The sequence below is a fragment of the Gopherus flavomarginatus genome, chromosome 1 (assembly GCF_025201925.1).
Source record: "Gopherus flavomarginatus isolate rGopFla2 chromosome 1, rGopFla2.mat.asm, whole genome shotgun sequence".
Taxonomy (NCBI): domain Eukaryota; kingdom Metazoa; phylum Chordata; order Testudines; family Testudinidae; genus Gopherus; species Gopherus flavomarginatus.
In genome coordinates, this window is record NC_066617.1 from 165,385,182 (window position 1) to 165,457,270 (window position 72,089).

The 72,089-nt window shown below is 43.9% G+C and overlaps 1 protein-coding gene across 1 annotated transcript; it reads left to right on the forward strand.

Annotated features, from left to right (window-relative positions):
- The first annotated feature begins 6,943 nt into the window (after nt 1-6,943).
- On the forward strand, nt 6,944-33,374 carry DPT (dermatopontin). Its single transcript, XM_050962027.1, has 4 exons — nt 6,944-7,267; nt 14,004-14,129; nt 26,037-26,144; nt 31,904-33,374. Exons 1-4 carry the CDS (start codon nt 6,969-6,971, stop codon nt 31,968-31,970), a joined length of 600 nt encoding a protein of 199 aa, XP_050817984.1. The 5' UTR covers nt 6,944-6,968; the 3' UTR covers nt 31,971-33,374.
- The last annotated feature ends 38,715 nt before the right edge of the window (nt 33,375-72,089 follow it).

The following is a 72,089-nucleotide window of genomic DNA, read 5'->3' on the forward strand; positions in this document are numbered from 1 at the left end:
AGAGATCTGGATACTGCAGAACATGGAGACTATTTCATAGAATCATAGACTATTAGGGTTGGAAGGGACCTCAGGAGGTCATCTAGTCCAATCCCCTGCTCCAAGCAGGACCAATCCCCAATTGGGGGGAAATGCAGGATTGGAAGTATGTTGGGGTCACCCTGCTGGAAGCAAGAGTGTGGCTTGTCTGTTGCTGACAGGCTCTGGGGTCAGAGTTGCTGGACCAGGGCTGCAGCTATTCACAGACACTCAGAGTGTGACCTGCATTCTGTTTGGCTGTTTGTGAGAGGCCCAGTTTGGGAGCTACAGCAGCAAAGGATTGAGAGGCACTCAAGGTTGTAGGGCAGGTGGTGACACAACCCCTCAGTGGTCTGGATTTCACCCCAGAATGTGATAACAACTAAGGGGAGATATGATAGAGGTCTATAAAATCATGACAGGTGTGGAGAAAATGAATAAGGCAGTGTTATTTACTCCTTCTCATAGCACAAGGGCTAAGGGGTCACCCAATGAAATTAATATGCAACAGGTTTGAAACAAGCATGAGGGAGTACTTCTTCACACAATGCACAGTCAATCTGTGGTCCTTGTTGCCAGGGGATGCTGCGACAGTCAAAAGTTTAACTGGGCTCAAAAAAGAGTTACATAAGTTCATGCAGGATATTAGCCAAGATGGTCAGGGACACAACTCCATGCTCTGGGTGTCCCTAAAACTCTGACTGCCAAAAGCTGGGACTGGACAACAGGAGTGGGGTCTCGGGGTGGTGGTTGGGGGGGTCTCGGCGGGCGCTCAGGGGGCAAGGAGCTGGATGGGTCAGGGATTCTGAGGGAGGCAGTCGGAGGGCAGGAAGTGAGTGGGGGTGAGATAGGGGGCAGGGCCAGGCTGTTTGGGGAGGCACAGCCTTCCCTACCCTAAAGCTCATTCAGCAGTTTGAGGCTTGCAGACAGCTATTTAACACAGAGAGCCAAGCTGTTAACTTTTCCCTTAGGGCTACCATCCCTTTCACTTCTCAAATGCCAAATTATAGTCTACATTTAATTTCAGTTCCATAGGGAAATTCATGTCAGGGGAGGGTAGCTTCATTAAAACTAGCCGCTTTAGATTAACAGTGATAGAACCAAGAGAGCCTTGGGGGAGGGATCGCATGAGAAGAGCAATATCCTACACCACCTACCTCCTTCCCAACCCTACCAAGGGAGACCCCCCCTTCCCTGCATTCCCCGAGGCTCCAGAGGGGTTAATTCAGTGGTTCTCAAACTTTTGTACTGGTGACCCCTTTCACATAGAAAACCTCTGAGTGCGACCCCACCCCTTATAAATTAAAAACATTTTTTAATATATTTAATACTATTATTAATGCTGGAGGCATAGCAGGGTTTGAGGTGGAGGCTGACAGCTCGTGACCCCCAGTAATATCCTCCTGACCCCCTGAGGGGTCCCAACCCCCAGTTTGAGACCCCCTGGGTTAATTTAATTTTAGCACCCTGTGGCCATTCACATGCATGTGCTATTTTGAGCATTTCAGTTTTCACAACATAGGCTCATCCCAGATTCTGGAACAAGCTCAAATGCTCAGTTTGTGGAGTATGTACACATAAGCTATACTAAAGACAAACCCACAGTAACCATCTCCAGTTTGTGAGGTATCCCATGGAGCCAGTCTCTAGGAAACAGATAAATTCATGGAGGTTAAGTCCATTAATGGCTATTAGCCAGGATAGTTAAGGAATGGTGTCCCTAGCCTCTGTCAGAGGATGGAGATGGATGGCAGGGGAGACATCACTTGAACATTACCTGCTAAGTTCACTTCCTCTGGGGCACTTGGCATTGGCCACTGTCGGTAGACAGGATACTGGGCTGGATGGACCTTTGTCTGACCCAGTATGGCCGTTCTTATGTTCTAAGCTAAATGAACCCAAAGTTATGGAGACAGATATGAGTCAAGGAAGCCACCAGAGTATCAGAAACCTGGAAAAAATCTCTGATTGGATGGGCTGAGGCGTTTGGTCACAAGCTGAGGTGGTTTAACAGTTTTGGATTTTTTTTAAGCAGAATTTTTTTATTGTTTCTTTAAACAATCAAACACAGCAAGCAGCAAATATTTGGCCACGCACTTCCGAAACCCCAAACCATGTTCAGGCTTTGGCAGACTAATTTCAGCTTTTCAATCAAAAAAACTGCAACAAATTTTGACGGAAAGCAGACATGGTCCGTGATTTTTTCTGCTTTTTAAAAACCCCTTGTTTTCAATCCAAAAAAAGTTTTGATGGAAAATATTTGTCCAACCCTTTTAATGAGCTTTAGTGCCTCTTAGGACTAGCTGATGCTGAGAACTAGTAATACCTTGTAAAGGTGACTTGAAAAAAAGTTTTCTCAAAACTCGGTTTGTGCCGAGATGTGGAAGGTTTTAAAATGTTTATTTTTCCCAGGGCTGCCTGGGGGGTGGGGCAAGTTGGGGCCCCCACGAGAATATAGCATTCTATAGTATTGCAACTTTTTTTTATGGAAGGGACCCCTGAAATTGCTTTGCCCCAGGCCCCTTGAATCTTCTGGGAGGCCCTGAATACACGTTCAGCTGGCTCTCTGTACAGGGGTAAATTTCACCTACAAACAGCCTCATCAAAGTCAATGGAGCTACTCCAATGAGTAATCATTTGCAGAATCAGGCCCTAATCGTGCATGTAATTGAACAAGTGTGCATTCCCCATAGTCCTGTTACTGCTCTAGGATCCTTTTTACATTCACTAAGTAGTAAATAAAGCTTTCATATCCATCCAACTCTAGCATTGGAGCTCTATGCTGAAAAAAAACCCAAGGAAGTCATAATGTTCCTTTGAAAAATTAGTACTGGATCCCCAGCAGTGGTTCTACACACTAAAAATATACTATATTTTAAAGCAGTGATCCAAAGCAATGTTCTTACAGGAGTGTTATTGTAAGTTCTATCAGGCAACTACGGCAGAAGACAATATGTGGTTTTGATGGATTACAAGATAGCATTTTTAAGTACTGTTAGAAAGTATTACTAGTTATTGCATATTTATGGTAAGGCATTGACAACAGGGAGGCTTTAGAGTCTCCTGTCTCCTACCATATTGTTGTTTTCTGCTTTGCGAGTAAGATTGTGAGAACATCAAACCACAAGGCAGGCAACCGACTTTTTCAAAGTCAAATTACAGGGCAAGGCATTTCAGAAAGGGCCAGGTTTTGAGATTTTTCTCCCAGGCAAACACCAGCTGAACTCAACCCAAGAACTCAGATTTGGCTTATAATGCTGTCCTCATCATACCCTGCAGCCAGTCAGGCTGCCTGAACTTCGGTTCTGCTACACCATGTCTGTTTCAAGACATCTAATCACTGGCCTTTTAACCACTGTGTCATCTCTCCAGACTGCTTTGAGCGGGGTTAGATGACAGGGTGGTTAAAACACCAGTGACCAACTGGAGACCTCTTTAGGCTAGTACCTCCCTGCACTCCTACCACTAATGGAACTGCCTTGGTTATAGCGGTGATGGAAAGCATTAAGGAAAAAAGCCTACTGTAGACACAGCCTAAGTTTCACCCTATGAACCAGGCAGCTGTAAACTTCAGAGTTCAGTGAACATTAGTGTTACTCAGAAGGAAAGTTCACACATTTAGGCTTTCCTTTTTAACCCTTCACAAGGGTTCTTGTCCTAGAGCTGACTAAGAAACGGAATTTCCCTCCCATGAGAACTTTTGATACTTCGATATTTCTTTTCATCCCAAATCAGTGTGAAAACTCGAAATACCAAAACTTTCCATTGAACTAAGAGTTCAGAAAAAAAATGATTTGGAAATACTGAAACACATTGTTTTGAGTTGACATTAATCTGCATCTACTTGAACTTCCATGGTGCCTCATGGGAGTTGTATTTCCAGATCTCTCAAGGCCCCATTCTCCCCTCTTTGACCCTCCCCTGCCAGACCACATCTCCCACAATGCAACACAATCATTTCTGTGGTGCAGCGTGGGACTCCCACTTTCTTTCTTTCTTTCTTGCCCCTACCAGTTTCTACCATTTATTTCAGTCTTGTGCTGGCTTGTTCAGGCTACTGATGGTCATGTTGATGTATTTGGCTTCTTTTTCACATTTCAAAATCTGGTTTTCATTACTGATCTGGCCTTGAGCAAGGGACTTTTTGACATGTGGGCTTCGTTATGGGTTTGATCAATGTCTGTTATGTTCTTCACATGAAGCTGATCTCTTGTTTGAGCCCGCAGCACACCGAGATGGTTTCTGGTGTTTGTTTTTGTAGCAAGTCTGGTCTGATATGATAGGCTTACCAGCTCCATGCACAACTTTAGCTCCACAGCTACTTATTCATTATTCAGAGTTGTCCACATGTGGACACTCCCCTGTCTGGCACCTGGGGGATGCTGTTGGTAGCTTCAGATGCCCCTAGAGTCCCACTCTGCATTGCTCATATTGCTAATTGGGATCAGGGATCCCAACCAGAACTAGTTAGAGGGTGAAGAGGTGGGAGGGATGGATCCTGGAGGGGTCCTGCTGTGGAAAATGTTAAGAACCACTGGCTTAGAACACTGTATAGTTTCCAAGTGATAGACACTTGGGAATCGCATGTGGGGATCAGATGGGAAGCTGGTGAGGCTGGGACTTTGCACTGATTGCATTAGGAAACCTACTGTTAGGTTAGGAATGCAGTTGGATCACAGGTTTAGTTCAGGGAAAACATCTAATGAACACTCTATGATTACTTCCTGATTGGACAGTGTATTCAGAGTAAGATTCATTCATAAAGCCCTACTAATAAATTCACTGAAAAAAAATAATTTTGAAAGTGAATTCCAACCCTCCAGAGATGTACTTTTTTTTGCTACTATTCCTTGATGTTGTACTTCATGGGCCATATCCTCAAGTGGTGTAATTCCATGTTGCTCTGCTGAAATCAGTAACATTCTACTCATTTTCACCAGCTGAGAGTCGAGCTCCATATGTTGTGTATGTGCGGTTTACTATGTACTTCTATAGATTATTTTCATAGCCTCTGCCAGGCAGACAGAGAGTAGTGCACAATACTACAATATGTTGAACACACGTGTCTATGGGGTCAATCATATGCTATTGCATTGTGAGAAATAGTGTGAGTTCATGTAATTAAAGATGACTCTAATGCATATGTACATGGGGACACATTGTTTTCTTTATCCCCAGGACTCTTCATGTCTCTTCCAAGATCCTGGCCACCCAGGTCCCCTACTGCTGCAGAAGGCCTAAGATCCAAAGGATGGAAGCTCCACTTTAAGATGGGTGCAGGAGGGGAGTTCTATTCCTGTGGAGCTTCTGAGCACTGGGGCTAGCTGGTGGAAGTGTAACCCATACACCTTCTGGGTGTGGTGTTCTGTCCCATCTAGTGGCACCGAGACTACTAAGAGAGTGAGTTAAATGAGTCTGCTCTACAGCCTTAGAGCTTATAGCTTTTAGCTCATGCAGTAGAGGCTCATCCTTTAAGCTCCAGAGGCCCTAGGTATAATCTTGCCTGCCAGTGACCTTAGTTTGTTGGCATTAAAGGCACGTGCCCTGTGGAGCTTCTAGTGTCATCAGAGCAGTCACCCTGGTGTAATGGAGCTTGGATCTTTACCAGGTAGTTGGTTTTTCCAGCAAGCCCAGTCCACTCACTGCAGCAGGTCTGCTTAATCGTGAATTCTGGGAATAGCAGCAGATGGGGAGCGGGGCGCATGGATGTTTTAAGATCTGCATGATATGCAGTGAATGGGCATGGAGGGACACGTGGGGATCTTTGTCATTTGGATCCTCTCACTTGCAGACTAAGGCGGCTCTGCAGTCAGTGATTCTGGAGCCAGTTCACTATAAAGTCAGCTTCAGCACTCATGCCCCAAGTACATAATTCCTTAATGCTCTGATTCAGGAAAGCCTTTAGGCACATGATTAACCTTAAACTCATGCTTAAGCCTCGTTGACTTCTATGAGACTTAAGCACATACTTAAAGTAAAACCGGTGCTTAAGTGGTTTTTTGAATAGGGATGGTTTCCCGAATCAGGCCCCAGGAGTACACTTAATGACCTGCTGAACGTGCGGCATATGTCATTTTCAAATGCTCTTAATTCAGTCATAGTAAAATCACTTTCCTCTTGAAACAGTTTGTGCTCTGTTCCTCAGTGAGGGCCATTCCCATGCTAGATCAGGACAATCAACTGTCAGTCATTTGGGCTCCAAATATCTAAAGGATATTTTTATAATGGGAAAAGTATATTTTTCCCCATTCTCTTCTCACTCAAAAATACACATCTACCTCCATATAACGCAGTTTTCGGGAGCCAAAAAAACTTACCGCATTATAGGTGAAATTGCGTTATATTGAACTTGCTTTGATCCACCGGAATGCGCAGCCCTGCCCCCCCCTCCCCCGGAGCACTGCTTTACCACGTTATATCCAAATTTGTGTTATATCGGGTGGAATTATATCGAGGTAGTGGTGTAATAGAACCATTTTTGTTGAAGATGAAAAAGATGGACAAATGCCAAGAATGGAAAATTGCAACCTAAAGATCAACATTTCACCAAGTTCCGCCCATGTGTAATAGAGCTTGAATTTCAAATGAAACTGTTTTTCAACCTTAACTATTGCACAATGGATTGCTGAAGCTTATGTATTATCCATGTGTGATGTGTATATACAGCCCTTATAGATAGTAGTTTTACAGTAAGGGATTGGAGAAGGTTCACACTCCTGGGAAACCCCAGTTCCTATGCTCCTAAGCACCACTATTCTTGCAGAGTTCCACCTTAAGAGTAATTGAAAGTTTCTGTAGCCAATATTTTAGGTCAGAGAACTTTTGCTAAACTATGACACATTGCACTTGGATCTAGATATGAAACATCTGGAAGCCACATGTTAGAGGCAATATAAAAGGGCCAGCACAACAAACCAGTGGGGCATTTCTAAGCCAGAAACATATTCAACATGGACCTTATTCTTCTCTGTGTGTTCCTGCCACTGGTGACGGTGGCTTGGGGCCAGTATGGGGATTATAACTATCAACACTATGACTACGGGGGTAATGATGGGTGGGTCAATGTGTATCGTCAGGGCTTCAATTTCCAGTGCCCCCATGGCCAGGTGATAGTGGCAGTAAGGAGCACTTTCAGCAAGAAGGAAGGCTCTGACAGACTGTGGAACTATGCATGCATGCCTACGCCCCAGAGTCTTGGGGAACCAACAGAATGCTGGTGGGAAGAGATCAACAGAGCTGGAATGCAATGGTAGGATACTGTTAAACTATCTTTTGAAAGAGAAATTGCAATGCTCAAAGTTGAAGGGTGCATATTAGCACAGTGATGATAGTACAAGTGCACATTAATTAGCTGCTTAGCCATTACAAATGACTATCTTAGTCATATTAGTAATGATGCATACTGATGTGATAATGATCCTACATTACACTTCTATAGCACTTTCCCACTGGAGGAGTCCAATGCACCTCTGAGGCAGCTCGGTATTGTTGCCGCTGATTTTACAGATGGGGAAACCGAGGCACGGAGGGGGCTGTGACTTGCCCAGGGCTAAACAAGGAAACAGTGACCGAGCTGGGAACAGAACCCAAAATTCCTGACTACCTGTCTCCAACCCTAATCATTAGAAAAAGCTCCTTCCCAGCATAGCATTTTTTTTCTCTGTATCTTTCTGCTGCTGAAGACTTTGGCTTGTGCCCAGTATGGGACTGTTTACTACTCACATCGGTATTACAGGGGCCCAAAATACATGCTAATCTATGATGATGACAATGAATATTAATTATATGGGAAAGCCTAATATGATCAGCAGTAGTTCATATTTAACATGCATATATGCTACTCTGCTTCTAAAAAGGACTTGACAGAAATTATCAGATTTTAGGTGGGAGGTGTGGCAAAGTTTCATGGGACGATCTATGGCAGTTCATTCTGGGACATTACGTGTTCCCCAAATTTCATTTTCTCATGATGTTTTCATGAAATGGAAAACAGACACATGTTGAAAATGTTCGTGTATTCGTTAAAAAAATTCACACATTTTAGATTGGCTCCAAAAAATTCTGTAAAGAACACAAACTTTTTCAGATTTTGCATGAAACAGGAAATTTTTCAAAAATTCAAAATGAAATGGGAAAGACTTGATTTTCAAGGGGTTTGAGTCGTGTTGTGAATGATTCATGCTCCTCAGTTCACCCTCTGATAAGTTCCTATGGCTGATGCAATTGCTAAGAAAAAAATTGACTCTTTATGTTCACTTTGGAATAAGACTGAGAAGAAAAAGGGAGAGCTAGGAAGGAGATAGAGATGTCAAAATAAGCAAGAGATTAGATCATTCTGGTAATGTGTTACGCAGTCCTTTTCATACTTTGATGCAATTTGCATTTACTGCATAATAATTTTGAATGAGTTCTTTCTATTGTTTAAAAATAAAGAAAACTTTTTTTCTTCTCAAACAACCCTTGACAGTAATTGCTAAAGTAATTTCTCACAAACAGGATATTGTGTAATTCTATGCAAAGTGTTTTCTTATGCCATTGGAACCCTCTAGAAACATTCATCATCAGAACTATATGTACCTAGGAAGTCTATATCCTCTGCATGACATCTATGCCCTATTTCTTTCTCATCTCTTAGATCTTTCTACTTTGTCTCTCGCACGTTCTTTCTCTTCTCTTTCTTTTCTCTCTCTCCTCTCTGTTTTCTATCAGTTACTTATCTTAGATATTTCTCTCTCTCTTTTTCTGTGTTTACCTATCTTATCTCTCCAGCATATATTTATCTTGGATATTTTATTTAACTGTCTTTTCTATCTGTTGGCCTTATCTGTTTTGGATGTTACTCTCTTAACTAACCTGTCCTGTCTAACTCTTTTATCTGTCTGTTCTGTTTATCTTATCTCTATATTGAGCATTTTCTCTTTTCCTATATGGATCTATTTCAGGTGGGATTTTCAAAAGCACCTAAGTGACCACTGAAAGTCCTTGGGTCTTGTGCTCCTATGTCACTTTCTTAGGGCTTTTGAAAATCCAATCCTTCTGTCTTCTCTTAATTTATTGCCTCTCTTTTCCAGCTCTCTATCAAGCTCATCACTGTAGTATTTGCGTGCCTGACAGTATTCTGAAAATACTTCCATTCAGGAACTGTGTAGGAACACAAATATGAATAATAATCTGTAGTTAATCTGTAGTACAGTGAATCTTTTTCTGGCCATCTCTGTGTCCCTTTTGGACTCCTGATTGATCAGTTCTGCTTGTGAGGGACAAATTAGATTAACTTCAGTTGGCAAAGATCTCTGCTGGATTATCTAATCCATTTCTCATTGTGGCGAGATGGATTTTATTAACCTTATATCATCCCTGACTGATGGGTATCTGGCCTCACTTGGCATATCGCTAACAACAGAGATTCCACAGCCTCCATTGGCAGCCTGCTCCATTCACAAACATAAAGCTGCAAAATTCTTCCTAATATTTAATCTACATTTTCCCTGATGCAGTCGACGTCTGTTACTTCTTGTCCTGCCTTCAGTGACTAATGAGAATAAATGTATTGTTGTCTGCATGACGTCTCTTTAGCATATTAGCAGGTAGTTGTTGTCACAGTTTCAGGGTAACTATACATGTATTCCCCTCTGTGGTCTTTTGAGGCCACCACTTCAGGTTTCTGGTTCCCAGCCATCACCTCTCTTGGGCAGAGTCCCACGTCTCTTTCCCTTCGGAGCAGGGGTTTTAAGGCTGCAGAGCTCCCTGCCTTGTATTGAGATACCTCAGGCAAGCCAGTCTGCCTAAAGGCCAGCATCTGTGCATTGCTTTCTTGCCAAAGGCTATGAACAGTGTTTTTCAAACTGTTACATGTTACCACACGGCTCTTTCTAAGCAAGCATATTTATTCTTAGGGTAAAAGCATCACAGAGAAATCAGATCAAAACAGTAAAAATTCCTATGCAAATGCTAAAAGCTTACCAGAGGTCACCCATCAGTCTTCCCAAAGTCTTTCCAATTCTTCTGCAAGGTTCGGGGCCCTTAGAAAGAAGATCCTGCCTGTTTGCTAGATCAGAAGGAAAGCCCAGAGTCAGTTTAAATGCAGCCTTTTTATGCCAAAAACCCTCTCTTTGTCCGTTGGTCTCTGGAAAACCCAGTTTGAACCAGTATATGCAGGCCTACCCATGGTTGGTACTTCTCTGGAGGTGTTTACTAATCACCCCTCACTGTTTTTGGTTCTGGAGGAGCTGTGATAACCCCCACACACACACCTTGCCCCCCCAGAGTGGCACACAATCCCTGCCTCACGGTGATACATAAACGTAATACAACATGGTCCCCACAGATATTAATGTGCTGTTGCAATATCTGTCACAGTTACCATGTCCCCTCTCTGACACTTTGCTTTCAGCCTGAACATGTTCTCCATTTGCTTAACTTTTCCTTAGAGGTCTAATTTTCCCAGCTCTTTAATCAACCTTTGATCAGTTTTGTTGCTCTCCTTTGAATTCTCTCCAGTTGCTGGCTATCTTGTCTAAAACATGCATCAGAAACCCCATTCTGGTTGAAACACCAAAAAGAGACCGTTGACCAATAACCTGATACTGTCTAGTTGTGTTTTTTTAACTAATTACCGTCTCTGTACATTGTGCAGATTTCAAAGCAGAAATGAACCCAAGAGACAGTCTTTTGAAAAAACACGAGAGAGAAAATGGAGTGGGGATGTAAAGCTCAGAGAGGAAGAAATATTATGACTTTTCACTATTATGACCCTGATTCAGCATGGGTTCACTTAAGTACAGGCTTAACTTTAAGTGCTTTGCTGATTAGGGGATGTCCATAAGCATGTGCTTAAAGTTAGGTATATATTTACGTGCTCTGATGAATAGAGATGGGCTTAAACACATTGCTGAATGGGGCCAGACATAAGCATGTGAGTAACTGGATGAAGTTCTGCGGCCTGTGATATATAAGAGATCAGACTGGATGATCTAATGGTCCCTTCTGACCTTTGAATCTATTAATGTGTTTAAAGTTAAGCACATGTTTAATGACTTTGTTGAATGGGGGCCTATTTTTGAAGGGAGAGATTCTGACACCTTTAATCATGCTGATTAGCACTCTTACTTCACAAGTGTCTCCACTGGCTTCTCGGAGACTGTGTGGGGAACAAGATACTACTCAATGTTAGGGCAGCAGAATCTGGCCCTTAATGACTGGTGGGTAAGCAGTGGCGGGGGATTGGAGCAGTGAGAGGTCAGGGGGACAGTGTCAGTTTCTAATAATTTATAAGATAAGCCCTGTTAATTATGGCTTTGTTGTGGCAGCTACACAGTGACACATTTTGAACAGGGATGTGCAATCCAAGGAAGGGTAATGTATGTCTATCCCATTCCCTTTACAATGGAGGGGGCCCTGGGAGTTCAGTTTAAAACTTTTCCACCTGAATGAAGGGAGAGTTTGGGTGATTTCTCTGCCTCTGGTGAAGTTCATTTCTTCTGTGGCCGCTGCTCAATTATCTATGCCAGAGATGATTTAAAAATATATATTTAGGAAGAGCAATTGTGGATGGAATGAACCAAATTGCACCAAATGGCAGGGATTAAATAACCAAACAAACAACTCTTGTCCAAAAAAGGATGTTTCTTTATGACAGGGGTGGCCAACCTGAGCCAGAGAAGGAGCCAGAATTTATCAATGTACATTACCAAAGAGCCACAGTAATATGTCAGCAGCCCTCCATCAGCTCCCCCGCCCCTTGCGCCTCCTGCCCATCAGCTGCCACCGCTGATCAGCACCTCCTCACCCCTTCCCGCACCTCCTGATCAGCTGTTTTGTGGTGTGCAGGGGGTTGGGGGGAGGGGGCCGATAGAGGGCATGGCAGGCTCAGGGGAGGGGGCCGGAAGGGGTGGAGTGGGGGCAGGGCCTATGGCAGAGCCAGAGGTTGAGCAGTGAGCCCCCCATCCTCCCCCGGCCAACATTGGAAAGTTGGCGCCTGTAGCTCCAGCCCTGGTGTCGGTGTCTATGCAAGAGCCGCATATTAACTTCTGAAGAGCTGCATGTGGCTTCAGAACCACAGATTGGCCACCCCTGCTTTATGAGGTCTTCATCCCCCAGGCCTTATTCAGATTAGATAGATTAATGCTGTGCCCTACCCTCAACAAACTGTTTATTTTTCAGGGACAATGTATAAACTTTTCTAACAAAGTGCGGTTTAATATAAATTTATTGTCTCTTTTCCTTGGCTAGGATTCTGAGAAAGTGCTTTGTTGGAAGTGAGGAAAACAGGTTCTGCAGTCTCTGAATCATTCTTTCTCTCTCTCTCTCTCTCTCTCACACACACACACACACACACACACACACACACACACGCACGCACAACCCTGGGACACAGATTACATCATGGGCTAAGGAAGCAAATGTGTGTGGGAGTTACCTGTTCACATGTTGGCAACACGGCCCAGTACATTTGTGGAGGACTGTTCTTGTGCAGACTCTATGACCAACACTGGGAAAGCGTTACACAAACCCAGGAATCAGGCTGACTGCTTTTTAGACTGCCCTTTCCACATGTTCCCATTTGCGCTAGCTGCCATAAACAAGCTGGTTTTCTTTGCAGTTGTAAGTTTATTTTAAAGGGACAGCAGGGTGCATTTTTACACAGATCCACTGTATTGAATCTAGTGCATAGATGGAAATGGAAGCAGGGCTGCTTAGGTTTGTGTATAGTCCTCACCAGTCAACCTCAACAAGGAATGAGACCATGGGGAAGAGGAGCTAGCCTCCCCCAAGAACAGAGAGGTTGTGTGACAGAGGAATGGGTCACTGCCAGTGACTCACGTGAGGGAAACAGGGTTGCTAGTGGCACGAGCCAGATTGGACAGCAGGGTTGCCTATGGCCACAGAGAAGTGGATGACAGGATTCCTAAGGCCCTGGAGTAAATGGATGGTGGAGTTTCCTGCAGCCCTGGCAGAAGCAGATGACAGGAAGTTGCATGACCTCGGTGGAGCTGGACATTATGAGAGCCTCCCTTGGCCTGAGCTGAAGTACTTTAACTGCTTTCAGCTTTGCCTCAAGCACTTACCCTTCCCTTCTTGTCCTTAATGGGCTGATAAAGATTGATGCTGGGCTGTATCGCTCAGGTAATGGCATTCTGTAAAATAAGGACGCCATCAGCAAAACCAGCAGGCATGCACTTCTGTCTTGCTGCTGCACTTGGAGGAAATTTTGCATGGAATATTAAAAATAATAGATCTTTGTGCAGCACCACTGCAGGAAAGAGTTTTACAGGAAAACAAAATTACCTAGGACAGTCCTTTTTTTTCCTGGGAAAATATTGTGCTTTATGTTTCATTAGCAAAGCTCTGAAGAGAGAGCTTTGTGATGGTATCATACCATAGGCTTTTCAGGCATCATCTGCCCTACAAGGAAAACTGAGTTTTTTGTAACCCCGGGTTGTTGGTGGAGGACCTCCCTCATTACTTTTAGCCTAGTGGTTCAGTAAATTTAGCAAGCATTTCATTTTGCAAATCCAAATTCAAAACCTTGGGCAAGTCTTTTAATCTCCCTCCAGAGAATGTCTCAGTTTTCCCAAGTACAAAATAATATTGTTATGCTGTTACCAACTCTTGGGACTTTATCCCACAGTTTTTGATGTTTCCATTAAAGCCCCATCTCCTGGATTCAGGTGATTACATAAGAAACTCAACTTTCATTTTCATCAAATCAGTTTCTAGCCCACAGGATTGCAGAGAAGAGCTTGAAAATGTGACCCCAGTGAACCCTAAATGCTCAAATACCAGAGGGCAAAGAAAAAGAAGTATTAATATAACATTTTAAAGCCAATCTTTGCCCAATTCATGATTTTTGAATATTTGGGGTTGGCAACACTGTATCATTTCCTTGCCCAGTGCTTTGAAGATGTAAATTGCCATATAAGTGCTGCTTTCTTCTTTAAAATAATACTTAATAATGTATTTTATTTTTCCCTGTCTTTTCTCAGGTATCAAACCTGTTCAAATAATGGACTAGTGGCAGGGTTCCAGAGCCAGTATTTTCCATCTGTGCTTGATCGGGAGTGGCAATTTTACTGCTGCCGCTACAGCCGGAGATGCCCATACTCCTGTAGGTGAGTTCCACAAGATTTATTATAGCCCAAATCTGCTCAGTTCTTGCTGCAAAGTGTTCAGAATTGTTATCCTCCCAATGTAGCATAACTGACCACTGGGCCAGGGATGTTCAGTGCCCTGTTGTCGTATGCATTGAGAAGAAGTTAGTCCTGTGTACTGAGGTGAAGCATGTATATTTCTGTTCTGGCCAAGCAGTATCACCTGGGGGTTGCATGGCTTAGGGGATTTGGGAACAGAGTAGGGAACTTTTCACCTCTAGTCATCTCACACAAATCATTCTTCAATTTTTTTGTAGTACGTAGGCTGTTTGAGGGCCTCTGTGGAAATGAATTAGTGATCATAGTCCAAGGCCTGGTGAAGAGATGTCTGCATCTCAGAAAAGATCATCACAGTTGGCACTTGTTGGTCTCCTTGTTGGCGGTCTCATCAAGGAGGCTAAGGACTAACTGGGCCATGGGTACTGAGCTCCTCTGCTGCCCTAGATGTGGTCCTTCTAAATCAAGGAGAAAATTTATTAGCAGGATATTAGAAGGCAAGCTTGCATTGATCCTGCCTGCTCTGAGGTGAAACAGGGGACTTCAGTCTCCATGGTTGTTAATCCAGCGTTTTTTTCACTGGTACACTAAGTAATTCTCTTACACATTTTTAAGGAAACAATGTGCTTCTAGCTTTGTGATCAGAACTAGTTTTTGAAGTGCATTCTTCATTGAGATGCATGTGAGATGTTCACATGCCTGCAGGCCTTATTGTTTGGCTGGCTGGCTACCAACCAAATGCAACAGCAGTGCATTAGTTTTCAGAATCCAATCTCCTTACAGCCAGGAGGGAAAGAAACTGTATTTTTTAAAGCATAAGTAAAAGGAGTTATAGCAAAATCTGTAAATGCCCCTCTGTGACTTTCCTACTTTATGTGGTCTACAGATGCTCCGCATTTGCAAATTGTACTGACAGACCGGCCAAGTCTCCAGCATGTGAGGGAGACTTTGTTTGGATCTCATTTTAAGGCAGATTTTAAAGTCTCCACCTCTTGTGAGGCAGGAATTTGTTGTGTGTGTTTCAATGAAACAGTTAAAATCATTCGTATATCTATCTATCTATCTATAGTCAAATCACTCTCGTTCAGTCTTGGTATTACCACTTGGCTATGCCCTGAAAATCTGAAGGCAGATTAGCACAAGATCTAAAATAATAGTCTTGGGTTCATCATGTCGTGTGGTTCTCCCCTACACTATATGCAAGCCTAAAGACTGCCCATCTGTTTCAAAAAGACATGGCATTCTCCATTTCTTGTCGTCAGCTGTTGTGTAGTGTTTGTTGCACTGTTAAAGAGCAGCCATATTCCAACACAGAAGTAGAAGCATTTTAAGGAGGGTGAAGTGCTTCCTCCATAAACAGGGTGAAATCCTGCTTGCAGATCCATGCAACAAATCTTGAGTCCTCTGTTCTACTCTCTGTGCTCAGATTCCCCAGTGACTGGGTTAGAGATCCATTCATCTAAACAGAGCAGGACACAACAGTGGAGATCCATTGGGCAGATCTGACAAGATTTTGCCCACAGTTTGTTAAAGGTCTTTGGGATCCTCCAGGGGGTTAGGGACATTATAAAATCAGCTCTGCACTGTCTAACTTCTGCCTAACTCTGTGCTCTCATCTCTGGTCACTCACTCCAGGGTCCAGTTTGCTCTGTTCAAGCTACATGTCTAACCTCCTGCTTTCATGTCCTTCTTCCAGTCTTGTGCCATTTCCCATGTGGCTCCCTCAGCCTGGAACCCCTCCCTGGTCCAGGGTGTGATGCCCACTGACACTCTCCTGCTTAAAGTCCCTCCTTAAAACATGTTTCTTCCAAGTGGCCTACAACCCCTAGTCCTCCCCTCAAAGTAGTGTTATCCAGACAGATACAAGATATAGTAGTAGAAGAACCCTACTGAACCACTGCAAGGGCCTAGGACATTGATGTTCTTCGATACCTCCTATTCTTTGCCTGTAGCACACAATAGTTTAGTCTCCCAAGGGCTGTAATACTTAGGTCTAATTCTGGTTGTTGACTTGGTGTAGGGGTGGCTAGGTGGGGTTTAGTGGCCTGTGCTATACAGGAGGTCATGATCTGGTGGCCTGTTGCTAGGCAGGTATACCCCGTCACCCCTTTGGGAGGAGTTATGGCCCCGCAGTCAAGTTAATTGGGGTGCCTTTCCATGCAGGGCAATGTGACCTAGTGGCCAGAGTTGAGAGGGCTGTCCTCCTGCGCAGGGTGGTAGGGTCTAATGGTAAGAGTCAGTGGGCCCATGCTTTGGTGCAGGGTAGCACAGCCTAGTGGCCAAAAAGTGGGGTAGGCCACCACCCATGGTTGGGTTGGCAGCTTGGGCAGGTGGACCCTGGCGCTCCCTACTCCACCACGGCCCTCTCAGCAGCGAGGGTATCCGCCACTGGGTCAGCAGGGATCTGTCCAAAACACACTGACTGTGTTCCCGGTTTCACAACCGGATCAATGTCTGCTCCAGAGTCCGCAGCCCCTCTGGTTCTCTGGGGTACTTGGCTGGCGCAGCTCCTGATGACTCCTTCTCATGGGCTCCCATGGCTAGCCAGGTATTCTTCTGGGTCTTGGCATGCCTGGCCTCTGCAGTCTGGGGTTCTGACAGCTCCTGGACAGGAACCCCCAACACATATTGTCTTCTCAGTGGTCAGAGTAGACTGAGCTGGGCTGCTCCCTTTTATAATGTGGTTCCAGTTAGAGCATGCCCGGCAGGAGAGAGGGGGCCTGGCTTCCTCAGCCCATAGTGTAGGGTTAACCTCTTCTTGCCCAATGCAGGGCAAGTATACCCCCTCACATGACTCATTCTGGTCTTGCAGACTGTGATTCCAACAGAAAATATGAAACTTACAAGACTCTGCTAGACTTCACTGCTCAGCACTTGTTTTTCCTTTACTTCTCCTCCATCAGCTATTAGATATACATGGTCTATTTAGATGCAGGGACCATGTCCTCTGAACTATCCAAGAAGCATCACACCCACTGTTGGAGCTACTTAAATGATAATAATGATAATGCAAGATTAATTATTTATTTCAATACCTGTCCAATTTTGATAACATCTCTATCTTTCTTCCCCACACATCTCTCTCCCTCTCTCTGTCAGAGGCTCCCAGACTGTGGCCTAGTCTGTGGAACAATTTCTGGTTGTTTGTAGAGAAATAGCTGTTCACATGGTGCTGGCTCCTCCTTCTTGCTTCCAGGTGCTCAATGACATTAAAAGGCATGGATCAATACAGGCATATTTTCCTAATATTACTTTTCCATGTATGCAGTTACTGTAGTTGCCCCATGGACAATGTGTGAGCCACAAGAAAATGTGGTTCACGCTACCAAAATGTTTGCGAATCCCTGATCTACTCTCGTCTAAATCAAAACAAGCCCATCACTGTGATATCTAAGTGTAGGGAGATTGCTAAGGAAAACTAATAGGAGCCAGAGATTCACAGAGTAGTTTGAGAATTAAGATTTTCTTGTCACATTTGTCTGACCCGCTTTCCCACTCAAAATGTTTTCATGCCCGTTTCTGCATCTTCTCTTGCAAATCTATAAGCAATATATCTATCACTTATATTTTGGATTTCACTTTAGACTGCATATGTATTTCACCTGAAGGAGAAAAAGATCAATTATCTTACTCCAATGCTCCAAAGTTCCTTCCTAAGAGACAGAGTCTTCCCAATATACAGCGGGCCAGCATACAACTTGTTAGAATCTTTCCAACTTCTCAGCCTAAACACAAAGTCATTTACCTTTCACTTCTTTGGATTATGTATACTACTTATTAGAATACTTTTTAAAGGCACCATTATATAACTAAGACCCATGCTTAAATGCTTTGCTGAATGGGGTGGACTTAAGCACATGCTTAACATTGAACATATGTTCTCAGCACTAACTCCCAGGGAAACTCCTCTGTACGCAACCCTTTGCAAACTACAACTGTAGCCTGTTCCAGTCTCAGATTTTTGAACTTGATATTTTTTGGGAGTTCTTGTTTTTTTCCTACCATGATAAGGCTTGTTCTTGAATTCCGTGGATTTCTACCATACCAAAGATTGTAAATTAATTACAGGAGAGGGAAAAAACGCAATACTTTATCTGCCCGGGGAAATGCTACACAAGTAAAATACTTCTGGTGGTGGGAGACCAGGTGTCCGCCATCTCTCTGGAAGGAACCAAATCTAATTTAATTGGAAAGGCAACAAATTCCTTGCAGATGTGGACACATCATTACTAAATAATCCCATTAGACCTCATATTTTTCTTTTCATAGGGGAATTGAAAAGCTTGACTTGATGCTCTCAAAAGCAAACACATGTCACTGAAGCAGCCGAAAGTCTGCACAGACTGTTTATGATTGTTTCCCTTCTCCAAACAACCAGCATTGTTGAGTGCCAGAAGGTCTGGCTTGCGCTGTGGCTGCTTTCTCTCTCAGTTAGATTGTCCAGGCAACTACACCATTTTCCAAGTGTTTACAGTTTATTGGACCTAAAGGAAGTGTCTGTTTCCTTTACCCAAGATGCCATCAAAACCATATTATAATCCATGGCATGGGAGCTTTAACTGGCACCTCTGAGATTATGAGCAGTGCAGTTACAGAGGCAGAAAAGTAACTGCAGAATTGGAAACTCACATTTGCACTCTCAATACCTTATGGTTGAATGTGGTCATTTTAAGGCAAAAGTGAAGTGTTCTTGCTGACATATACCCTAGGGAACACAACCCGATGAATTCAGTCTCCATGGCTATCAGTTAGCCACCTTGCAAGAGATCCTAATTCATTTAATGTTGAAAAACTAAATAACACTATTTCAGTCCTTCCCCTTTGCAGAATGGACAGCAGTTCCCAGATCACACAGATTAGCATCATGCCAGCATCTACAGGCCTTCAGCTGAGATTGTGGTGCCTTGTGTTAGACACTGTGCATACAAATGATAAGACATGGTTCCTGCACCAAAGAGTTTATAGTCTAACTAGGAAGGAGAGGTGAAGCGATTTGTCTACGGCCACCCAGCAGAACTGGGGATACAGCCCAGGACTCCTGATGCCCAGTCCAGTGTCCCAACATGCTGCCCCTGTAAAAGGCTCACTGCCTTTGCAGCAGCTCCAGGCACCTTGTAGCTCTTGAATCCTTAGCAGCATTCCTCTCTTGGAGCTCTACTAAAACCATGGGCTAGGCTAGAGCCTCTTCCAAAGCATTACTAAAAGGAGACCTCTCTTCGCTTTTCAACACAGCCTGCTTGCTAGGAGGGGATACCCATCATTCCCAAAAGTATGATTAAACAAACAATTAACTCCTATGTGCTGCAAACGTGCCACATGAAGCCATCACCACTGGTAATACAAAATTCCCCTTAGCGAAACCACATTCTTTATGCAACTACAAACGGCACCTGAAGCAACATGGCTACCTCTGGGCCACTGCTTATCCTGAGGGATCACAGGTATAAGGTCAAAGTTCATGTGCCCTCATAGAATAGAAGGCCCCAACTTTTGGTCACAGCTCCATTGGAGGAAGTGCAGCATGATGATGGGGAAAGACCATGTTAAAGAGCAGCTTCTCATCTTACTGGTCATATGGTTGTATAATAAATCTGCAATTTACAAGCAACATACGGCATTATTAGCAATGCAGCCACTATTGGGGACGGGGACTTGTTCTACTGTGTCTCAGAAAGTCTCATCTATGTACCTCTCTGTCTTCATTAGCTCCTCTAGCTCAGCCACCCAGCTCTCCAAAGCCTGTACATGGTCTCTGAGGGTCCTGCGCTCCTTGTACCGAGTGCACACATATGCCACCTGCCCATAGTGCAGGTAATCATACATGCTGCACTGTGTGCAATAAACTGGATAGTCCCTGCTCCGTAGCTGCACTTCTGCCTGCATTCTCTTTTTACTCCTGAAGTTAGATCTTTTGCTGAAGTTTTGTTTTTATCAGGGGGTGTTTTTTGGCTTAAGTTTAAAGAAGTTTAAGGAATGGTAAGTGTATCTAGCCCCCCTTCACACTCCCCTTCTGTAAACTCCCTCACAAAACTCCCCTGTTAGCCGCTTCTGTTTGCTAGCTCCTCTGGTCCCTTAGGAGTGGGCTTTTCAAAGGATTTTAAAGGACCTTTGTTTATATTCCCTGCTTATATTAACTGACTCTGCCATGAAATCTCTGTGTGAGTTGAGGTGAGTCATTTAAATTCTCTTGGCCTAATTTTCAAACGATGCTGAGCACCTGCAGCTCCCATTGACTTTGCTGGGTTTGTAGGTGCTCAGTACTTCTGAAAATCAGGCCTCCACTGCTACTGTTTCCTCATCTGTAAAATAGACATAATGCTACTAACCCACCATGGTAAATTGCTCTGAGATCGTGGATGAGACATGCTAGAAATTACCGTTTATTATTACAGACTTCTCCCTGGGTTGAATAAAATAACGTTACCTATATTATTAACCTCTTATGCATTTATTCTTCCTCAGGAAGAACAAATCCTCCTTCCAAACTAAAATAAAAATCCTGTTAAAGATGCTGAGCCTTTAAACACATCTTTTATGCAACACATATCCTGGCCCACCCTAAGACTTGTAGAATTTAAGTCACGATACACCAAAAACAAACAAACAAAACTCTAGGAAAAATCTATGTGTCAACATGAAGGACAAAGAGAAAATTCACTACAAAATATATATTCATGTACTCCTGCCATGCTCCGCACGCACACAAACTGATGCCTGCTTTTCTTTTGTGCATTTCTACATTCAAACCCAGTCCTGGAGACAGATTCCACCCCCTATCAGCTGAACAAGCACAACCAGGACAGCGGAACTTTCAAGTTTCACCCCCAGGGGTGTGCTCTGCTCTGCTAATGTGCCTCAACACTGACTGAAAAGGAGACAGTAGTTCACATTTATATCCTTGGCCTTGTTTCTGAGACTGCTGCCAAGAAGCAGTGATGCAGACACCTGTTCACTAGGACCTGGACTGAGACCACCGAGTTATTCCACATAGGCCACTGTACAACATTTAGATTGTAATAACTTAGATTCACTACCAACCTGATCTGGACTTGAAGTAGCAACCTCCAGCAATGGTGAAAGGCTCCATATCTATTACCAATCACATAAGCCAGTCAGCTCAGTTTAAGAGATTTTTAGCCATTTATGTACATGACATCTCTGTTTCTGGGAGAAAGACCTGGGTATTGAAAAGGACGAGTAGTAACATGCAGAGCATGATCTCTCCATGTTTTGGCTCCCAAACTCCAAAAAGGGGTGAAAGTCAAAGGGAGGATAATAGCACACCGCCCAGCAATAGGATGAATTATTAGCATCTCTCTCTAAAGGATAGCACGCAATCAGGCTGACTTTGAGACATATAGGCTTGTGGCAAGAGTTACATAAACGAGCACAGCTAACGTCAAAGAAAATAGAATTAGACAGACAGACCACAAAGACCTAAGTGAACTTGAACTATGCTGTCCTAGCCCTATTTATAACATTCCTCTCCAGAACAAAAGGGGCTCAGGAGCGTCTGTATTCATAATAAAGCAAAACTCAAAGGCTCCAGCCTACATCTCATTAGTTTTGGTAGACTCATGGGATCAATGGTAGGGGCTTGATTCTCATTTACTCCATTCCCATATTTGGGGCAGGAAGTGTGGAAGGGGGAAGGGCAAAGGTAGCTTTAGATGACTTTGCACTCCCCACATTCTGATGTGGTGCAAGGGCCTCCCTAGCCCACAGTGTAAGTTAGAGCAGCCTCAGGGATGTTCTGTCTTTCACTCAGCTTCCCATGGCCAGTTATGGACTCTGGGTGTAGAGAATAGTTATTGTGTGGTGTGTTGTGGCCTTGCCCCTGATGTGCCCATTCCACCTCCTATGCCGGAGCCTGGGAACTCTTATTCCAGCTCTACACCAGGGAGACTTCCTGCATGGGAATATCCTCAGGGAGCTGTTTACATCTACTCAGAGGCTTCTTTATACGGCTCGAGTGGCTTCCTCTAAGAGTCCTTATTGCAAGTGAAAATCAGGCCCTAGATAAGATAGTAACATAGTCAAGCTGATTTGCCCATGCTGCAAAGTCTCTGAGGTTGCTTAAAATAACACATATTTAGGGCTTCTGATTTTTGGTTTTAACCAATAAATACTGATAAAACACCCCTGACACAAAAAGAGAAAAAAATAAAAAATGGGTATTTATCCAGTAAACACCAAACTCCCCATCCTGAAATGATGGTATCTAAGAACTTATCTACACAGAGCAGGAATGCAGACTATGAGGGTGTGATTTTGAAAGTGCACTAACGTGTTGCACATTAATTCCTCTGAGTAAACCTCACTGGTGTGCAGTAAAGGTTCCTTCATGTGATTTAACATAGTTCTGTTGGAAACTTTCAGAGAGATTACTTATTACAGCATGAACTACTGTAACGAGTAACATATGGGTTAGGCTAGGAGGTTGGAATGGACATGTCAGGGCCAAGGCCAGAGCATGCTACACATGACTATTCTCTACTTCCAGGGTCCATAATGGGCCAGGAGAAGCTCAGTGCAAGACAGAGCATTGGTGCAAGATACATTAGAATTGGAAAAGGTACAGAGGAGGTCAGCAAAAATGAGTAGGGGTATGGAGGAGGTGGCATAGGATGGATAACTCAATAATTGCCCTGTTGTGTTCATTCCCTCTTGGAAGACAGGATACTGGCTAGATGCACCATTGGACTGACCCAGTATAGCCGTTCTTATGATTTTATGTGATATACATTGTTTATTACAGTACATTCAAAGAGAAAGCCCTAAAAATCCCCAATGTTTGGACATCTACTTAAAACTCAAAAATTGCTAAAAATTCCCTGCCAATGATATTAATAAACTCTGAAAAACAGAAGCTCTAGATATATATTTTAAGAGCGTGAAGGCAGATGTGTCCAAAGCAGATATAATATAGTGCCAGCTATCAATCACAATAATACTCCAACTGAGTTTGCCTCAGTTTAGAGGACCGCAAGTCATATCACAAACATAGTCTAAGACAAGCTGCCAGCTCACTTGGGGATGACTGAAAAGAGATTTTGCCACGTATGCCACACTTGTATTTGGGATGGATCAGTGTTCACATCGCACTCTCTGTCAGTACCTGGCCCACACTGGGGAAGCTAATGATCCAATCAGTGGACCAAATTCAGCGATGAATCCTAGTCATCTAAGTAGGATTGCTAATTTCTAATTGTACAAAACCAAACACCGGCCTGGGGTTGCGGACTGGGAGGGGTGGTGAGGGCTCCGGCTGGGGGTGCAGGCTCTGAGGTGGGGCTGGGGAAGAGGGGTTTGGAGTTCAGGAGGGGGCTTCGGGCTGGGGCATGGAGTTGGAGTTTGAGGGGGGTTGCAGGGTGTGGACTCCAGGAGGGAGTTTGGGTTGGGGAAGGGACTCCAGGCTGGGGCAGGGAGTTGGGGTGTGGGGTCCTGGTGGCGCTTACTGCAGCTCCCAGGAAGCAGCCACCAGGTCCCTGAGGCTGCTAGGTGCATCAGTGAGGCTCTGTGCGCTGTGGCTGCCCTTGCATCTGCAGTGTGCCACCACCCTGCCGCTTCCTTTGGTCACAGTTCCCAGCCAATGGGAGCTGCTCAGCCGGCACTCAGGGCTCAGACAGCGCATGGAGCCTTCCTGGCTGCCCATGCACATAAGGGCCGCAGGGACATGGTGGCCGCTTCTGGGAGCCACACAGGGCTAAGGCAGGCAAAGAGTCTGCCTTAACCCTGGACCCCTACTGTGTCACCGACTGGACTTTTAAAGGCCTGGTCAGCAGTGCTAACCGGTGCAGCTAAGGTCACTTTTCGACCAGGCGTTCATCGAAAACCAGATGCCTGGCAACCCGACACTTGAGACACATTGTGCATACGCTAAGAAGACGACTCTGAGCCTGATCCAGATCTCTTCAGGGACTTCAGTGGGAGTTGGATTAAGGCCTATCACCCAAATCCTCTCATCCACAGAGGACATCTCTATCTCCTTTCTTCTATCAGAAAACTGAGCTCAGTGTCATCCATTCCCCTGGCTGTGTTATTTCTCCCTTCAGACAGGTGTTCTGTTCAGTTGTCTGGAGCAGTTGCCTGTATCAGTGATGAAATGTTGTTGGCTGTGGATCGTCACTTAACAACACAGCACCACAGAGACTGGGTTGATCGCCAGCCCCATGGCTGGCCCACTGACACGGATGCTGTTACACAGAGCTGATCACACACTTCTCAGATAAGACCAGACAATGTTGCACTCATGCTGCAATCACTAATTTGTTTGATGATGGTGTACGGTTAGGGGATAGGTGGCAGAAGAATGCCTGTGGGGTAAAAAGGAATCAGCTCCTGATGCCTTTAAGGTCTTAAGCAGCAGCATCAGAATTCTAACCTGATTCTTATTTTCATTTGCCCGGGAATAATATTTTGCCAACTGTGATGTTGCACGGGATGGTCTTTTCCTTTCATTTTCAAGAGCAGAAAATGACCTGTAATTAAGTCACATCTGCTATGTACAGAGAAAATAAACAGCTCAATAGTATGGTAAACAAAGTAATCTAAAATGCATTTAATTATACAGCCATTGGTGGTAATTTCAGAGAATTTTCACAGAAACAGTTCTGGTATAAAGCAGCCTAAGATAATATGTAAATATGATCTTTTTGAAAAATCAGATACATTTGCCTTAAAATATTCTTTCAGTTTCCGATAGTTTCCATAGTTACAGGTTAGGGCCCTGATTCACCAAAACACTTAAGCATGTGGTTAATTTTTAACATGTAAGTAATCCCAATAATACTATCCCTATTCAGCAGAACATTCAAGGATGCGCTTAAATCCCACTGACTTTAATAGGCTTCAAGAGCATAGTTGAGTGCTTTGCTGAATAGGGAGGGGGCTATTTGTGTGTGTAAGAATGTCCTTAAGGTCTTTGCTGAATTGGGGTCTACATCAGGGAACTGGGAGTTAGAACTCCTGGGGTGAAGTCCTGCTCCTATTAAAGTCAGGGGTAGTTTTGCAATTGACTTTGATGGGGACAGAATTTTCTCCTGAAACCTGATTCATCGCTATGTTACTCCAGATTCACGTTGATATAACTCAATTTACACCTGCATAAACCCAGTGATGAATCCAGCCTCTTGTCTCTATTGCCAACCTCCACCAGAGTCTTGATGGATGACCTTGGGCAAGCAGCCTACCCTCTCTGTGCCTCTATTTATTCATCTGTAAAATGGGAGTAATACTACTTGTCTCCTCCCCAGGAGGGTTGCTTGTAACTATTATTTCATTAATGTTTGCAGAAGCACTTTGAGATCCTTGGATAAATTACACTGTACACATTTAATCCAGATCATTCTTTCTTAAAGCCTGAATACAAACCAGGCGGAAAGAGAAGAAACAGGAACGCAATAGCTGTTACGTTCATACGTATAAGTCATAAATGGAGACATGGTTGTATTTATTTGACTTGGAAATATTTAGGACACTTTGCAGTAGTAAACCAAACAAACTGTTACTAGGAAAGTGAAAATACTTGCAACAGAAACAGAAGAAAGAGACAGGCATTACATTCTTGTTCAGATAGCAGCTACTCTGGGAGCAAGGCAATGTTTAATAATCAGACCTGCTCTACACAAGCTAAATTCTTTGTAATTATCCAAAGGATTCCAAGAACAAATTACATGCAAGAGAAACAAAACCATGTTATGTGTAGGACTCTGCATTATTATGTTGTCAATGGATAAGAACTTTCAAAGAGTAAAGACTTTCAAAGAAACAGAGGTGAAGATTCTGGCACTTGATCTGCATTCAGTCAATTCTATTTCTTTCTTCTTTTCTTCCAAAAGGTAAATTGTGTTTTCTTTTCTCTTGACAAAGTATGACAACAGAACAGCCAGGACACTATGGAGAAGATATGGACATGATGTTGTACACTTATGATCATTACATCCGGGGAGCAACTACTACTTTCTCTGCTGTGGACAGGTTTGCTTTTTGCTTTGAGTTGTTATTATAAGTGGGAGAAAAAGTGGCTATTTCACCCCCATCTGGAACATAGGATTGCCCTACTGGGTCAAACGATGGTCCATCAAATGCACTATCCCTCATCTGGGTAAGTCCATCATGCACCCGGGTAAATGTTATGGGCTGTACATGGGGTAGGGGAGGAATTACCCCCCTATCCTGAGTGGTAATCAGCTTAGATGAGATTTGGTTAGTAGGCATAGCTACAAGCATTATTAGCAGTGGGCCTCAGCCAAAAAGTTCACATGTGGATCTGCGCTCTCCCCAGATTTACTGGTGTTTGGATGTGTAGTTTTGGCTCTGGCCTACCTCTGGATACTATTGTTTATACAATTATCCAGATCTTTAAAATTCCAGCTTGACTATCCCATACTCCTGGAAGGACAGAGGTGCTCATTTCAGCCCACACTTCATGAAGGCAACTGGGGAGATAGCAGGTGTGCAGAGCGCCTCAGGCCACACAGGACTGCCAAATGCTGCAAACTGTGTGCGGCGAGGTGGAGACACATCTACTGCTCCTTCTGCTCACTTTCATGCTCAGTCTGCGTGCGCCACACTGTATCAGCCGCAGGTGATCCACATCAGATGTATGCTGCTTCCTGACAAATTAGAAGCTCCTTTCAGGATGGACTCCTGAAGGATACAATGCCCTCAATCCCCTTTCGCTGGCATCAATTGCCATAGCCACAGAGCCCCTGAAGACTGCATTTTGCCATCTTTAGCTTGATTAAGGCAGAGAGTTGCTAGGTGCTATCACTGGGGTACAAGGAGAGGAGGACTGGGACTCCCCTTCCACTCCCACCCCCGAAACCCCATCATAACAGTAGATACATCCCCTCTAAAACCTCACAGCAGTCCTAATTTAACACCACCCCCAGCTTTTATACATGGCAATTGTATGACTATTTTCTCTGACCCAGTGAGTAGAGCCTAGTGCTGGTGGCTGACTGCTGGTTGGAATTCCTTCAAGCTGTGTGCCAACAGGGACAGATCATTGGTCTGAGCCTGTACAGTAATTTCCATATTCTTATAGACATGACATCAGATTATTCCCCATGCCAGAAACCAATTCTTATAATTTACAGTCATGTAAAAGGGACTGTGATAAATAAAGTGGGGAGAGGGTAGCTCCCTTTAATGGACACCCATCAGCCTTGACAGGGACTAAAATGCCTGTGTTTGTGGACATTCAGGGAACTGACATTAACAATTTGAGGGGATTTCAATTACAGGTTTTTCCATATGCAAAGAGCAACACTATGTATTCAGTCTAAAATTGTTTTCCTTTGTCTAAAATAAAAGTAACAGAAAGGAACAAAAGTAAAGTCTTTGTGAGAGAAGACAGACAGTATGTGCATCTCCACTGTTCAGGGTGATGCATAAATATGAGTTATGCACACAGGGAGAGTTCTTAGTAATTTCATAAAATGTTAGGGTTGGAAGGGACCTCAGGAGGTCATCTAGTCCAAATCCCTGCTCAGAGGGGGCCCGATCCCCGACTAAATCCCTAAATAGCTCCCTCAAGGATTGAATTCACAACTCTGGCTTTAGGAGGCTAATGCTCAAACCACTGAGCTATCCCGCCCCAACTTAAAGGTGCAGAATATAGAAAACAAAGGCACAGCATCTTAGCTACATACACAATCATAATGTGACTGAATAGCCTCATCCCTTTAATATCTTAAAAATGGATTGGGCCAAACACTGGTGAATATTCTGTACCATAGATCAAGCTGGTTCATTAGTGTAAGAACCTATTCACAAACAGCTTGATGAATCAGAAGCTGAGTTTCAGGCAGAAGGACACACAGAAAAGGGAAACCCTATTAATCTACTGCGGATTTGGATGGGGGTCTGCAAAAGCGGCCTGTAGAACCAGTGGTGTTTCTCAATATGGCAGGAGGCTCCATAAGGCCCAATATGGAGTGGTTTAAAATAAAGAGTTTTACCTATACTGGGCCTGATTCTTCCACCTCTTTGACACAACATAAATGCAGAATAACTTCACTGAAATCAACAGTGACACTGGTATAAAACAAGGCGTAAGTGAGCAGCTTCAGGCCCTGTAGTTTGAAGCATGCTGCAAAGTCAGGCACAGAGAATTAAGAGTAATGAAATATAAGACCGATTCCTTTCCAGAGAATGAGTTAATTACTTTGTATTAATTGTGCTAGACCATTATTTATCATTAGCATTCATTACTGCCTTAGGAGCAGGGCTCTGTGTACAATGAGATTATACAGGCATGCAAATAGATATCATTGGTCTGTTTTTGAAATTGCTGCATTATTGTGCTTCAAAAACTTCACTTTAAAATAAATTCTGTCTCTAGCCGTCATGGTTGCAGAGATAACCTTCAAAATGTGAACCTAAGTAGAACAATGCAGTGTCCTGTTAACTATTTCACTGCTGGATATTTTAGCAGCGACACCAAGCCAATTTGCTAACCCACCATTATGGGATACCATTGTAGATAATGAGTTGGGGTGTACAGAGGCAGCCAGCTGTTGCCAAGAGTGGCTGGAGAGAGGAGAATTAGGAATTCAAACACTTTTCCTGTCCACCCACATTTACAGTAAGAGGAAAAGAAGAGCTACCTTGGCCACAGTGACCTTCCCAGCTCCCTGGAAGCAAACCAGGGACTCCCCCTGGCCAAGGTTGTCAGCGCAATGCCACGGGAGTTGTGGATTTGCAGAAATGATAATAAATTCCCAGGCTTTTATGGTCCCAGAAATGATAGTTTCTGACAAAATTACATGGGGCTGATGATTGCTTACTGGCAACCTTGTAGTACAAATTATTCCTACCAAAGGCAGGAGTAACTGATGCAAGAGACAGGCAGTTGGATCAGTGGTGCCTCGTCTCCCTTGTGGTAGAGAAGAGACAAGACTCCAAGGTCATGACTACACTAGGTTTTTCCCTTTAGCATTTCCCACTGCCGCTATCCCCATTGATAGTAGCAGTGGGAGCACTAGTGTAGTGTAGACAAGGCGCTGGCTGCTGGTTGGAACACCTTTGAGCAGAGTCTGATGACATGGTGCTTCAAATGCCAGCTATATTCAGGAGCCCCCTGTCCCACCATCACTATCACTGGTGGAGCTGAACCTATGATAGCAGCAGTGGGGGATTTTAGAGAAAAAAAGGCTAATGTAACACAGCCTTGGAATCTTTAGGGAGGCAGCTGGACACAGACAGACCTTGCTGTTTTTCCCAGCTCTCTAGTTGCCAGAATGACTAATGCAGGCTGTTCGGCCAAGCGCCACCGGTCCAGGTCTCCCTAAATCCGGGTTTGGAATCTGCAGCCACGGAGTGGGCCTTAATTATACTGTAGGGTGTATGTGTTAAAATGCACAGAGCATGCCCTCCTCTGCAATCCTTTGCCGCTACAGCCCGTATGGGAACCCAGCAGGTTTTGGCAGTGCAAGTGGTGGGACACAGAAGTCACTCCCAGCCACAGCTTTTCTGGAGCGTGCCTTATACGAAGTTCAACAATTTGGTATACGGAGATTTTTGTCATCTGTTCTTCTGTGTCTTTGCTTGAGTGAACTGAATAGTGAGAAATCTCTTAACTGCTATGAGAATCATCATTAAAGACACCATTAAAGACAGCTACCTGTGTGGTAAGTGCAATAGAAATGCCGAGGAAGACACTGACTACCCAGATAGATTAGCTAAGCTATCAGGTGTTTTAGGCTCTCCATTAGGTTTTGTATTTTTAATTTAATTGGAAACAGGTTATCTGAGGATTTAAATATTTCCCTGCAGCTTTGGAAACCCAAATACAGCAGAAGTAGGTACACGAGAACCACAGTGTGAAAGTGACCAATAAAGCTATGCTTCCTAATTAAACGCATGTCTACACTGCAAAACCAGGTGTGTTCTTAACTCAGGTTCAGACACAGAAACTCAGCTTTAACTCAGGTTACAGGAGCCTGGGATTGAATTTAAGTGGCGGACTTGAGTTAGATGCCAACTTGCTATGTCTTCACTGCTGCTTTAACGTGAGTTAGCTAACCTGAGCTAAGAACACACCTTTTTTTTGCAAGGTAGACATACCGTAACAGAAATGCAAGAGATTAAACGAACAGCACAAAGGATACAAAGTAAGCCCAGAATCACAGATGCCGATTCCGTGGGTGCTTTGGGGCTGGAGCACCCATGGAAAAAAAATAGTGAACGCGCAGCACCCACCAGCCATCCACAGATCAACTGTTCAATGGTGGGCAGGAGGCTCTGGGGGCAGGAGGCAGAGCACACACCCAGAAAATTGAAAGTCGGTGCCTGTGCCCTGAATAGTCCCAAATAAAGTTGATGGGGCTGAAAATTATGTTTGGTTGATGGATTGAGGTCTAAATTAACGTTTCAAAACTCTTTCTGTTTTAATATCATAGACAGTATTATTAATACATGAAGTAAAGAACATTTCTTTTAAACGTGCTTGATTTTTATCTTGACAATGTTTCTTAATGGCAAAGTCACTGTATCTGAGCTTTTGAGCTTAAAGCCTCCATTACAACAGGTGCTAATTTAATAGACCATAATTTTGATCTGTAAAACCTTGTTGAAACATGATGTATCTGTATCTCTGGGTATCCAAGTGACCAAAGGAGTAACACATCTGTGATCAGCATGCATGTACCACAGAGGATGATTTCTTAAACTGAATCTAAAAATAAATTTGACATTATATTAGCCCTTGGCAACGTGCATGTCAGCAAACAATAATCAAAACTAGCTAGCCAGGCAAAAACATTAGAAAAATATTAAACCCTGCTGGTTAATGTGAGAGACACACTGTTCTAAATAACACTCCATTCAAATGTGGAAAACTACCATAATAATATGTACAGTAAATTGAAACTGAACTGAAAGGACTTTTACTTATAGAGAGTCCAGGGGGCAAAATTTTTCTCTCATGTACTCCAGTGCAAGTCAAGAGTAACTCAACTAAAGTCAATCGAGTCACATCCCAGCAAATGTGAGATCAGTGTCTGTCATCCCTTCTCCACAGCACCTCCTGTCTTTCCTGAATGCACAGAGGCATGCACCATATGGGGCTGCCAGCAGAAGACAGACACTCTGCATGATCTGGGAAGGAAATCTCCCCTTCGCCTGGACTAGCTCTCACAATGTTACCAACCCAGCGTTCAGACTCAAGCTCAGACGATTAGCTGTATCAGAGCTTCTGGAAACCTCCAAACTTTGGAAAGCCACTCATTACTAATTTAAATCACAGTTGCCATCTGCCAGTATTTTACTCTACATCTGAATTCTTTAGTTACCCAGTGCCACATGACAGCTGAAGTCAACCAACCCATTTCATGTACCGCAGATTACAGAGCGACTCATCATCTGACCAGTGACTTTTGATCATAACCAGCCTGGCTTTTCTCCTCTAGTCCCTGGTTTGAAGCTTACTGGAGATAGATCATCATCAAAAGTTGATATCTTCTAATGGATAATTCAGTGACCTTATGCCCTTAAGTTTGTCAGGGGGTAGGGCAGGGCATTACTAATCTTCTGAAATATTCAGCTGCCTTCCGTAATGTAACAGCACACAGGTAACACTTGGAGGAAGACTGATAGGGCTAGTTGCAGACAGTCAGAGTTTGCTAGCTGGAGGCACCTTTAGTGCAAAGTTGTTCTCATTTGTATAATTTTGTCCTCTGAGGTTGCCCTCGCCTCATTAATGTCTATCTCTTGTCTCTCTTCCCCGGCAGGGATCGTCAGTGGAAGTTCATCATCTGCAGGATGACAGACTTTGACTGTCAATTTCAAAACCTTTAGACATACTGCCTATACCAAACGTGGGGAGGCTGGGATGGGTGGGAAAGGGGCAATTAAACTCACAAAGAGAGCATCAAGCAGCACCAGCTGGCGGCTGAAGTTACAGTTCTTCTTTGCCTGTGGAGCTGTTAACCACAGTACCAGCCTATGGCACCTTTTAGCCTAGTAACATGATTGCAGCTTCAACCTCGGAGGACGCCCTTGAACGTTATGTGTGGCTGCATCTCACAGCTAAAATGCTTATGATATACACACGTTTTATTAGCAGTTATTTCTTTTTGTATTTATCCATTTCGCACATTATTTTGCGTCGCGCCTTTATGTCAAATGCCTCCCGTCCCTGAACCACTGCACACAAGGTTAAAATACAGTAGAAGCTCTGCCCTGTGCACTTCATTGCTCTTTCACGCCTTCTAGTTGGCACAGAAGCCCCACTGGTCTCTCCCCACTTCCCAGTGTTTAATAACTGAGACTGTGCTGTAGAGAGATTTCACACTGCCAGGATCTTGGCATTTTCCATATTGGGGATTTGCCCCAATTCCAGCCGTTGGTGTAACTGCACTAGTGCAAATCCTTTGTGTGGACAGGAAAAGCCACTATTTGCATTAAAAGAAGTTACTCCTGTTTGAAATCATTCACTAGTGCAAATAGCAGCTTCATCTGTTTATATTAGGAGCCTGAATCTCCTTTAGACTTAAGGTATACCTACACTTTGAGCTGGGACTGTGATTCCCAGCTTGAGAAGACATACTGGTAGTAGCTCTGATCTAGGTATCGAGCTAAAAATAGAGCTTAGCAGCAGCCGTGCAGGCCATCGGAGGGTCAGAATCCTGGATGTTCCTAGTCCACATCAGAGTCCATGTGGCTACGTCTTCTAGATTGGCCATGCTTGCTAGATTAAAGGTGGTGCGAGTGTGCCCATACCAGCTCCAGTCACAATCTCCAAGTTCAGTGTAGACATAGCCTCAAAGTGATGTTTGGAAGTGTTCACTTTCAAGTGTATGTTTTCCCTTCCCCGTGTAGTCGGCAGTCCATGAGCCTACCAGATTTCAAGAGTGTCGCTCAAAGAACACTTGTGCAGTTGCAGTCCAGCCAGACGACCTTTTGATGACTTCTGCCAGAAAGGTCAAATATGGGCTTTTTCACACTCAGAGATGTTTAGGGTTTGAGCCTTTGCCAAATGAAATCAAAGACAAAGTTCCCACTGACTTCAGTGGCACATGATCAGGCCCATAATGAAGACATGCACCAAACTCAAGATTCTAAGTTCAAGAGAAACACAGACATGAACGGACTCAATCACTCAGTTACCCCATCACAAGCATCTCTCTTATACTAGGTCTCTACTAGCATACTATGAAATGTTATCATTAAAACACTTGTCAAATAAACAAATTAAGTACATTTTGCAATGTGGTAGCCTGGGTCTTTTTTCGCCTGCTTGTTCACTTAACTCACTAATCTGCCAAAAACCTAGTCATTCACAGATTGCATCAGCGTCATTCGTGAGGCTCTGTTCTAGCCAGTTACTAGGCCAAATAATAAGTAATAGAGGAAAAATGAAATTTGAGAGGCACAGGAAAGGGAGAGAAGATTTTAGCTGACATTGGAAGAGATGGAGAGTTGATGAAACAAAGAGTGTAACGCACAAAAGGCACTGCAGAGAAAAAGGCCCTCACACCAGAGTAGTGATGGGAAAGGATATGGAGTTAAATCAAACTCATAGAATTCTTGGTCCTCCACAGGAAGATCTCTCCTTGAGAGACACCTGTTACTCTCATTTATGTCAGCCCTTCTTCTGGCAACCTTTGTCTGTCTTGTTTATTTAAATTATAAATTCTTTGGGGCAGTGACTGCCTCTTACTATGTGTATGTACAGCACCTATCATAATTAGGTCCTGTGCTTGTGGCCTCCTCTTAAATATTTCTGTACTACAAATCATCATTATCATCATCATCTCAATCTCCTACAGCTGTCTATAGTTACAGACATTTTAAGCGGACACTAGCATCATACATTTGCAGATAAAAGGTTTGCAGAAGCCAGTGCAAAATGTAAAATGAATCAACATGCTGCATATAATACCTATCTTTCATATAGGGCTTTTCTTCAGTAGATCTCTGTGATGGGGTGCCCACTCAACACAAGGCCTAGAGGAGTTGAAGTGGCCAGGCAGGCCAATTAATGGCCCAGGCTGCACCTGAAGGAGACAGAGAACAGGCCATTAATTGGAAATGGGCTCGTCTTGGCAGGAACAGGAGGGGCCTGTATAAAGCCCAGGAGCTGTGAACAGCAAGGGAGTTGTAGAGAAGAGGTCTATAGTACAGGTGTTGGCTGCTTGTTGCAGGGTCCCTGGGCTGGAACCCAGTGTGGTAGGCCTGTGTTCTCTACCAGCTGGGAAGTGGTGCAGGCTTTGGAGTGGATAGCTGGTCTGGAAGGTCTTTGACTTGCCTGGATAGGGAGAGCTTTAGTGACCTGGCTGGAGAGCCAAGTCACAAGCAGGAAGCTGCAGCTCTGAGAGTGAAAAGGGCTGCAGGGTGAAAGAGATGACAGGTAGCAATACTGCTAGAAGAGGGAAATGCCTGGCTGGAGCTAATCCTCAGAGCTATCAGGAGGAGGTGCCATGTACGATGAGTGGACCCCATGACAATCTCAAAGCACACGAGAAAGGATGTTGATATCATTATTCCTGTTTTACAGATGGGGCAACCGAGGCACGGAGAAAGGAAATGATTTGCCCAGGGTCACACAGCAGCCAGTGGCATAGCCAGGAACACAGCCCAAGACTCCTGAGTCATAGTTCAGTGCCCCACCCACTAGGCCATAGTCTCCTTTCTTTTTTAAAAGCTTCTAACCTCTAGCCTGCCTCATGGAATTGACCTCCCTCTACGCTCCTGCCAGCTCCCTCTGTTTAGCATTTGGCTTCTTCAGTCACTTTGTGCAATGGCCCCCAAAGCCTTCTCTCTTGGATTTCCTGCAGGTCTAGGACAGCCTAAAGATATTCAAAAATATATTGATCCTGATTTGATGCTGCCTTGTAGCTCGTGCAATCAGTTACACAACTGCAAAATGAGGTTAAAACACTGACCCTGCAATCTGGCTAGTCCCAGCTGCTGGACTTGCCCCTTGGGCCAGTGGTCATCCAAGCGTAAGACAGAGCATCCTAATGCTGAAGGCTGAACTGTTTGTCAGTTTAAGGCTGTTTTTGCTTCCTGCCTGGGTCTTGTGCCGGAAACAGTGTGGTTATACCCAGGAATGGAGTCTGTAGAACACTCTGGGATTCTTTGGAATCAAAGGTGCTATGCAAATTAATGAATGAGGGAAGTTTAGGGTTTGTCTACATGGCACTGCAGTGCAAACTAGAGGGGTGTGATGTCTGGAGTACTCTGACGTGTTGTTCCCTAACTGCCCCAGGTGGACCCCATTGGTGCACTCTGACAGGTGCCCAGTGCACACGGATGTTGTCACATTTCACACAGGGCTATGTTAATGTGCAGTGGTGCTTTTGTAGAGAATGCTAGTTGGGTCTACAAGGGGAAGTTAGAACGCAACAAAAACCACACACCCCCTAGCTCACATTGCTGTGCTGTGTAGACAAGCTCTTAGTTGGTGATCTGGCTTCTTGTCCCAGCTTCACCACTAACTTTGCAGTATGACCTTGGTCAAGCCACTTTAACATCTCTGTTAAAGCTGGTTGGGAATTTTCCAGAAAAATAGGGTTTCACTGGAAAATGCTGATTTGTCAACCCCAAAATGTTTTGTGGAAATGAATCAGGTTTGACAAACTTCTGAAAATCAAAGGCAAGTGTCTGTTGCACATCTGCCCAGTTTCCTGCCAGTTTGCCTAGCGAGGTGCTAGAAAGCCTGGGCTTCACAGGGCTGCAGACTGCCCTGGAACTGGGACCACCTGATGGCATCCCACCTGAGACCATGCAAGTTCTGGCAGCTGCTGACTGAAACTGATATGATTCTTTTCAGCTTCAGGGCTATTTTTCAGTGGTGGGCAACTGTGAAACTGAGAAGAATCATGCCAATATCAGTCAGCAGCTGCCCAGGTCTGGGGAGCATATTCTGTTTTGGAAACACCCTGTACTGGTGTTTCCAAAACAAACATTTTCGAGAATTTCTAGTTCATGCGGAATTTTGATACATTGGTTTTGTTCTGAATGAGAATGAAACTAGATTTCAAAATGTCAATTTCCTGTGAACTGGAAGTTCTGAGTTTTAACCAGCTCTACTCTCTGCTTTTCATTTACCCCTGCTACATAAAGGGGATAATCAGACTTAGGTGTCCTACCTCAAGAGGGCTGTGAGAGGAATATTTACATATCTATAAAATATATGGATGGATGGTGTTACTAATATGCAAGCTATTGTGTCACCGCTTCGTTTGATGCCTTGCAGTAGCTGTGGGGAGGCAAAATCATTGGTGGGAGAAATCCACAGGGCAACTCAGAGATATAATCTCTTATTACTACTTCTGCACAGGTTGTATTCTTCTGTTTCTTGCTAGAGCAGTGGTACAGAGCATGGATGACTAGAGCAGTGCATGAAGCACTGCCAAGGCTCTTCCTAGCCAGACTTCCTAGGGCAACTGATAAATTCTGAAAGCTATCACACATTCCTCAGGGGAGGAGAAATAACTTTAAAATGCTAGGAACCAGCAAAGATACCTCCCCTGAAGTCTTTCATAGCCAGGTTTTGTTCACAAGCCAAACGCAGATTCAGCTTCACTGAAAGCCTAATTGTCCCCATGTAATTGGGGGTCCTGTGTTTAAATAGGGGCCAATCATTAGTGGATGGGATGGTTTCCTCTGTAGGACAAAGACTTTGGTAGAGGTGCAAAGTGTCTGGTAGTTCTGTGAGTCAGTGAGGCCATTTGTCATGGGAAAAATTCCTCGATGATCCATTCACCCCTATCCTCACAGACCAAAATGAGCATTCTTCTAACCACCTGCTGACAGGCCTTGAAATCTCCTCTCCCTTTGCAACGTCTCTCAGCTGTCCCTCCAGTTCTCCCTCCTCGCCCACCCACAATAAGCTCACTGTGAGGTTATACCCACCTTAACCTCTTTTCTGTGTATACTTCAGGATTGGGATCCTGTGGAAACAGGGTCTTTGTTTCCAGCCACACTTCTCCAGGACTAAAAAAGTCTTTGATGCATTCAGTACCCAGCTGTGGGAGGTGGCAGAGAGTGTCTCTTGTGGTATTGTTTTCACTGCAGAGATAACTCAAGTTATAGCTCAAGTGTTGCCCATAACTCAAGTCCCACCTCACTTTCAAACTCTTGGATATGGCTACATAAGAACGGTCACACTGGGTCAGACCAGTGGTCCATCTAGCCCAGTATCCTGTCTTCTGACAATGGCCAATGAGGGAATGAACAGAACAGTGATCACTTTAATTGAATTGTCTGGTTAGAACTGACCCCCAACTTGATAAGGCAACTCCCATCTTTTCATGTATTGTGTATATATCTCTTCCTACTGTATTTTCCACTCCATGCATCTGATGAAGTGGGTTTTAGCCCATGAAAGCTTATGCCCAAATAAATTTGTTAGTCTCTAAGGTGCCACAAGTATTCCTCTTTGTTTTTAGTGATCATCAGGTGATCCATCTCGTGCCTATTAATTTCATTTGGTGACCCCTAGTTCTTGTGTTATGAGAAGGAGTAAATAACACTCCCTTATTTACCTGCTCTGCATAAGCCAAGATTGTATAGACCTCTATCATATCCCCTCTTTTCCAAAGTGAAAAGTCACAGTTTTATTAATCTCTCCTCATACGAAAGCTGTTCCAAACCCCTAATAATTTTTGTTGCCGTTTTCTGTATCTTTTCCAAATCCAATGTATTTTTTTTGAGATGGCGTGACCAGATCTGTACACAGTTTTCAAGATGTGGGCGTACCATGGATTTATAAAAATGCAATATGAGATTTTTTGTCTTATCATCTATCCCTTTCCTAATAGTTCCTAACATTCTGTTAACTTTTTTGATTGACACTGCACATTGAGTGGATGTTTTCAGAGAACTATCCACAATGACTCCAAGATCCTTCTTGGGTGGTAACACCTAATTTAGACCCCATCATTTTACTTGTATAGTTGGGATTATGTTTTCCAATGTGCATTACTTTGCATTTATCAACATTAAATTTCATCTGCCATTTTGTTGCCCAATCACCCAGTTTTGTGAGATCCTTTTGTAGCTGTTTGCAGTCTGCCTGGGGCTTAACTATGTTGAGTAGTTTAGTATCAGCTGCAAATTTTGCCACCTCACTGTTTACCCCTTTTTCCAGATCATTTATGAACATGTTAAAGAGTACAAGTCCCAGGACACACCCCTAGGGGACACCACTATTTACCTGTCTCCATTCTGAAAACTGACCATTTATTTCTACCCTTTGTTTCCTATCTTTTAACCAGTTACTGATCCATGAGAGCATAGGTGCTGAGTTTCTAATCTGACCCCACAGCTCTGCCCAGGCCCCACCCCCACTCCACCCCTTCCCCCAAAGCCTTGTCCCTGTCCCAATTCTTCCTGCCTCTGTCCATTGCCTGCCAAGTTCCTCCCCCACCCTTGAGCATGCTGTACCCTCGTGCCTCCCACCCCTCCCCCAGCACCTCTAGACATTGCGAAACAGCTGATCCACAGCAGGCAGCAGGCACTGGGAGGGAGGTGCTGATCAGCCGGGCCCACCAGTGGCCAGAAGGCACTGGCGGGAGGCTCTGGTAGGAGGGCTGCTGGTGGGTGCTGAGCACTCACCATTTTTTTTCCATTGGTGCTCCAGCCCCGGAGCACCCACAGAGTCAATGCCTATGCATGAGAGGACGTTTCCTCTTATCCCATGAAATTTGGTGGTGCTTTTAACTCTGTTTGGCTAGCCTACCAGAGGCTATAAGCTATGACCTAAGTTAGCAAAACTCATCAGCTGCCAGCATGACCACTCTGTAGTGCGGAGGCAAGCTAGCACCACTCAAGTGAGGCTACTCCTCCAATGCCTTCCCACAATCTCCCCATCCCCATGTGCCTAGAAAAGACAGACAAGTTCTCCCACAGTTCATTTGGGAAAGAATTTGTAGAGTAGCTCTGCTTACTGCAGTTCAAAGAACCATGGGACATGTCCCTAGAAGTCTTAGTACCACACATGAGCAAGTGCCCTGCCAGTGTGGATGCAGCCATTCAAGTGTGTGTGTGTTAGTGTGGCTGCTTTCACTTGAGTTAGGCTAACTGAAGAGCAGAAACTCTAGTGTGGATAACGCAAGTTAACTCTGCACTGAAGACATGGGCTGTTGTGACCCTCAGCAGCAGAATGCCCCGAAGACCTACACATCCACCTTCTGGGACTGGCCCTGAGCAAAAGAAACCTACTGCTGTTCTAGCACAGTGCCTTTTGGAGCAAGCTTGCAGATGTCCGAGTGGTGGAGCTGACACAATCAAACTCAGAGAAGTTAAAACTCTTATGAAACCACTACTGGAAGGGATGACTTGGTTGTTTTTGCAATAGTTACTCCTCAGAACTATACTTTTAAATTCTGCCTGGGTCCTGCTCAGCCCTGTGTCATGGTGAAGCTGGTGAATTGCTTCCCACATTGTTTATAGGGAGTGAGTCTTTTGGGTGAGACTTTGAAAACCGAAATCTCTCCATGGCCAGCTCCACTTGTACTTATTTGTAAGTTACCCCGCTCCTGTGCTTGGGGCAGGATTAGAGGGGCACAAATGGCTTTAAGCCACCTTTGCAATCCCAGGGCCAGGTCCTTAGCTGCAGTAAATCAGCATGGCTCCATTGATGTGAGTGGAGCCACACTAATTCATACCAGCTGAGGGTCTGGCCCCTGTATTCTTGGGCCATGAACAGGCCTGTCTGGCCTCTGGGATAAGTTAGAGCAGTTGTAAGGCTACTCTAATTTACCCTCTGCTTTCCAGTATGGGCCCTGGGAAGGAGAGAATAGCTTAGTGCATCCCAGCCATACTCCTGACATATCTCTGATCTGCCAGGGGTTAGGAGCTAGGAGCAGGGCCAGTAAACAGCTCTCTTGCTAGTTTTACACTGGCTAAGGAAATCTTCTGCACAGGAGCTATTTCCACACACTTTTGCTGCTGGGGTGGTATAAAAGGCCCAAGGGATTTTTACTGGTTCGGCGGCCCCTGCCCTGTTCTATAGCATGATGGCTACTGCTCTGCTCCCCAGAGGTAGCTATAACTCTGTATATTGTGTGGCAAGGGCTTGGGAAAGGAAGCTCCCACAGTAAACAGAAAAGCATATTGTACCATATCTTACCCCATTACCCTTTATTTTCTTGGAGGCCATGTACATTTTAAGGTGCATTTTCCATTTGGTCCCATCTTTTTATAATAATGGTTAGCACGCCTCATCTGCAGATCTCAAAAGCAGCTACTATTATCCCCATTGCCTAGATAAGAAACTAAGGCTAAGATATAATGACTTTACCAATATCACACAAAGAGCTAGGAATAGAACCCATTCCAGGACTGAGTCCCAGGCACGGCATTCCATACTTAGCTGATACACCTGGATGGGGAGAGGCCTCCTTAAAAAGAGAGATGGGATGATTGTCATGGAGAAGGGCACCTCGCTGCCAGGTCTTTTCAGGTATGTCTACACATGCTGCAGTCACACCTCTGATTGCAGTGTAGACATACCCTGATACAGCAGAACTGGTGGCAGCAAATAGATCATGGTGTCAAATCCATGGATACGAAGATGACGGGCTTGTTACAGGCACCCTTCAAAAGGTGCAGACATTTGGTTCAAATAAGCACTTGAGGTTTAATTGAATTTTAGTTGAAGTACTTATGGCTGCTGCTTCTAGTTGAGGCTGGAAACTGCACAAGAACCACCTCTCACAAGAGAGATTTCAAAGCTTTGCATCCAGCTAGAACCAGTAAGGGCAGAGTGACATGAAAACGAAGCACAAAACAAGGTCATTATCTGACTTCAAAAACTGATCAGGTTTGCTGGGAGTTCTAGGTGGCAGTGTGGAAACAGACGAAATTTTACTGTCACAATCACAGCTGCTTAGCCCACTCTTATTGTATCCATCCAGCCTCTTTCTCCTCTCACTAAAACTTGTAATAATCAGGAGCAATTCCACTGAAGTCAGTAAAGCTACAGTGGTATAAAGCCAGTGTGCATCAGATCTGAGTCAGGGCTATAGAGTGGGCCAAATTCTGCATCCCTAATTTAGACTAAATTCCATTGCAATGAAGTGCTGTGCACACCTACGGTACAAGGGGTGGAGTTTACCTGTGTGGAGGAGCAGCACAAGACCTATGCATAACTCAAGGCCCACTTAAGTTCATACGGTTAATATGTGTTTAAGCCAAACACTTGGGAGAAAAGCAGTCCCTGTTAAAGATCCAACACCTTTACCCCTTCAGATAAGGGCTGAGAAAGCTCATAGCCTGCATCTCTGGCATTTTCAAAAGTAGGGAAGACCAGCCTTTACAGACCTGCTGCTTCTACGATAAGAAACAAGCGGGGGGTGGGGAGGGAATCCCACTTAATAAACAATCAAAAAAACCTTTCAGGCATTTTTTTAAAACATTACAAAGAGGAAAAATAATTTTAAAAGGTGCAGAGAGGCATAAACCAACTTTTCTCCTATGTAGGTCTCCTTTAATTTGAGATTGAATTGAGTTTGTAGCTCAACAAACCCACTCTTCCTAGCTGGTGTTGACCTCATGAAGACAGAGACAAGAGAGGTGGCAGGGATGATTGGGGACCGAATGAACAGTATTGCCAATCCCAAAATATTGAGTTGGGCCCTCAAAAACTCCTGAGTTTGGCTTAAAAATCAAGAGACTTTTAAAAATTAATTTTGGATTCTTTCCTTTTGCCTTCTGATTTCTGAGCCTTCAAGGTGCACTCAGATCACGCTTCTCAGGCTTTTCTCTGCAATCATGAGAGCTAGACACCTACATTTTTAGTGATAAAAGCTGATGTTCTCATTTAATCACCTGACTTCAGGAGTTAGAGCTTTAAACAAAACACCAAATATCATGAAACTAGTGATAAAATTATACAATGTTGCTATCTGTCACATATTTAACCTCCACCCCACCCCAATGTTCAGTAAGCGATGCTGAAATAAGGCACATTTCCTGAATGATCAAAAGGGATATGAAACCTCTTTCAGTTAAGTGCCTGGGATTTCATAACATGAGATAACCTTGGCACCGCAACCTCAAAGCAGAGAGACGCCAGCACAGCTGAAGGGAAACCAGTACATAGTATAAGGAAGTGCTCTGGCAGGATATCAGCTGGCTCTCAGGATAACATGTTTAAATATCTAAGGGTCTTGAGCTTGCAGCCAGTGAATCTTTCCATTTTAAAATTTAAGTCTAGCCTATCTTTATCCCATCAGCCATGGGTTATTGTAGTGGTCTGCCCCTTTAAGACTACTAGACTCTTTTAACCCGAGAACCTCACCTCTGCTGGCAATGGAATTTTGTGCCTCAGCTGTTTGCATGTGCAGTAGGCAGAAAGAGCTCTGCTAATAATATCCCAGACCTGTAACTCTGAGTGTGCCTGGGTTTACCTTCCATGAGATAGTACAATGATACAGGGGGCTATTACTGTATTCATGCTTATATATACATTTGTAGTTACTTGCCACCACAGAAATCCAGGGTTATGCTTTGAGAAGCTTAAAAAAGGCTATGAGGCTGCTTACATGCTTCAAGTTAAGTTCATGCACCCATTTTTCCAGGATGAGGGCCTACAGGGGTGATTCAGGCCCCCTCTCCCCCTTACTCACGTTGGATAGCACTGTGAATTTAGAAGGAAACAAACTGAGCAAGGGCTTGTTAACCCAGCATTTTTTTTGCTCATGGAATGCCAAGAAGAGGAGCCAAGAGAAGAGAATTATCAAGCAATCTTATGAATTTTCAGTGGTGAAATTCTGTAAAATAACATACAGTACGGTACACTCAGATTCAAACAGCTGCGATGACCAACTTAAGTTTGAAGGCAATAAACAAGTCAAGAAATAGGCAATAATATCCCAAATAACTTTCCAAATTAAAAAGCCAACACTGTAAATTAAATATCTTCCTGAAAGATAGGCAATGTGCCAGGTGAATCCAAGCCAACTGGTAATGTTGATTTAGATTTTTTTTCAGTCTGTGTTAAAAGTGCTTGGTCACAGATCAAAGCAAATGGACAGAGAAAAGAACAGATGGGAACAAGGCAATGAGGAGGTATACATACAAGCAGGAAGAATGATTGTAAAAAAGAAATGGAGACAGGAATAGATAATACAGAAATGAATTAAAGTGAAACCTTTTACCAAACACCCCAAGCAAGCAAAAGAAATGGACCTAAGCTAAAAAACTGGATACAAATCTGAACTTCTATGTGTATATGAGGCTGGCTCCAGGGTTTGATTCGGTCCACTATAGATGTATTGGCCCAGCTACAGAATTCAGATCTAGACCTGGATCCAAATGTCTTCAAAGTTTGGAGTTGTAGAGGGATGAGGTTTGGGTTCAGGCCCATCCCTGCTGAGCAAACACTGACCCAGCAAACTGATGTGTTCAATCAACCAAAAGAACATGTGATAATAGCACAAATCATTCACAGAATAGCAGAGTTGGAAGGGACCTCAGGAAATCATCTAGTCCAACCCACTGCTCCAAGCAGGACTAAGCCCCAGGCAGTTTCTTACCCCAGCTCCCTAAATAGGCCCTCAAGAACTGAGCTCACAACCCTGGGTTTAACGGGCCAATGTTCAAACCACTGAGATATCCCTCCCTTTCATGTACCTGCATGTGGTAACAAGTCCCATGGCTGGGTACATGGAGAAATGCAAACCCCACCCCCGATGAAATGTGGGGCAGTATCCACAAAGGGAACCTCACAGAAATTTCCTCTCCTTTCCCCACCCCATGATTTATTAGGGAATGTGGTACATTAAATATGAAGTCAATTCCTATGGGTCTTCTTTCAGGAGTCATTAGCTGGGAGAATAAGCAGCATTCCAGACCCCTACCCATAGGGCAAGCAACCTCTTTCTGGTCTCCAGTCAGTCTTCTTTTACTTGGATTCCCAAATTTCTGCTCTGGAATCAGGGCCGGCTCTACCATTTTTGCTACCTCAAGCAAAAAACAAACAGACAAACAAACATCTGCCCGGACTGTGCTGCTCCAAGAATGGACAGAATGCCACCCCTTAGCATGTGCTGCCCCAGGCACATGCTTCCTCAGCTGGTGCCTGGAGCCAGCCCTGTCTAGAGCTGCCTGTACCCACTCTCTCACTGGACCTTCTGTTTGCATTGTATGTAATGCTGATTGCAAGGCTTCTGAGGCAGTGACCTTGTCTCCCCTGCCTTGTTTGCCAAGAGCCACACCTACTCTATCATGCTATATAAGTAATAAAAGGCAGTAGCTCAGAAAAGCATGTCATGTTTTTAGATTTCTCTAATTTGGGATTCAATTATCTACAAACATGTCCCTGCTGCCTGAAAGTCTGATCCAGAGACCGCTGACCTCAGTGGGAGACTTTCCCTGGACTTCAGTGGGCCTTGGGTGAGGAAGCAGAGCCATCAGCCATGGAAAAAGTTTCCCCCTCACCCCAGTCTGCTCTGATCCCAAGTTCTCCACCAGTCCTCTAAGACTTTAGGGTGTTCTTTGGTTTTGGAATGGAACAGTCCTAACCATGCACTGGGATATTGAATTCAACTATATTTGTCCTACTAAGCAAATCATCTGGGCCCTACAAATAATTTCTTTATTTTATTGTACATGTTTGGAGTGAATTCAGCACAGATGAAAAGGTCAAGATGGATAGGCATGACATTCTCATCTCCAGAACAGGTACAGTGTGGGCAGTTGTACTATGTGCTTTTCATACTGTCCATCAGCCATACCCTTCAAGCCTGACCTGGAGAGAACCCATAGGAGCTGAGAGGACAGTTGGATCATTCACTCATCAACTGTTCTGCTGATACTGGCAACAAAGGGACCAATTACTGCTAGTTGTTGTGGTTTCTTCACTGGAAACTGGCTTGAGACAATACATTTATTTCACATGGGCCACCAAACAGCCATTGAATGGTAATGACTTGCAGCTATTGAAGGTCTTAGGCTGGATATGTAGCATGAATGCTGGGTTTTTCAGGGATTTTATTTCCTGTGTTTCAGCACTTATTCCAGTGTGCTGGGTTTGGAAATGTTATCCAGTCTAATTCCTTTTATGATGCCCCAGGCACAGATCTGGAAGACAATGTCATTTTTTCCCCATTTGGAAACTGTTTGAAGTGGCATCCCTGGCTGCAACATTGCTGTCTCTGATTCCACGTTATCAGCTGTGTACAGACTCTCTCAACTCCCATTGGCCATTGCAGACAGGGACCAAAACGTTGCATCAGAGTCTGTGCTTAGTATTCCAGCATGACACACAGAGCACAAAGGCATTCAGACATTCTACCAACAACAGGAGCTATCATTCTTGGTTACTCTCAGTGTTATTTACAGGGCAGGTTGGAGGAGGCCGGGGAGAAATGAAAAACAGTTTGGCAGCTAGAGTAAATGCATGGATAACTGTGGCATTAGTCTTTAACAATCCCACTTTCTAAGGAGGGAACGTCTGTGCTCTGAGATTGTTCCTTGGGCACCGAGCACTTACAGGAGCGGGCTATCTAGAACGGAGATTCCACAGGGATTAAATGGCACAGAGGCATTGTTCATTAGACTCTCACTTCTGTAGTCCTGATTTACATCACAAAGGACAATGAGTCAGATCCTCAGCTTACTGTAAATGTGGGTAAATCCACTGACACCAATAAAGCGATCCTGGTTTGCCCTCGCTGAGGACTGTCCCCTTGACCTCTCTGAGTCTTCTCTTAGGTCCCATTTGTCCACATCACAAAGCTGCTACACGGCTACAAGGATCCAGGACTGGGCTAGCCAGTGATGCTGCAGGTGAGGAGCGAGTGCACTGGTAGAATTGTGAGGGCCCAGGACTGGATTCACAGGGGAGTGGTGATCTATAGATTAGGCATATTGATGTCTCTGTATAGGCAAAGCAGCTGCCTGACTCAAGCCGCTGCTATGTGCCCATCACTTTTCTGAAGCGTGGCCTGATTTCAGAGGTAAAGCGCATGCTTGGCTCCACCTAAAATCAGTGGGAGCATGGCTGCTCAGCACATTCACTAAAGGGGATACAAATTCTGAATGCAGATATATTTTGAAGGACAAACAATTAAACCCTCTTCTGCCTTGTTGCTGGAAAGCACTGCTCATTTGATTCATCCGGGAGCTGGAATGTCTTTTGTCTATGGGAGAGATCACTGATGGTCTGAGTGCTCATCCTCCTGCTCTCTATCCTGCTTGAGCTACTTACTTGTGTTAGGTGTTGCCAGCTCTGCCTCCAGACGCTGCCAGATCCATTTATTTGCAATGGGATCTGTAAATACGAGGTGTGCTTATGATAAAATGAATACCACATTTACATAATGAGTCTTATGAATGCATGCAAAGCCCAAGGCCTGCTGCTGTGACTTTATGAAGCGGCCGTTTAGCACAGGAATTGGATTAACTCTTCTGATGCCCCCCAGAAGAGAGACAGAGACTAAAAAATGCTGAGTCTTGACCTGTTCTAACCAGTATAGTGACTTCACTCCCAGTAGGCTGCCGAGAGGACTGTGTCATATTAGCCAAGATGATGACGATGGTGGAGATGTAGTGTTGGGGAAAGGGTGGTGAGCAAGGCTCATTCAGAGAAAAAGACCCTGGGAAGTGCAGATGTTTTTGTGGCCAGACCTTCAGTGAAAGGAAAGGTGGTCCAGTGGCTAGAGTACTAGCCAGAGCCAGGGGAGACTGGGGCTCAGTTCTGTGTCCCGCTGTACCTCAGTCTCCATCCATAAAATGAGGACAATAGCATTGCCCTACCTCACAGGCATGCTGGGAGGATAAATATATTACAGAGTGTGAGGTGCCCAGATACCGTGGTGATGGGGGCCATACAAGTGCCTGAGAGAGAAACTGGTGTAAATCAGCAATGCCCTTCTACAGCAGATTAGGAGCTAGTTCCTTGCTGAGGGATTGCCTGTGAGCTTATCAGTGCCACTGCCTCTAAGGTTACCTAGGTAGATCAAACCATGACTGCCTTGCCCCAGGAGGGGCATGAGACCTGGAGGGGATGAGGGAAGCCTGCCAGTGGGGATGTGGCGAAATCTGCTCAAGGAACAAAATATAAGTGAGGTCAAACTGGCTGTAGGAATGGATTTAATATTGGCTTTAAATGTTTCACCCCTGGAGCGTGAAATCTCCAGTTAAAACCAAATTGCAGAGGCAGATTCGTCACATGTCTTTGTTAGCGAAGCTTTCAATTGTCTAAAGCTTAAGAACTGAAGAGCACTTGTGTGGGTGGAGGGTAATGAAAGTAAAAAATAATCAGAACTTACTGTTACCCAAAGGTCAGAGGCACCAGGTCCTTTTTTTTGCAATCTTTGCCTGGGCACAAGGGCTGCTGGTGATTTACCCTGGCAGAAAGAACAAATCCATTATTCTGTCAGAGGAGCGCGCGACTACAAATGTTCAAGCAGCATTTTGTGTTCTGCATGACAAGCAATGAAAATATATGTCTGAGTCATGCCAGAAGGCGCTGGGGGAAACTGCTGTAGAAAGGAACACCCCTCCCTCTCCCTAGTCAGGGATTCCTAGTTGGCAGGCATCTGCAATGGCACTGAGAGATGATTGTTGTCCTGGAAACAGCTCAGACAGATCCCGCTGACCAGTCCCTTTGTTAATAGCCCGCTTAGAAAGGATGATCCCTGGGTCAGCGCACTTGCTTGAAACGTGACAGATCCCGGTGCCATTCTTTGTTCTACCACAGCCTTCCCGTGTAACTTAAGCCAGGGGTGGCCACACCGTGGCTGGAGCTGCATGCAGCTCCTTTATAGTTAACACGCAGCTCGCAGAACCTTCTGGGCTCCCCTTTTCCACCTACCAGACTGGGGGTGGGGTGAGGTGGAGCTCAGGGCTTCTGCCCTGCGATGGGGTGGTGCGGCTAGGGACAGAGATGACTGGTGCCTGCTAAGAGTATGGGGCACATTTTAAAAGTGCCCCCCCCCAACAGCTTGAGTCATGCCCCCTACAGAACCCCCCATCTTATGCTCAGCGGCTCCTCCCTACAGCATCATGGAAAGGCAGCAGCAAAAAGTTGAGAGCAAAAAGTAGGGGCCGCTGCTCTAGCTCTGCAAGGAAAGGCAGCAAAAAAAGCAGTTGTTGCTCCCTGCAGCTCCCAGCTGTTTGCCGCTGCCTCTCCCCATGGCTGCAGCTCCCAGCTTGCTGGCCTGCTATTTTGCCCCCCACCTCCACTCCATTCCAGCCCAGGAGGCTGCAAGAAAACCCCCTGGTGGCTGCATGTGGCCACATTTGAAAAATGCTGCTCTAAAGGTCAGCTGAGGACATGCCTGTGCATTAAGGCTGCTCTAAACTTAACCTTTGCTCTCTGTGGTTCCAAGAGGCCATGGTGACAGCCAAGAGTAGCTGGAGAGCAGCAGTGCCCTGTTCTTTTCAGCCAGCCTCTAGGCCAGGAGCTGTAAGGACAGTGGTATGGGAGCCACTAGGCTGCAATCAAACTATTCGCCTAAAATCATGTGGAAGTGTGAGTGGCTAACCCTTCTGTGGGTTTCAGACAGCTCAAAGTATAGACATACCCTGTGTTACCCTATGGCAGGTATATTCCCCAATGGCCAGCTGTAGTTTTTATATACATATTACTAAGCCTGGAGTCCACATCTGGCCCTAAGGTATGGTAAGAAATCCCTGTAATGTTCCTTTATTTGTAGAATATCAAGGTTGAAAGGGATCTCAGGAGGTCATCTAGTCTAACCCACTGCTCAAATCATGACCAATCCCCAGACAGATTTTTATCCCAGTTCACTTAGTGGCCTCCTGCAGGATTGAACTCAGCACTCTGAGTTTAGTAGGCCAATGCTCAAACCATTGAGCTATCCCTCCCCATCAGCCTCACCTACTGTTCCTTATCCTGGGGAATTGAGACTTGCTGATGTCAGTATAGATGCACTCTGAACAAACTCAGACTGAGCTAACGTGTACTTGTTTTTGGTAAGGAGAGGCGAACAGGTACATCCATTAAGGAAGGATCTTTTTCTGGATCTTCTATTAAATGGCTGCCTGCTAAAGACATAGTGGAGCTGAAAGTTGAATCAATCCAATAATGCTGGAAGCCTGCCAACACTCTTAGCAATTCTGCTGAGTCACAAATGGTGCCTAAAAGACGGCAACAGGATGAGCAAGGGGAGCCACAAACCTCAGGATAGTAACAAAAGAAGTGAGGCCAAGGTTTAAATGCAGGGCCACTTTTCAAAAGGAAAGGAAAAGATCATATGATTTATAGAGAAACTTTGATCCAAATCCCTCTGTCCACCAGTAAAATGCAGCCACGGCTGGGGTAGGATGCGGGAGCTGTTTAACAGTTGTTAAGCAAATGCTGTTTAACAGTGCTGGCTGGCTGGCTGGCTGGCTGAACGTTTCATGACACACTCCCCAACAGCTCCCAAAGTGTGTGCCTCCTTCTATATGGGAGAGATCCTTGACCTAGGAAGCATTTCTGAGAGGAGATTCAGGACTGAGTCTGTTCTTCTGGCCCTCAAAAGAGAGGAAGGCTGTGTGATGGTGGTTCCAGCAGGAGATGTGAACTGCTTTTGAATCCAATTCCAGCAGTAAACAGATGAGGTTCTCTAGCATACTATCTAGTGCCTGCGTCATTATTGTGAGGATTGTGCCTTCTCATGCTAGTCCACCAGTTAGGAGCAGCGCCAGGGTTTTTGGCGCCCTACGCGCAGGCCGGTCCCGCGGCTCTGGTGGACCTGCCGCAGGCATCCCTGTGGATGGTCCGCTGGTCCTGTGGCTCTGGTGGACCTGCCGCAGGCGTGCCAGCGGATGCTCCACCGGAGCCACGGGACCAGCTTACCCTCCGCAGGCATGCCTGCAGGAGGTCCGCCAGAGCAGCCTGCCGCCCTCCCAAATCTTGGCGCCCTAGGCGACCACCTAGGTCGCCTAAATGGAAGCGCTGGCCCTGCCACCAGTTAAAAAACCATGAGGGCATGTAATGTCGGTATCAGGCATGCATGCACAGCACCACAAGGGGGACAGGAAGGAAAATTGTATCTTCCAATGGAGTATTGCTGGGACTTTATAACAACAGCAAAGTTGCAAGCGGAGCCTCTTTAGTAGTGAAAAGTAAAAAGAGCAAGGTTGGGGTGGAAGAAAGAAGCTTCTTGTGTCTGTGAGATCAGAAGCTGGCCATGAGAACCCAGCTGTATTTATCTGAAGAATTCCGCTCTGGAAAGTCCTGAGCCAGATAGAATCATAGATTATCAGGGTTGGAAGGGACCTCATCTAGTCTAACCCCCTGCTCAAAGCAGGGCCAAATCCCAGCTAAATCCCCAAATAGCCCCCCCTCAAGGACTGAATTTACAACCCTGGGTTTAGTAGACCAATGCTCAAACCACCGAGCTATCCCTCTAGCTAATATCAAGGCTTGTGTGATGTGAAGACATTGACATAAAGTTGATCGATTTGGCAGTCAAGAACATTTGAGCTTATTTTGCTTACAGTTTTCAACATGTCTGCCTTCTCTGATAGGTAGGAATGGATGAGATTTGTCCCCATTTCAGTGACCAGAGCACTAAATTAGACTTTGGGGATGCATTAGGCAAAACTAAGACCTGTTTACTGAGATATGGGTACTGGTTAGTGATTAATGGTAAATGTCTGAAGAGTGAGTCTAAGTATATATAGTCAGTGACTCTATATTGAATCATATTCTTCAATGGGAGAGTTTGCCATGTTCTCATATGAAGATTTTCTATTTTCAAACCACGGAATATATAAAAGAGGATAACATATTTAAAAAATAACAATAGACCCCCAGGAATTAAGTAGCAGCACTGGTCTTTTAACAAGCCAAACTATGCAGATATTTCCAGTATTTACTCTTACTACACCAGGAGGCTATAAAAATGTATCCCACATACAGCCATAAAATGAATATGCTTAGAGATGCTATTGGGTCCAATACAGTGTCAATGGAAAGACTTCAACAGGCATTGGATCAGGCTCAGAGGATCTGGGGATTACAGTGGATGAGAAGCTGGGTATGAATCAACAGTGTGCCCTTGTTGCCAAGAAGGCTAACGGCATATCGGGCTACATTAGTTGGAGCATTGCCAGCAGATCGAGGGAAGTGATTATTCCCCTCTATCCAGCACTGATGAGGCCCCACCTGGAGTACTGCGTCCAGTTTTGGTTCCCTTACTACAGAAGGGATGTGGACAAATTGGAGAGAGTCCAGCGGAGGGCAACAAAAATGATTTGGGCCTGGGGCACGTGACTTATGAGGAGAGTCTGAGGGAAGTGGACTTATTTAGTCTGCAGAAGAGAAGAGTGAGGGGGGATTCGAAAGAAGCCTGAAAGGGGAGTTCCAAAGAAGATGGAGCTTGGCTGTTCTCAATGGTAGCAGACGACAGAACAAGGAGCAATGGTCTCATGTTGCAATGGGGGAGGTCTAGGTTGGATATTAGGAAAAACTTTTTCATTAGGAGTGTGGTGAAGCACTGGAATGGCTTACCTAGGGAGATGGTGGAACCTTCACCCTTAGAGGTTTTTAAAACCCATCTTGACAAAGCCCTGGCTGGGATGATTTAGTTGGGAATTGGTCCTGCTTTGAGCAGGAGGTTGGACTAGGTGACCTTCCAAACCTAATGTTCTATGATTCTATGATTCAGAGTGAGTGCATAAAAGGCACAGCCATAGCACTGCAAGTGGCGATCTGGGCTGTTTCTGTACTGTACACTAGATAGTTAGACATGTCCAGATCTTGTGCAGGAGAGCTCCAAGGAAAACCCCTGGGTGCTGCAGGAATTGTGTCGGTGATTAGGATATTATGGCCATCGTTTTCAGACCTGAGTGCCTAAAGCTAGACTCCTAAAGCCACATGTAGGGCTTGATTTTCTGATGCATCTGCTGCTTCTAGAGGATTTAGTGGGAGCTTCTGGGTATTCAACTCTCCTGAACATCAGGCTGTAAATATAGATTTTGGCACCTAACTGTAGGCAACCAAGTTTGAAAGTTTCGGCCTTTGCTTAAAGAAGCAGCATTATTAAAAGCTAAGTAAATGGTCATCAGGGCAGGTGGCCACTTACCACCTGAAAAGCCTAATTCGTCCATTAGTGTAGTCAATCATACCTGTACAAAGTGGGTTTAAACCCCTTCCAAAGCAGAACGGAAGTGGTTTACACTCACTTTGCACAGAAAGTAAATGAGTGCACTGGATAACCATCAAGCCACAAGTGCTAGCTCTCAATCTGAAATAGGAATCCCTCTGAATTATGCAGAAAAATAGTGGGCCTGATTCTCACTAACACGAAAGTCCGTTTATACTATCAAGGTGTTATAAAAAGGCCTTAATGTAAATAAGAATCAGGCATGGTGTATTGCTATTCCTTTCTGCACATAATGCTTCACCTTTCTCCCACCATTGTATTTCCAGTAAAGAGGGTATAACTAAGAGTAGTGGAGACAAAGAGGAAAATTTAGGTTGCAAAGCAGTAAAACTTCTTGTCACTGAGATCAGTTAGACTGTCTCAAGAGCAGTGTAGGAAGCTCCATAGCTGGGATTTTTAAAACAAGCCTGGACAAGAGAAAACTACTGTAAGGAACAGTCTTCACTGGTCCCTAGATAGATGAAATGACCTTGTCTTTGTTCTCCATCTGTGATGTCCATCTTTAATAAAGGGTGTCACCACTCCCTTTTCAAAGGAAATAGATGATCCATTCCTTGATTTTGTTCTACTTGCTAAAATGTTTCTTGGCCATTAGATAGGCAAAATTCTCCTTGCACATTTGCTTGACTCTAATAATCTGTTCTCCTTGCTTTGGAATGAAATCTAAAGCCCATTTAAGCCAATGTAGAAAGACTCCCATCAAGTGGGCCTTGGATTAGCCCATTTGTATGGTTGGTGTATGGAGTTATGCAAATTTAGGAGAGATACTATGAATCTGATTTACAAATACTGTGTCTTTAAATGCAAGATGTCTCCTTCTATGATTTCTATGGGCATACGTGCTGGAACTAGGGATGCTGGGTGTGCTGCCGCACGTCCTGTCTTGAAGTGGTTCTCATCCTATACAGGGTTTACAGTTTGGTTCAATGGCTCTTAGCACCTCCACTATACCAATTGTTCCAATGTCTCTGTCTGGGGGCAATGCTCTGAGATAATCCAAGATAGTTATTATTGAGAAAGAGAGTAACACCTCTCTCTCAATCTCTCTCTCTCACACACACACACAGGGAGTCCTATTGTTTGTCCTTTCAGTGTTTGTCTTCTTCTGAAATAGTAAATGATTTGCTCATTGTGTAGAGAAAACATGACAACAGGAGGCTTGCTTTGATGGACATCCATTGAGAGATCACAGTGGCTGGTTGTGCTGCAGACCCAGAGAGAGCAAAACCGCAGAGTTGTGCTGTGTGGATGCGAAAGGAATATTTTGTCCGTAGCTTAGAAACAAGGAGAGAAAATGATCTGTAATTAGAATGAGCAGAATTATGAGAAGTCTTATAGCTAAACAAGACAGCTTTCCTATGCTTCAACATGACGAATAATAACTAAAATTATTATGAACGGTACAAAGTGTACGTTGGGGTTCCCAGACTGTGGGCTATGGCCCAACATAGTCCCAGGTGGGCCGCCAGCACAACTGCATTCCCCAGCCAAGCTCCTAGTAAATCTTTAACTCCATGTGACTCATGTAATCAAAGTAAAAGCTATATAGATGTAGTGTTTTGAGCTGTGTATGTTTGACAGAGTATAGAAAAAAAGTTTATTCAGTTTATTTTAAAAAACCAAGCTGCAATATGTCAAGTTTAATTTTCACGAGTACAGTGCTGCGTTTCACTGCAAGGTAACCTAGCAATATACACACAGTCTGCCATTTACAACTGTAAAAAGTGGCAAGCAGTATTTCAATCTGACATGGAATGATATATTTTTTTAAAACAAGAAGGGTGCACCGGTGGAGAACATAATGAAAGTCCCTGACCATCTACAGCTACACAAAATGAGCCAGTCAAAAAAAGAAAGTGATAAGAAAATATGATGATACATACTTGAAGTTTGGTTCTCCTTTATCAGATCGAATGAGTACCCATTGTCTCGGTAAGTTATAACTCATTTTATATTTTTATTTGCAATATTTGATCCTTTTCTAATTAGTAGACCATAGGGTTGAGGCTTTACATACACAGCACAGGAACACAGATTTGACCCTAAAAAATTTGAAAATACAACATAGTGTTCAAAGTTGGACCACTATGTTGTTTTAAAATCAACAAAGAGCAACACGTGTACTGCTTTCACAATTTTGTTAATATTGTTATGTTGCTTATTGTTCAGTTATTGTACAAAATTGTGTTTTCCCTGCTTGAACACTACATTTTGCTCTCAACATTTTTTTAAAGTGTAGTTTTACTAAAGCTGTTTGGTTTCAAAGATCTTGAAGCTTTTCTTGGAGTGCTTATTGCTGGGGATTTCTATTGTCATAGTTGCTTACATTAAAATGAAAAAGGGACGTGCATTGTGTATTTATAGTGTTACAATTTATACGTGTGTCATTAAAATTAATAATTTTCCTTAACATGTATTAAGAGTGGGCCGCAGTGCCTATTGCAGCTGCTCAGGTGGGCCTCAGGGAAAAAAGTTTGGGAATCCTGCTGTGGAGAAATGTCTTTAGTTGTAGAGTTTGAGAGAAAAAAACTCAAGGGTCAGATCCTCGGCTGGTGTAACTCAATATGGCTCCATTGCAGTCAACCAAACTGCTCTCAAGAAAATGATGATGATGATGATGATGACGATGATCAAAAATCAGCCCTGGCAAGCATGCTAAAAATAGCATTTTCTTTTTAAAAATAGCGGTGTTATTGCTAGATATAAAGGTGTACACCATGTAAACAGTACAAAAGTACAAAGGGCAGCAGGTGTGTTAGAGTTCATGGCAAAACTGATGGTAACAAATGGCTAGAAGCTGTCTCTGAAGACTGCCTTTCCTCCACATGACTGGAGGAAATAAGAACTACGCGATCGCTTCCCTTGCACGAATTCAGTGTCTCCTACCCCACCCTGTGGCCTATTTCAAAGCCCATTAATGACAGTGGAAAAGGGGGCTGTTGAGTGCAGTGAGCTTTGGACCAGACTCTAGGAACCCAGCTGGGAAAGCTGATGATTATGTCAGAAAGTCAAAAGGCAAACCTGGGTTCTCAATCTCCCCTTGCAGTAATTCCCATTGACTTCAGTGGGAATTACTCAAATCTTGTGGAGGGAAGAACTAGGCCCCTTGATTCAGCTCCCACTGCAGTCAAAGAGCATTTTTCTACTGACTTCAGCTGGAGTTTGATTTGGCATCAAGTGAAGACCATATTGTGTTGGAGCCAAAAAAGACAGACAGAGTCTATGCTGAGGGGCTTCCACTGGGACACAACCTCGGCTACAACCCAACTTAATCCACTGTACGGGGGGGAAACTCGGACACCGAGAGGTTAATTACTTGACCCAAGAGTCAGATATAGAGCCCAGAGTTCCTGACTCCAAGTCACATACTTTAGGCCATGCTGCCTACCATCCTTTGAGCGCAGAGATTGTCAGTAATCCAGCCAATGCAGCACAGAAATGGACTTGCAAGGATGAACTCAGTGACACCTAGAACTCATTACATTCCAAAATGTAATATTTAACATTAAATATACTAGTTTATTGGTTGGGGTGGTCATGGATAAAGATTTTGATTTATGGAGACAGCCAAGTGGTCTTCTGGTAACTTGACTAATTTAATTTATTTCTTGTAGTTCAAGCCCATGTTGTTATTTGAAAGAATAAACCTATTCTGTATACTTTTTATGGGTTTTATACAATAAGCAAACAGATATTAACATTTAAATGAATATATCACTAAGGCTAACACTACTAAAATTTCACTAACTTAATTAGGAATTAAGCAATACAATGATTAAATCACAGTTGCAATGGAAATTGAATCAATAGATCAAAGGGTTAAGAACAATATTGGAGTAAGTCATCAAATGGTCAGATTATCAAATTATTACAGCAGGTAACCAAATCACAAGGTTAATATCACAAAGAATCACTTTTTATTAACCCAGCATTAGGAGACTGAAGGAGGCAGCTGTTTGGCTTTAGTCTAAAAACCCCACAATCACAAGATCTTGAAATGCATTTAGCTGGTGAAGGACATCACTGTCCTTTTTGGTTTCAGACCTTGATCAAGAGATGTCACCTGTAAAAGCGCAATCAATTAAGCTATTCTTAAGGAAGTACAGAGACAAAAGTGGTTTCTTAAATTACATTCTCCATGTTATTCCATGCTTCTTTCTTAAACCTCATGTTGTTATAGCAACTAATATTCTCCTCTTATTATTTACCAAATTATTTCAGAACAGAACAGGGGTAGTTTTACTGAGCAATGCTTACAGCTTACACTACAGCAGCTCTGGATAACACTCTTTCTTAGCTGAGGAAACACTTGGAATGATTTGGTGGCAAAATTGGGATTTTCAATTAGGGAATCTTTACTGGTGCTGTTCCCTAACACAACAATGGACAGGGCTTTCATTAAAATAAAAAGAAAAAAGAAAAAAAGGGGGGAAATAAGTTACTTTAAAGGATTTGAATTTATTCTGCTTTGTGCTCTTGGGGTCACATGTTGCAGGATTGTGGCTACAGTTACTGGTGACGCAGGAGTGTGACTACAGCCACAGATGATGTAATAGCTTCATTGTAGAGCTCAAAACTAGCATAAGTCTGTGCTGGTTCTCGGGGCACGCATGACTATGAGTCATCTTGTTACTCTCCTGCCTCCTGAATGAGGGACACTTGCTTGGGCTTAATTGGGTGTCAGATTCCTGACATCGCCAGCCTATGAGCCACCCAAGCACTTTCCTCTGGGCTATGCTAGCCCTATTGTTGTCTTGCAGATTAACAATAGGTGCAGCCCAGTCTCCGAGCTCCTGCAAAGGTTCCCCTGCAGTGTTCAGCACCTTATTCACTGAACACTCACAGACATAGCAGGTCTGCTGTCCCCAAGGAAACAGTGCATACACCAGCTTGTATGATCCAACTCTGGATCAGCTCCTTGTGTAATACCACAGCACTGAGACATATTTATAGTGAAATCAAGGATACGTTTATTCAAGATGCAAGAGAGAGTGAGTAAGGATAATGGAAGCAAAAGGTTACATGTAAAAACAAAATCATAACACACTTTCTAGAGACTAAACTTAACAGTCTAACCTCCTCTCTAAAGAAGTTTGTCTCACCCCCAAAATCACATGCAATATTTTAACCAAGGCTGGTTGAGATCCTGTTTTCATGAATGTAAATGCACTGCCTAGTCACTTCCTAGGTGCAGGATTATGGGATGTCTTCTCTGTTCCTCAGATATAGTCCTGCAAACCTTCCCCTGCAGTGTGCTTCTCCTTGTTGACTTTATATCATTCTGTTGGCTTTGTGTGTAAATGTGCCCCCATTTTGTTAGTTTACTATGCTTAATCTATATGCCATCAGGCAAATTAACATATTTGGTCTGACAGGAAACCTGTTTGTGTATTCTGCTTTGATTCAGACTTTAAAGCGTTTTTTGAGTACACATACATAACTCCCTGCATAGTACCTATACATACATTTCACAGTGATTTTAATGACCATTGTGACCCTGGCTTTTATTTGAGACCTTGCATGACATTCTTTAGTGAATCAAAATGTAAATACCAGAATTAGGAAATTCTTGTAACTCCCTTGCTGTTGGCTTTGAGGGGGTTCATGGGTGTGATGGGGTGGACTAGGCTCAGAGGCCCCTTTCTGGAGGCCACAATGTCCTGCCACATTTGTCCCAGGAAAGGAGCATTAGAGAGGTCCTCCAAGCGGACATGAGAGGCTGCAGGGAGCAGCCAATCAGGGCCCAGCAGGCCCATATAAAAGAAGCTGCAGGGCCAGAGTGAGTTCAGTCTGCTAGCAAGGACTGGGGGAGCAAAAGGTGCTCCTGGTTGACTTCAGGGTCCTCAAGGGCCAAAGCAGGTAGTTACTGGCCGGGACTTGGGGAGCAAGGAAGAAGCTTCTGGCTGGCTGCTGGGACTCAATGAAGAAGGGCTATGGGGAAGTGGCCTGGGGAAATGTAGAGCAACAATTAGTAAAGGGATGCAGCACAAGGCTAGTGTACTTAAAGGGTCCCTGAGTTCTGATGCAGAGCAGCCACTCGCGCAAAGTTGCTACATCCTAAGAAAGGGAATTAGAACTGTGGCATTCCAGGGAAGGGGTCTGCACTGGGACTCACTCAGCGGAGAGCTGTGGTCAGTGAATTGAGTCTAAGAGAGGTAGCTCAGCAGAAGGCCTGGGGTCACTGAGGACTAACGTAGAGGTTAGGAGTCCCCAGGAAGAAGCCTTGGGGTGCTGCTCAATTCCAGAGTAGGAGCTTTGCAACCTAGCTGAACCAAGTGAGGGTACCACGGTGAGCCCTATCGGACTGGTTAAAGACTGAGCCCGGGGAGGGATGCAGAGAAGGACACACCAACTGAGCATACCACAATGGGTCCTGTTGGACTATTTTAGAAGACTGAGCCCAGAGATGGCTGCAGGTCACTGGGGACATTTTGGACTGTGTATCCTGTTTTTTCAATGTCTCATATGGACTGAGTATGACTCAGCTGGAGGGCTGAGAAACCGAAGACCTGCCTGACAAGTGCAGTGGCCAACAGGACACCATGAGCAGAGGAAATTGAGAAAAAGCTGCCGGCACATGCACACTCAACCAGGGGGCACAGGCGAGAGGTGAGTCCACTCAGGCTGGAAGATATGAAGGACCAAAGTATTCCCCTCTTTCTCCCTGGGGTGGCCTGCGCAAGGGGACTAAGAGGGGCACTTGCTTCAGATGATGTTGATGGCCTGAGAGAGCACTCAGGCTTCCCCTTTGTCTTGACCCTTATAGGGGGCAACTCTCCCACTTAGGCCTCCACCTTCATAGCTTTGGGGACACTTAGATGGTTCACTCTGGATACAGTCACCTGGGAAGGCTTCAGCCTGTGGCCAGTGTGGGAAGTCCCTCTCAGAATGACCATAGTGTGTGGAAAGATCACTTTGCAACTACATGCCATCTGCACCCTCAGAATACAAAACCAGACATAGTGTAGATCTCACTTTAGAGGAAGCTGCCTCCAACCTTCTGTCTGGGCCTACCCTTGGCATCAGTGACCATTATAGGCCTAAGCAGTTTCTTAAAATTAGCTAATTGTCTAGTCATGATCTTGTCATTCACCCATACATCCTCTTACATACCGGAAATAGATGTCACTAGCCTGTGACAAGTTGTCACATCAAGCAAAAAAATTTAAGGAAATAAATGATGAGCCTCAAATGTGTAAAAGATTGACTTATACCCAATAACTTTTTACCTAGTAGCAAAAGACTATTTTTTACATCTTAGCAACACAAAGCAATTAAAGTTTAAACCACACCAAAATTCTCATTTGGTCTATTTGTCTCAAAGGGTGTTCCACTTGTATACATTAAAGAGAAAGATCACAACTCTCTCTCTCTCTCTCTCACTCTCTCACTCTCTCTCTCTGATGAGGGAAAGGTTTACCCAGTGTGTATAACAAAACTTTGTATAATAAATCATACTAGGTGAGGCATGTTTTTCAGATTAAGAAGTTGATTTACACAGCTGGGAACTGCTGACTGGTAATAGAATTACCACAGTTCCTGGGTCAAAATTTTGGAGGTATTTATTTTCTGAATCTTTTATTTTTTGCTAAAGGTATCATCCAACTTGATTATATTATAACCATCTATAAGTAATTGCATTGTAAATAACACAAGGGGGAGTGGCTATTTAAGAAGTCAAAGATGATCTATAGAAAATAAATGATGTAGAAATTAGAACTAACTTTTAATAATGATGTCTAGACTAAAATTAAGCAAAGGGGGGACTGAATTTCAACATCACGCAATCTTTTTCTAATGATTGGGGAACAATTAGTAAAATAATTTGGGGTACTGGATGGGTTATTAGATTTGTAATTGGCGTCCTAGAGTTGAAAAGTTCTGAAACTCGTCCAAATCTGATCAAGGTTGGTCAGGATCAAAAGTTGTTACTGTCTGACAAGCTGGTTAGTGGCCTACAGAAATTAGATGGTGACTTAAATCCAGTTCCTCCAAGTCAACATCACAAGACCACTACCATAATGATGAATGGATCGTGGCAGCTGTATTTCCTTCTCAAGCCCTGAGCTCATGTCTCAAGATTGAGCTGAGGCACATTGGTGGGGGGAAGTCTGTAGGCTGAGGTTCATGAGCCGGATGTGTGTGGATAAAGAGAGGTCGCAGTCTGCCACTTTTCACCAGAACTAATATTCACATGAAAACATATTTTTTTAATGTCAGCGAATCTCTTCAATAAAAGCTTTTGTATGAAAGACTCTAATTCAGGCAACTAGACACCTCCAGCTGAGCTCCAGAATTATTAGCTGCTGCCTCCCAGTACAGTAGTTTGTCTGAATGCCAACAAATTTCAAGTAGTGGTTGCAAATAGTTTTCAATTGTCAGTGGTTTTCAAGAAAGCTTTTAAAAGCAAGTGAACTCTCTGAAGGAGGAGTCCTTCCTTCTGTCTGTGCAATATCCTCCCTGCTCATTGGAGATCTTCACCTAGCCAAAAGTGAAAGTCCAACCAGCCTATTAAACTCTGCTCAGCACCATTTGTTTGTTTGTTTAGATTCTGCAAAGGCACCAGCCCAGCCTTGTAGGCTGTTTAAAACCAATGTAAATATACACACAACATTTCCACATTAAAGTATGGTTCTGCTTCTGACATTGATTTGGTAATTATGGCACTTTTGGATGCCATGTTAATTGTCTCTCAGTGACCAGATCAGATCTGAGCACTTTTCAAGTAAAAAGATGTTTTTTCCCCTCAACTGCTGGCCCTGCAAACTCAGCCTGGAACCTGAATGTCAAGCGGGGAACGTTCTGGTTTCTGCATGATCATCATTATCCATAAAGTGTCAGTGATGAGAACTCAGTTAAGAAGCCAGTGATAATGTGTGAGCCAGAATAAAATCCAATTCCCTCTCCCATTGGTATGTTGGTTCTGAAAGTGAATAGGAATAAATATTAGTAACACTTATGTTAGTCACTAAAGTAGTCAGATATGGAGCCAGTCTGCAGCATATTAAAGCACCATGTTATTCAGAGAAAAACAGACCCTTAAAATGCCTTTCTAACCTACAGAACCAATACCTCCTAATCCAGTCATTCCCCATTCAGCCAACGGCTGCTGAAGATGGCTAGTGGAAGAGAGCCTTTGCAACATACCATGCAAGTCAATAAAAATCTCTCTCTGTCAGACTAAGAGGGAAATACTTTGTAGAGTTGAAGGCCCTCTTTTGAAATTGACCTGCCCCAGTTTGCTAACAAAATATCTAGGAACGGTCAATTCAATATCCCAGTTAATCCCAAGTGCCAGGCTGAGATACAAGGACAGAGGCAGTCACTTAAGGTGATGGATTGGTTAACCCTGCTCAGTCTCCTAGTTTGAACAGAAACCACGTAGCACAAACATCTCATGCCCAAGTCCCCAACCAGCCTGCATCAAGGGCAGAAGGGGAAAAGATGCCTCTAAAATGTACATGGGACATGTGTATCCCAGTAGGCAGTGCAGAAACCAGTCTATGGAAAGTCAGGGGCTTGGTGAAAAAACTGTATCATGATGATCTGAACATGGGAGTGAGAAATAACCACAACTACGAGAGGAGGGAAACCCTGGAAACCACTGCAGTGGCATCTGTTGATCTGGGGGCTGTCTGATAATTTGCTATAGGATTCATGCTGTCAGTAGGATAAAGAGGCTAGGGCAGACTGTCCACTATTCCTAGGAGTTCATTGTTCAGGTACACAGAGTGTCTACAGACACAGCACAATCAGTGCTGGCATGTCTGTGCATGTGTGTAACCCACGTGCTGATATACCATTCTTATGCGCACTTATATGTCTCTTATTATAGTCACCCTGCCTATGGGGACTGGTGCTGGGAGCCAAATGTGGTTATAGCCTCCCATATCATGCATGGGACAGACTGACAGAAGACCTTATTCACTCTTCTCTGGTTAGAGGTGTCAGATTCGGTTGGGTGTATTCCTGGAGATTTCATCACATGACATCATCTTTAATTCCTGGAGACTCCAGGACAATCCTGATGGGTTGGCAACCCTAGCTCTGGTGCATCCTGACCTACTCTCCTGAATAGGATCACCATAGTACACAGCTGTTGAAAATGCACCCCCATCCCAAATACCTACCTTTCAGCACGCTTGGAATGGGCTACATGGCAAACTGGACATCTAGGGCAGCTTGAACTTACACTTTTCCATTTCTTTATATGTGTTTGTTTATATGGGAGACATACAGAGAAGGTTCTTTCTCTGCTGAGGCCCCGTTTTTGCTGGAGATGCCTTCTCTTTAGATTTAGTGTCCTACTTCTGTGCTCAAGGCCAGTTCCTCTCCTGTTTAGGGAGGGAGAGCCTCACAGCTCTCTGTTTTCATCCCACTGCGCATCTTTTCCAGCTCAAAGTATAATGTGCACCATTTCACTTCCACGTACACAAACATCATGGTTTGAATTTGAGGGCCTTCTCAGAAGTAAATTTGCAGGAGGGTTCCCCAAAATCCTAAAACTATCACTTCTACCAGGGAAATGCCTCTGTCTAGATCCATCTTCCACAAAAAAAATGGTGTTTTCTCACTGCTCTAAATGATTCATATCCTCAGTGCAGAAGCAGGAAACTGAGATTGAACAATAATGGAGAAAATTCACGTGAAGAAATTCATCATGTCGTACCTTTATTGGCGTTACTTTTGTATCCCTCATTAGTAGTAGCAGTATTATAGTGTCTAGGAGCCTCAATCATGGACCAGGAGCCCAGTGTGCACAGCACTGTACAAAAACAGAACAAAGACCTGCCCCAAAGACCTTACAGTCTCTGGCTCTTTGTCCCATGGTAGGTGCTTTTGTCTTATACTCAGGATCAGCAAGATAAGGAATAAGGAGAAAGGTCAGTACTGTGTACAAGTGAGTCCCAAACTTCTTTGGTCAGCTAATATTTTACTAGACTGAAGATTAGCTGTTGAATACTAGGAGCTGCCTGGTACCCCTGTGCATTTGCACAGGCTTTCACCGGTAATGTCACTTGAGATATACCAGTCTCACGCACAATTGGCAGACAACGGTTGGGAACATAGAGGGTTATCATTAGCGTCGGAAGAGGGAGCTAGGAGCCACAACAAGGATAACTCAATACATTGTGCACAGTGTTCTTTGCCCAATCCATATTGGCCATCTGAAACACAAGTAATTCAGCTTATATCTTTTTTGCCAGCTAGCCAGCAAGCAGCCAGATTTTTCAGGCAATCACCCACAGTGGTTTCATAGAAAGAGCAAGTATTGTCCGGCATTGTTCTCCAGCAATTATTCCAAGACACATTACTTGCCACTGTTTTCACTGACTCATTCACAATTACTGATTCACTCACCACCAATAATTTCCACTCTTCTCTACTGTGCTGTCTGAGCACTGGGGATATCACCTGCTGGACAACCTTTAGATCATAGATTCATAGATTCATAGACTCTAGGACTGGAAGGGACCTCAAGAGGTCATCGAGTCCAGTCCCCTGCCCTCATGGCAGGACCAAATACTGTCTAGACCATCCCTGATAGACATTTATCTAACCTACTCTTAAATATCTCCAGAGATGGAGATACCACAACCTCCCTAGGCAATTTATTCCAGTGTTTAATTACCCTGACAGTTAGGAACTTTTTCCTAATGTCCAACCTAAATCTCCCTTGCTGCACTTTAAGCCCATTGCTTCTTGTTCTATCATTAGAGGCTAAGGTGAACAAGTTTTCTCCCTCCTCCTGATGACACCCGTTTAGATACCTGAAAACTGCTATCATGTCCCCTCTCAGTCTTCTCTTTTCCAAACTAAATAAACCCAATTCTTTCAGCCTTCCTTCATAGGTCTTGTTCTCAAGACCTTTAATCATTCTTGTTGCTCTTCTCTGGACCCTCTCAAATTTCTCCACATCTTTCTTGAAATGCGGTGCCAAGAACTGGACACAATACTCCAGTTGAGGCCTAACTAGCGCAGAGTAGAGCGGAAGAATGACTTCTCGTGTCTTGTTTACAACACACCTGTTAATGCATCCCAGAATCATGTTTGCTTTTTTGCAACAGTATCACACTCTTGACTCATATTTAGCTTGTGGTCCACTATGACCCTTAGATCTCTTTCTGCCATATTCCTTCCTAGATAGTCTCTTCCCATTCTGTATGTGTGAAACTGATCGTTCCTTCCTAAGTGGAACACTTTGCATTTGTCTTTATTGAACTTCATCCGGTTTTCCTCAGACCATTGCTCCAATTTGTCCAGATCATTTTGAATTTTGACCTTGTCCTCCAAAGCAGTTGCAATCCCTCCCAGTTTGGTATCGTCTGCAAACTTAATAAGCGTACTTTCTATGCCAACATCTAAGTCGTTGATGAAGATATTGAACAGAGCCAGTCCCAAAACAGACCCCTGCGGAACCCCACTTGTTATACCTTCCAGTAGGATTGGGAGCCATTAATAACTACTCTCTGAGCACGGTTATCCAGCCAGTTATGCACCCACCTTATAGTAGCTCCATCTAAATTGTATTTGCCTAGTTTATCAATAAGGATATCATGCGAGACCCTATCAAATGCCTTACTAAAGTCTAGGTATACCACATCCACCGCTTCTCCCTTATCCACAAGACTCATTATCCTATCAAAGAAAGCTATCAGATTGGTTTGACACGATTTGTTCTTTACAAATCCATGCTGGCTATCCTCTATCACCTTACCACCTTCCAAGTGTTTGCAGATGATTTCTTTAATTACTTGCTCCATTATCTTCCCTAGCACAGAAGTTAAACTAACTGGTCTGTAGTTCCCTGGGTTGTTTTTATTTCCCTTTTTATAGATGGGTACTATATTTGCCCTTTTCCAGTCTTCTGGAATCTCTCCTGTCTCCCATGACTTTCCAAAGATAATAGCTAGAGGCTCAGATACCTCCTCTATTAACTCCTTGAGTATTCTAGGATGCATTTCATCAGGCCCTGGTGACTTGCAGTTATCTAATTTTCTAAGTGATTTTTAACTTGCTCTTTTTTTATTTTATCTTCTAAACCTACCCCCTTCCCATAAGCATTCACTATGTTAGACATTCCTTCAGACTTCTCAGTGAAGACTGAAACAAAGAAGTCATTAAGCATCTCTGCCATTTCCAGGTTTCCTGTTACTGTTTCTCCCTCCTCACTGAGCAGTGGGCCTACCCTGTCTTTGGTCTTCCTCTTGCTTCTAATGTATTGATAAAAAGTCTTCTTGTTTCCCTTTATTCCCATAGCTAGTTTGACCTCATTTTGTGCTATTGCCTTTGTCATGGTATAAATCCCCACTCTGAACCTTAGAGTCCAAAAGATGGGGTACTAGCATCAATTCCTCTAAGCTTAATTACCAGTTTAGATCCTGTAGTGCTGCCACCAACCAGGACTTGGAGTGCCTGGTACACTCTGGTCCCCCCAAAAACTTCCCTGGGGACCCCAAGACCCAGACCTCCTGGATCTTAACACAAGGAAAGTAAACCCTTTCCCCCACCGTTGCCTCTCCCAGGCTTTCCCTCCCTGGGTTACCCTGGAAGATCACTGTGATTCAAACTCCTTGAATCTTACAACAAAGGGAAATGCACCTTCCCCCCTCCTCTTTCTTTCCCTGTCTCCCACCAATTCCCTGGTGAGTACAGACTCAATTCCCTTGAGCCTCAACAAGGGGAAAAAATCAATCTGGTCTTAAAAAGAAAAACTTTTAATAAAAGAGAGAAAAAAAAGTAAAAGTTGTCTCTGTAATTTAGATGGTAAATGTTACAGGGTCTTTTAGCTTATAGACACTAGAGAGAAGCCTTCCCCCCAGCACACGTACAAATTAAAATCCTTCCAGCAAAATACACATTTGCAAATAAAGAAAACAATCAAAAAGACTAAACCGCCTTTGTACTTGTACTCACTATTTGAACAGAAAATCAGAAAGCCTTTAGGTACATCTGGTTACTCTCAGAACCCAGAGAGAACAACAGACAAACAAACAACACAAAACAAAGACTTCCCTCCACCGAGATTTGAAAGTATCTTGTTTTCTGATTGGTCCTCTGGTCAGGTGGTTCAGGTTCACTGCTTGTAACCCTTTACAGGTAAAAGAGACATTAACCCTTAACTATCTGTTTATGACAGCCTTTCTAATCTTGCCCCTGCATTCCTGTGTAGTTTGCCTATATTCATCCTTTTTAATCTGACCTAGTTTCCATTTTTTATATGACGCCTTTTTATTTTGTAGGTCATGCAAGATCCTGTGGTTAAGCCAAGGTGGTTTTTGCCACATTTTCTATCTTTCCTACCCATCAGAATAGATTGCTTTTGGGCCCTTAAAAGTGTCCCTTTGAAAAACTGCCAACTCTCCTCAGTTGTTTTTCCCCTCAGTCTTGATTCCCATGGGACCTTACCTATCAGCTCCCTGAGCTTACCAAAATCCGCCTTCCTGAAATCCATTGTCTCTATTTTGCTGTACTTCCTTCTACCCTTCCTTAGAATTGCAAACTCTATGATTTCATGATCACTTTCACTCAAGCTTCCTTCTACTTTCAAATTCTCAACAAGTTCCTCCCTATTTGTTAAAATCAAGTCTAGAACAGCTTCCCCCCTAGTAGCTTTTTCAACTTTCTGAAATAAAAAGTTGTCTGCAATGCAGTCCAGGAACTTATTGGATAGTCTGTGCCCCGCGGTGTTATTTTCCCAACATATATCTGGATAGTTGAAGTCCCCCATCACCACCAAATCTTGGGCTTTGGATGATTTTGTTAGTTGTTTAAAAAAAGCCTCATCCACCTCTTCCACCTGGTTAGGTGGCCTGTACTAGACTCCTAGCATGACATCACCCTTGTTTTACCCCTTTTATCCTAACCCAGAGACTCTCAACACTTCCATCTCCTATGTCCATCTCCACCTCAGTCCAAGTGTGTACATTTTTAATATATAAGGCAACACCTCCTCTCTTTTTCCCCTGTCTATCCTTCCTGAGCAAACTATACCCATCCACAGCAACATTCCAATCGTGTATTATCCCACCAAGTTTCAGTGATGCCAACAATGTCATAGTTGTATTTATTTATTAGCACTTCCAGTTCTTCCTGGTTATTACCCATACTTCTCGCATTTGTATATAGGCATCTAAGATACTGGTTTGATCTTGCCTCCCAGTTTTGCCCTGACCCTCCTTTCTCTCTGCCATTATAGCCGATGTTCCCTCTTGTTTCCGACCCATCTCCCAAGTCTTCATGTTCCCCACTTACCTCTGGTCTTTGCTCACCTGTCCCCATCATGTTGGAATGTCAACGGTTGTCGATCTTGGTTTTTTATTAGTTCATTTTATTAGCTGAAAGGGCAAGTCATTGGTATTATACAACATGAGTGCTCTTGTCAGGTTGGCTGCTAATATGGTTGCCTTGCTGTTCTTTGGAAGGTGTTCTGTAAATGGAAAGCATCCATATGACACTAGGCAGAGCACCAGTAGCAGCAGAAGGGGTGGTAGCAAAGCATTGTGTCTCTGTCTCATGTCAGGGAGATGAACCAGAGTTAGCTGCAAAACCTATGCTACTGGAACCCATAAGCAATGGCTGTGGCCACCTTTGTCTTCTGGAAATTTCCTTTCATTTCTCTTTGAAAATAGTAAGTTTGAACTTTCCTTCTATGAGTAGATGAGTGAATGTGGGCTCCACCAGAGGTATATATGAGGCACAGAAGTACACACACACACACATACACATTCACAGGGGGCAAATGACATTTCAAAGGAGTGTTTGGGATCTTCTTATGTTGCAGTCTGTTGAGTTATAGATGGTCATATCTATTAGGGTAGGTCTACACTGCAATCAAGGGCATAATTGCAGTGTGTATAGCCCTACCTGACCTACTTTCAATCTAGCTAGCTCGGGTGATGTAGCTAGTGAAGCAGTAGCAGCAAGGACTTCAGCATGGACTAGCCACCCAGGTAATTACACAGACCCCCAGGCAGGCTTGCAGAGCACGAGCTGAAGCCCATGCTGCTGCAACTTCACTGCTATTGTTATCTGAGCTAGCTAGACTGCAGCTAACTTGGGTGTATCTACACGTGTTGCAATCACACACTCCGACTGCAGCGTACACATAGCCTTAGTGACAGCCAACCCTATGTGCCTAGAAAGCAATGCTGGGTTATCTTGGCAATGCAGCAAGAGTGTCTCTTTCCATAGCTGCTATGTACTATGATGATGTATTATTTGTATAACCATAGCACTTATGAGCCCCAGTCATGGACCAGGAATTCCTTGTGCCAAGTATTGCACAATCACAGGACAAAAAGACAGTCCTTCCCCAAAAAGTTTAAAATCTAAGTATAAGACAAGACCCAACAGATGGATGTGGACAGATGAGGAATACAAAGAAATAATGAGATAATATTGGTCAGTATGATAGCAGCCTAAGTGTTGTCAAGTTTTTGGTAGGCATCATGGCTATTCAATCCTAATTATTTATTTTGTCTTATGTAGGGTCTTATACCCTGCTTAATACCATGTGTGATGTTCTCCTGTGGTGTTATCTGGACCAGTGATCTGCTAGGTCTCTCCATTCCTTGACTTTGGGAGCCAGCCTTACCCTGCTCTGCTGTGAGAACCCCCACTCCTGGGCTGTTCACACACCACCTCTGGCATGCAGGCTGCTCCTTGGATTGTGCAACCGAAAGACACTAGCCAATATCCCTGGTCCCAGACATGCTGTAAGCTTATATGAGTTCGTCAATTTAACAAAGAAATTGATATGTACCAGGCTTGTTACCCAAGAGGAATCTCTGACATGCTTCAAACTGAACGTACTGCTTCAGGTAGAATAAACAAACAGAATTATTAATGATAAAGATAGATTTTAAGTTATTATAAGTCAAAACATAACAAGTCAGATCTGGTCAAATGAAATAAAAGCAAAGCGCATTCTAAGCTGATCTTGACATTTTAGTGCCCTTACAAACTTAGCTGCTTCTCACCACAGCCTGCCTGGTTGCCCTTCAGTCAGGCTCTCCCCTTTGATCAGCGCTTCAGTTACTTGATGATAGTGTCTGTAGATGTAGGTGGCAGAGAGAGAGCATGGAAAATGTCTCTCCCTTTTATCATGTTCTTTCTTCTCTCTTGGCTTTGTCCCCTCCCCCTCAACTTCAGAGTCAGGTGAGCATTACCTTATCGGATTTCCAAATTGACCAAAGAAAGGGGAGGGGGTGACTCCCTGAGAGTCCAACAGATTATTTTGTTGCTGCCTATGCCAACACCCTTTGTTCCTGTGAGTCTAGGCTGGATTTGTCTCATGCCTGCCCTGATGAGGTGAGAACTGCCTCTCTGTTCTTGGAAAGTTTTTGCATGGGCTTGCTTTAAGCTATGAGAATACATTTTCAGCCTCATAACTATATATATGAGATTAAACCTATAACATTACTGTAACTTAACTGTGACAATTACTATAACAACCAAGCTCAGTGCATCATGAGCCTTCCAAAGACACCTAAAATGCCAAACTTTGCATTGGATACCACACAATCATTTTACAAGGATGAATCTGTGGGTGCTGAGTGTTCCCCCGAGGTACAGAGCATCACACAATGGTATATGAATAATGCACCCAGGGGACCTTGTGACAGTTGGATCCATCAGTTTAAAACAGCTTTGCACTGAAAGGCTGGTGCAAAGTAACTCTACAGAACTCAGAAAGGAGCCCTGTATTCTAAACTTAATGGACACTATCCTGAATATATATTATTTGGTTATCAGAATTTTCACGTGAATCTCAACTCAAAAATCACAGAGTCTCAGTTCTGACTCACATTGCCCAACTGGTGTGAACTGTGGCATTTCAAGTTATATTAAGGCAAGAACAGAGCTAATTGTACACATCTAAGTGAGGGCCAGATGTGCTGAAAACAAGCAGATGAAAATCAGAAATCTTGGCACAGTAGCCCAAAACAGAACAAGCAGAATGCAGAGAAAGGCCTTTAGACACTAACAGCGGCAACAATATTTCATTTGAATTTACCTGAGAGAATTGGAACAAAGCTTGAAAATGGAGACAGCCATATTTTCTTGTTAGACAATGAAATTGGGACAAGTGAGCAGAAAGAACATTTCCCTGCTCTAAGACATCTATTCTCCTCTCCATTAAGCCCAACCTAATACTGCACTAATGCAGTGCCTTTTAACCCTTCTGATTTCATGTCAGATATTTTATTCCAGTAGAGTTCTTAGCCTAATTTCTTTACCATCTTCAATGCGACACCTTTGATCCTCAGGTCTTACATTGAAATATCATTCTGACACTCATTGAACTCTAATGGCTGCACCTCCAGGTGATCCTGGATCTACAGACAACACAGATAATGTTTCTTCAAAGTCCTTTTTGTGGCTGCGAAATGAATGAATGGGGACAGGTTAAAACCTCTGGCCCTGATTCAGCAAAGCACTTAAGCACATGCTTAAGTGCTTTGTTGGACAGAGGCCTATGAGCACAGTCTTAAACTTGTGGTCAGGCCTTTTGCTCTGCATACAGACAGGGAAAGGAGATGAGAGAAAGGGGTGAAAAAGGAAAGGAAGGAGACAGAGAAAGGAGAGGAATGAAAAAAAAGAGAGAGGGTGGTGAAGACAGGGGAAGAAAGAGATATGTTAGAGAAGGCGGAAGGAGTGGGAGGAAGAGAAATGGAGGGAAAGTGGAAAGGAGAGCACAGGAACTCCCTTTCCATCTGTTTGAGTGGGAGAATCAGACCTCCTCACATTCAGCAGTGGGGTAGATGAGGACACTGCAGTCAGTGACGGGGACAAGGGGAGCCAAAGCACAGTGACCTCCCCAAGCCTGGAGGGGCAGTCTTAGCCACAGGGGAGTTCCAGAGCCCTTCTGCATGTGACTGGGCAAAAAAGTGGCAGCAATCACTGTGGAAGGGGATTGCTGTTACCGCCAGTGTTCCCCATGCTAGCAGTTTAGCGGGAAGAGCAAACACACAGTCTTTGAGGGGTAGAGAGCTATTATCAACAAATCCACAGCAAGAGAGCCAAACAACCATCCAAGTCAACAGAATTGCACCAGTTTATGCCAGCAAGGAATTGGCTCAAAGGGTGTGAAGTGAGGAGACCTGAGAGGCAGAAATAATTTGAAAATAATCTCCAGACACAGTGCTGACAATTTATTTCTAGATTACAAGGCCAGAAGGTGCCACTGCAATCCTCTAGTCTGACCTACTGTCTATCACAGGCTGTAGGTCTTCCCGGAATTAATTCCTTTTTCAACTAGATCAGATTTTTTAGGAAAACATCCAATAGATGGAAAAAAAAATTCCAGTGAGAGAGAATCCACCACAACCCTTGGCAAATTGTTCCAATGACTAATTACTCTCACGGTTAAAAATTTACACCTTATTTCCACTTTGAATTTGTCTAGCTTCAACTTTCCGCCATTGGATCTTGCTATATCTTTGTCTGCTCGATTGAAGGGCCCGTTATCAAATATTTGTTGGCCTTGTAGTTACTTACCACTTTTTAGAGGGCTCCACATTAGACATAAATAAAAGAGCTGAATAAACATTTGCACAAGCTGCCCTCTGGGACATAGAAGTGGTTTCATCTAACCCTTTCATCAGCCCTGCGTTACACCGTAGTCCTTTGATCAGTTCTGTGTTGGGAATGTCATTCAAATGGTAACTATCTTAAAGGCCATGTTAGAAATGAAAGGGGGAGGTTGCCAGCAAAGGGAATACCATAGGGCCCTGCAAAATTATAATGCAGAAATCAATACAAGTGGGGAATGTTTTTAAGGCTAGCTTGCTACAGTAGATGCATGTGAAAAAAAGAAATAAAGGCGAAATAA

Coding starts and splice junctions, on each gene's coding strand:
- DPT (XM_050962027.1), top strand. CDS start 6,969: ATGGACCTTATTCTTCTCTGTGTGTTCCTGCCACTGGTGACGGTGGCT. Junction 14,130..26,036: donor AGATGCCCATACTCCTGTAG/GTGAGTTCCACA, acceptor CTCTTGACAAAG/TATGACAACAGAACAGCCAG. Junction 26,145..31,903: donor ACTTTCTCTGCTGTGGACAG/GTTTGCTTTTTG, acceptor CTTCCCCGGCAG/GGATCGTCAGTGGAAGTTCA.